Raw genomic sequence first — 72,089 nt, forward strand, 5'->3', positions numbered from 1 at the left:
ATAGAATTCTGGGAGGAAGAAATGAAGAACTTAACCTCACAAGGTTTGATTAGGATTGCAGGTAATTTTCAAGGCTGTTATGGGGCTGTAGAAATGGACTAGGAACCAAAGTCCTAAAAGTGCCCAATACCCCTTTAGTATCATCACAATGCTTGGCAAGTCACTTGACCTGTCCAAGCCCAAGTTTCCTCATCCCTTCATTCTGTCTGCCCAGACACCTCACGTCACTGGATGGGGACCAGATCAAAGTTCTTTGTAAACTGACAAATACTGCATTATATATATATATATATATGTGTGTGTGTATATATATATATATAATCACATTGTTATAGTTTCTAAGTCATGGCTACAAAGCTGTCTGAAATGGACACTTCCCATTTTGTTTCTGATTAACCTTCAGACTTCAGTGACTGAATCTAAAAATACAAGAACAAGCATAAAATTTGACTGGAAACTGGGGAAGAAAATGCCTTTTCTCTAGAATATTTCACCAGTGATTTTTTTATAAGAAAGTAAACATGGTCCATCAATGTATTTAAAGTGATTTCATGACATTTCCTTATTCCAATTCAGATAATTGGAAATGTCACATGCATAATGCTAACTTATGAAAAAGGAAACCACAGTTTGTGGCAGTGAGAAGCTAGTACAACTGACAAAATTTCTGACACAAAACTAATCTTCTACATTTATGAAGCGATTCCTTTAAATCAAACCGTACAGAAATAAATCTCTCCATTTAATTGAAGATAAAAGATGGTGGTCATGAAGCTGCTGAAAGTTCCTTATTTTATTTCCAGATTTTTAAATCAGAAAATTCCATTGAATATCATTTCTTTGCTGACATTGAGCTCTGAATGTCGATTTACTAAAAAAAAAATAAAATAAAATTATCCTTGATTTTAGGATTCCCTGCTTTGTTCAACTGATGAAAACTGAGTTAGCATGATGTCATGTGAGGATTCTCTAGTATAGGAAAATACATAGTGGCCTAAAAGAGGAAAAAAGAGAATAAGAATTATTGCTGTTATGTTGGAACAAGCATAAGATCAAAATTAGAGTAAGCCTATGCAATTCTTTACAATTCTGACAGTTTCATGAATAACTTAGTGTAGACCCGCATTTTATTAATGCCATCGAAGCTTACATCTCTCAGATTTCTCTCATTTGAGAAGAGAAACCCCACATTTTCAGATCCTGGGGAGTGAGATAAAGGTTTGAGACCACTGAAGGTTACTGCTGGAAGGAACCTTAGTGGTCTCTTAGTTTTTCATTTTACTGATAATGAATCAATGTCCAAAAAGGTAAAGAGATTTATTAAAAGCCCTCAGGCTGATTTTGGTGTACTTTTTGTCATGTATAGCTACGCATTCCTTTATTTTAACCCGAAGACCTTTAATTACACAAATAACGTATTATCCCCCAACGCTGCCCACAAAAGCCCTCAGACTGGTTGATGGCAGTGATAACAAGACCCAAAGCTTTTGGATGACCACATTGAGCATTTGGGGTGGGAAATGCTTTTTCAAGTTAAGACACCTGAACTTTATCTGAAATTCAAGGAATTTTGATCAGAATCTAAAGTGAATTACCCATGACAGATTCATATTCTTTCTTCCTACCCTTTGGAAACTTTGGTCTGTTTTTACTCACCTTTCGGTTGGAATGGGTTGAAAGTCTTTTCGAATCTGAGTTTGACAGATGAATCTGATAACTTCTGCTGCACCAAAGAAAACCAAGTCACTTAGGCATTCAAAGTATTCTTTCACGTGCTTCCTTATTCCTTCACATTCCCTCAGGAGATTACAAATACTCATCTTTTCTTCTGCCAAATGTGCTTTGAAGATGAAAATCTCATTTCTGTCACCTACTCAGGAGACAAAAATCTCATTTTTGTCACCTAATTTGAAAGTGAAACTGCTGCTGCTGCTAAGTCGCTTCAGCCGTGTCCGACTCTGTGCAACCCCATAGACTGGCAGCCCACCAGGCTCCTCCATCCATGGGATTTTCCAGGCAAGGGGTACTGGAGTGGGTTGCCATTGCCTTCTCCAGAAAGTGAAACTGGAGGAGTACAAGCGGAGAAGATGTGAAGCCCTCACTGACCACAGCTGCCTTCTGAAAAGTGAACACTTTATGTTAGAAACAGGGAGAAAAAAAAACACTGTTGGGCATCTTTACTTTGGGGTTTGTTTTATTTTACTTTTGAGTGTTTTTCTTTCTTTGATTATCCAATGAGGAAAATTCTGACTCCCTGTTTTGTAGGATGGGGGGGGGGTGTCCTGTCTTACTTTACTAAAGGTTTATCTTTAATGCAGTCACACAGGCTGTAACTCCTTCTTTTTTTTTTAAATTTACTTTTAATTGGAGGATATATTATAAAATACTGTGCTGGTTTCTGCCATACATCAACCTGAAATCAGCCATAGGTATACCTAACATACACATGTCTCTTCCCTCTTGAGCCTCCCTCCCACTCCATCCCACCCCTCTAGTCTGTCACAGAGCACTGGGTTTGGGCTCCCTGGATCATATAGCAAATTTCCACTGGCTTTCTATTTTACATATGGCAATGTGTATGTTTCAATGCTACTGTCTCAATTCATCCCACCCTTTCCTTCCCCTACTGTGTCCACGAGTCTATTCTCTACATCTGTGTCTCCATCGTTGCCTACAAATACGCTCATCAGTACCACCTTTCTAGATTCCATATATACTTGTTAATATTTGATATTTGTTTTTCTCTTTCTGACTTACTTCACTCTGTATAATAGGTTCTAGGTTCATCCACCTCATTAGAACTGACTCAAACGTGTTCTTTTCTGGTGAATAATATTCCATTGTGACATTGTGAAAAAGACACTTACTCCTTGGCAGAAAAGTTATGACCAACCTAGACAGCGTATTAAAAAGCAGAGACATTACTTTGCCAATGAAGGTCTGTCTAGTCAAGGCTATGGTTTTTCCAGTAGTCATGTATGGATATGAAAGTTGGACTATAAAGAAAGCTGAGCACAGAAGAATTGATGCTTTTGAACCATGGTGTTGGAGAAGACTCTTGAGAGTCCCTGGGACTGCAAGGAGATCCAACCAGTCCATCCTAAAGGAGATCAGTCCTGAATATTCATTGGAAGGACTGATGTTGAAGCTGAAACTCCAATACTTTGGCCACCTGATGCAAAGAACTGACTCATTGGAAAAGACCCTGATGCTGGGAAAGATTGAAGGCAGGAGAAGGGGACAACAGAGAATGAGATGGTTGGATGGCATCACCGACGCAATGGATATGAGTTTGAGTAAATTCCAGAAGTTGGTGATGGACACGGAGGCCTGGCGTGCTGTAGTCCATGGGGTCGCAAAGAGTCAGACACAACTGAGTGACTGAACTGACTGAATAATCCATTGTACATATGTACCACACATTCTTTATCCATTCATCTGTTGATTGACATCTAGATTGCTTCCGGGTCCTAGGTATTGTAAATAGTGCTGCGATGAACTTTGGGGTACATTTGTCTTTTTCAATTATGGTTTTCTCAGCTCACTAGTGGGATTGTTCAGTCATATGGTAGTTTTGAAAAGTGAAAGTGTTAGTCACTCAGTCATATCTGACTCTTTGTGACCCCATGGAGTATAGCATGCCAGGTTCCTCTGTCCATGGCATTCTCTAGGCAAGAATACTGGAGTGGGTTGCCATTCGCTTCTTCAGGGGATCTTTCTGACCCAAGGATGGAACCTAGGTGTCCCGTATTGGCAGGCAAATTTTTTAGTTTGAGCCACAGTGGAAGCCATGGTAGTTTTATTCTTAGTTTTTAAAGGAATCTCCATACTGTTCTCCATAGTGACTGTATTAATTTGCATTCCCACCAACAATGCAAGAGAATTCCCTTTTCTCTACACCTTCTCCAGCATTTATTGTTTGTAGATTTTTTGATGATGGCCATTCTGTCTGGTGTGAGATGGTACCGCATTGTAGTTTTGATTTGCATTTCTCTAATAATGAACCTTCTTTTCTTAATAGTAGAGAATGATTCATTAATTTCACATTTTCTGGCTCAAGGCATTTTAATTCTTCAAGACATACAATTAAAATCACAGAGCATTAGAACTTCTGCTTTGAGTAACTAGTCCAACACTGAATTTTTACAGTTTGAGAACATGAGACCAAAAGGTACTAAGTGACTTTCCTATGATCACACAATCAGTTGGTTACAGAGTCAGAAATACAGGGCAGGTCTCTCAATTCCTGAGTCATGGGTCCTAATTCACAGCACTCTCCAATGAAATGCAGACCCAGGAAAATCACTTCAACGCCAAAAGCGAATTGCCTCATTGTTTCTTTATTTCAAAAGTTTGTATTATCCCATATTAAAAAGAACTCTAAATATCTATGTATTTTCTTCATGCATTTAGGTCAATTGATTTTTATCAAACACAGAAATTTCTGCTTTAGAATCCTTTCTGAAAGACCTTCCATGTCTTACTGAAAGACAAAAGTATGAGGTAATGTCAAAAATACTAAATAGGGAGGCAAGTACTTTTGTTTCTAACTATATGGTTCCTTACACGGATTGCACATTTGTGGCAAAGAAAACAGAAATCCTGTCTCCATACAAACTTGGCAGTTTGTGGACTAAAGAGCTAAAATTGCAAGGGACAAAGTTAGTTATACCAGCGTAAGAGAGAAAATTCAAAGGAAGAATTTTTTATATTAGAAGTTAATGAAGACTTTCCACTCTGCTTTTCTAGAGTAGGAAAAGGGGTCTATAGGAGATCCAGAAAGTTAGGCAGAGAGAAAGACGCCATTGATTCTAGATGTTGGGAGACAAGTCAGACTACAGCAAGTGATACGCTTCAAATGAATTTGCTCGCAAGAACACTGCAGACCCCCATGCCTGAGCATCTTTGAAGCTTTCCACACATTTGCATTCATTCATTCACTCACTCATTCACTCACTCACTCACTGAAAAACTTTCTGGTGAATAGTGAGTGTATGCTGGACATCGTGCCAGATACCAGGAATATAATGGCAACAGAAACTAAATGGGTTTACACAAAACTGGGCCTGTTGTGGGACTGTGTAAAAAGTACAAAACTTCACAAACTGCCTCCATGGTAGCAGGAGATAATTACCTTTGATGCCTGGTCCCAGCAGCTTAAAGGAGACAACTTGTTGAGCAGCAGCTGTCGCAGCTATAGGGCAAAAAATAAATATTGAGGAGCTACCCATATGCAGTCACACATAGATATATCAAGAACAAAACTAGTAAAATTGTTATTTAGTAATAGTATTTCCCAGCGGTATTTAATAGACTGTAAGCATAGGGATCTGATGAAAGGATTTTTCTTTTATGTCTTTTCTTATAAACAAATCTAGAATGAAACAAAGAATGACAGTACCAAAAGCTATAATAATTCAGATTCTAGACATTAGTAACTGGCAATAATTGCTAACTTGAAGTTTATCTTTGAAGTGAAGAGTCTCCTCACTGACTAAATGGTGAAAACCACAGAATTATTTATTTTTATTTAATTATTTCCTTACAATCCTTCCAATCCAGAAGAAAGCAAATTACTTCTTTGTAAACAGGAGTTTGAGGGCATGTACAACAACAATTATAATATTTATAAAATATCCTTATCTTCTTATTAAAACAAAGGCTACATTTATTAGCTTACTATCTTTACTTCTCTCGGCAGAATTGCTAAAAGCTTGGAAAAATAACGAAAGTAGTATAAGTTTTTTTCTATTATCTTTTACTTGCATTAGCCATCCTTCATTAAGAATTTTATTTCATGTTAGAGGCTACAAAATATTTACTATATAAAATTCTAGAAACATAGAAATAAATAGGCTTTTCAAACATAAGGGAAGTTTTTTTTGCTGGCTAATTATGCCAAGTCAAAATTTGAAAGTAAAATCAAGTTTCCCCCTTTTTTCTACAATGGTCACATTATATGTTGTGGTTGATTCACTATAGCTCCATTATCAGCAAAGATCGTTTAGTTTCTTTGTATCCTGACTGAACCTGCCTTTTGTAAAATTATAGAACTTTTTTATGAAAGTACCCATGGTCTAACCTCTTATATATGAATAAGGATCTTAGAACTGAAGGGGAGGGATTAGATTCCTGGATTAAAGGAGGAAGAGAGAAATGAATATACATACCTTACTATCCAAGAGAATTCCAAAACATAAGATGAAAAGACCCTTTAAATGAAGGAATAAAGCACATATATTATCTCTTCCATTTCCAGAAAGAAAGTTTTTATATTATCATTATTCTACTATATCCTCCAACATTGAAATTATTTCCTTGTCTGTCCCCCTATTGGCTGTGGGTTCCCTGAAGAGAAGGATACTATGAAACCTCCACAGTGCCTGGGTTAACACAAAGTACTCAAACATTTTTGTTGTTGTTACTAATTAAATTATTGAGTAAATAAAGTTTGAAACACATGTGGAGCTTCATGTTCCCCTTTGTGTCATCCTAAACCCCAAATAAAGAACTTCCATTTGCTTCTGTGTCTTAGGCTTTCTTTAGACATTAAACAAACGCCAACTGAGCATCTTATGACTGAAACCCTCCTCCTGGTTGGAGCACCCTCAGTTGGTGCCTATTCAGATAGCATGTCACCAAGGGCCCTGGATGAAAGCTCCCTACACCTGTCCCCATGAGGTGTGTGCTCTCCATGACAGTCTTTGGGTCACCACCTAAATGTACCCCAGTTTGCTGAAGTAGGTGGAGAACCACCTGCTTTCTGGAGGCATTTACTGAGCACTTACTCTGTGCCAGGCACAGTGCTAAGTACTGAATGATCTCATTGAACCCTTGTATTTACTCTAAGATACAGGTAATAATTGGGTTTCCCAGGTGGCAGAGTGGTAAACAATCCACCTGCCAATTCAGGAGACGTAGGAGACCTGGGTTCCACCCCTGGGTGGGGAAGACTCCCTGGGTAGGAAATGGCAACCCACTCCAGTATTCTCGCCTGGTGAATCCCATGGACAGAGGAGGCTGGCAGGTTACAGTCCACGGGGTCTCAAGAGTCAGACACGACTGAGCACCACCACCAGAGCACACAGATAATAATATTATCCCTGTTCACCAGATAAAAGAATTGAGGATAGAAAAATTAAATAACTTGTTAGCAGTCACACAGTTGGATAACATGATATATTTGAGTCCAGAGCTATTTAACTCCAGAGCACAAACCTTTAACCACCACTACCCTGAGACATTGTCCAGGGTAGGAGACCCAGCCAATGTTCCTTGAACCAGGCTTGAGGACTCTTTTCCAGATTCTCCAAATCTAAGGAATATTTTGCCCTCCTACTCACTGAACACTCCCTGATCATGGCGTATAAAACCTGTGCTTGGCAGCAGAGGTCCGCAAACCTTTTCTGTAAAGAGTCCGAGAGTAAATATTTCTGGTTTTGCAGGTCATCCAGATTCTTACAACTGCTCAGCTCTGTCCGTGTAAGGGAAACAGTCACAGACCCTGTGTAAATGAACTGGCGTGGCTGTGGTCCCATGAAACTTTATTTACAAAAACAGCGCTGCCTGCAGTTGGCCAGGCTCTGCTCTGTGGCACACTAGGGACTTCCTTGGCACCATTCAGACTCAAAAAGTATTCTTGATTTATTTCCCTTTCCCTGAGTGCCTTCATAGAGATCAGCACAAGATGAAGACGACTGAGTCAACAGCAAGGGAGGTGAGTGCTAGCTACGTGAATTCGAACTTGTAAAACCCTGGAATGGATTACTGAAGAAGCCTAATATTCTGCCTCAGTATGAGAATAACTATTGGGGAAAAAATGGATCTTTTTCTTCTGTTCACTGTTGCAGGCAGTTTTGTTTGGAATAGTCCTGCTGGAGGCAAGGAGATGAGATCATCTCCAGAGTGGCCTCCCCATCCTCAATTCTCTACACTCCAGTTACCTGATTATACAATAGGTTATTCTCATTGTTCTTACCTGGAATGCATTGAGAAATGCAAAAATAATGTGCCAAGACAGATTCTGGCTGTCCACCATTGTTGCTATGCCGAAACCCCAGGTGAGCCCCAGAAGAGGGGTCAGGATGAGGAGGCTCCTCCCTATGCGCATGACAGTGACCTTGTTGTCCTGGGCCAGCCTTTCTCCAATAGCTGGCCTCCAGAGCTTCGTGAGAACTAATAGCACCACCGCCAAATTTACAGCCACAACAGTCAGGGCAGGAACCGCAAAGGCCAAGAGAGGCTTGCTCCCATTGGACCAGTTAAGCCAACATGCATCCTTCCTTTTGTAGCCATTGCTGGGCTGCGTGACCGCAATGGTGACGATGGATATAATGAGAGGGCACCCGTAGCCCAAGCAGAACCCAACAGCCACCATCAAAGGTGTGGCCATGTGATGGAACACGAAGATCACCCGATATGCCAGCAGGAACCCGAGCAGAAGCATCCAGAAGAACAAGGAGAGGTAGAAAAAGTGTGCAAAGAATACGGCAGCTGTGCAGATGCCAGAAGAATTTGCCGTGGAGTCCACCGTGGCGGCGACAATAAACCAGACGTCTGCAATCAGGAGGCACAGAGCTATGTTCACTATGCAGATGTGACGGCTGTGTGAGGTTTGGTTTTTGTTGACCCGCTTCCAAAACAGACCTTCGATGGTCAGGCATAAGATGAGACTTCCGATGGAGACCCCCAGCCCCACAAAGGTGATCCATTTCACAATGGGAACGATGGCAGGGGGGACAATGGGGGACATCAGCACGGAGAAGGAGGTCAGGTGAGTACAGAGGCATGTCACCGAGTTTGCAGTTTCGTTCTCTAGGTGGCAGCCGGTATCTCTCCACTGCAAATGACTGAAATCCCAAAACACACAATGAGGTTGGCTTAGATTCAATTTCATCTTAGAAAAAGTCAGGGAAATTTCATCGATGGAAGAGTTTGGGATAATAACGGATATCAGGGGCCCATTAACCTGAGCATTTGTATTTTTGGCAATGGGTAGAATGTTCCCCAGGGTCAAAGAGGTCATGCTGATGATAGTATATGGAAAGTGCTTCTTGAATTGTCCTGGGCCAATAAACACATGGCCTGTGATGGGACTGGGGGTATTTTGGCGGGGAAATTCAGTCTCATAATTGTAACTTTGATTGCTGAGATTTGCAGATACTGGAATCCCTTTCCAGTTAATGAAGTCTCGAGAAAAATTCAGAGGCAGAGCTGTTGAAGGTACCAGAGCGCTGATGTTTTCCAGTGATGCTAGTAACTGGGAACTGGCATCCTTTTCTTTCTGCAGTAACACTGTCCAGTTGGTTAGCGAAGCTGAATTAAGGATGTGATCAGCTATATTGATGACATTCTGAAATACAAGGATGAAAGTCAATTTGGATTTTGAGTAAACTGGTCAGAGGACTATGGATGGATAGTCACTAATCTTAAGCTCAAGAAAATTGCCCAGAGAATTGGCTCAGTCGAGGATCACACAGTAAAACTTAGCAGTGAAATACAGCATGGTGCTCCACACAGGGAAAGCTCTGGGCTAAGGAAAAAAGATCCACAGAATCATGTCAGTTCTGGGGTGAACACCTGCCAGGAATTCATAAACCAAACAGGGTTTAGGCATGAAGGAGGAGAATGCTGCAATGGGGGCTGCAAAATGTGCATTTTCTTCCTTCTGAGATAGCAAACAGGACTGCAAGACTCCTCAGGCTGAGGGTCCAAGAGTGAGATGTTCCTTGTAACTACTCTACCATATTATATTTATTTTGCTAACATCAGAAGTTCTAAATTCATGTCACAAATGTTCAAGCTTTAATTCATGTATATTTATGACATTAACAGAGGAAACTAAAAAGCAAAAATTCTTAAACCCTGGACATGCAACAAGGAAGCATTGAATTGAGCTGTGGGTTTTAAGGGTCAGTCTTAATTTAAGACGTTCCTTTTCCAAACATCCCTGAAAGGCAGTGTTTTCTTTACCAGGAGCCTCACTCACTCTCAACGGCTCTGGTCCCCAGGCATCTGCTCTGGGTATCTGTCACTCTAGCTGAGACTCACCCTGAACTCTCTGTGACTCCTGGCTCAAATCCCATAGTGGGTTTCTTTTACTGCTTTCAGCAACCTCTGCCTTCTTTTGGTTTGGGTGTGCAGCTCTATTTTCCCCTTTATTTCATTTTTAACTTTTTTTGTGTGTCATTTTGTTTTACTTGGTCTCATTAATACATAGTCAGGCTTTTTGAAAAAAATAGATCTGAGCATCTTTGTTTCAGGGAGTTTAACTTATTCACATTTAATGTCACTTCTGACATATAATGTTCACCTTATATAGTTAAGGACCATTGTATGATTATGTAACAGTATACATAATATAAAACCCAATTTTGTAAAATATTATATACTTTAACATATAAAATGCACACATCCAAAATTTTTGGAAGGATATTTATTTAACAAATAGTTATTGAGTACCTGCTGTGCGTCCCTTGTCAATCTTCTAGGCACTGAGATAACACCTAAAATGTAAGCAGTGGCCATTCTAGAGTGACAAGATTACATATCGCTTATTTTTCTTTTTGTTTATTTGCATATCTTATAGTGAGCATGTCTTATTTGAGGAATTTTTAAAGTTAATTTTAAAATATCCAAACTAAATCATGAATTCCCCACTCAAGAAATGGAGTTCTTAAAATGCACTAAATTTAATATACTAGAGTCAGAGTTTACAGCCACAGGAAGGAAAAACTGCAGACTCAATATTAAGTATCAGAAAGTTGGCACCTGTGTCATTCAGGGTCAGGCAGGTCAGAGACTTACACCTTTCCTTTAGCCAGGTGCCACCCAGGCGGCCTGCCTGGAGGCAGCTCCCTCTTACTTTGTACACACATAATTGACCCCAGGGGTTTCTTACACATTGCAGAGGAACCAGCAAAGCTCACACAAAGACTGTTACATGGCTCTTTGGTCCTTTTCAACAGCGTCTTATCAACTGGGGCTTCTGCCATTCCTCTGACCATATCGAACATCTAAAGTGAGCCGTTTGAGCTCACGCAGACCTTACCTCCATTGTCAAATTGGACACCGTGAAGCTTTCCTTCAGAGATGAGATTCTGCCCAGAATTGACACCACGGAAGCCAGGTTCCCAGCTGTGGTTGACGGGCTTTGCTGAATGACCATCGCAAGCTTCTGCACCAGAGACGACACAGCCGCCTCAGTGTCAGTGTTGTTGCTGGCGAGCTCACTTAAATTCTAGGAACAGAAATGGTCACATTCTAGGACACAATGTAATGCTTGTGCTTCGTCAGACTTAAATCAGCGTCATGGCCACATATAACTAACTCTTGTATGGTGCGTGATAACCTAGGATAATCATATAACGATGACAGTAACACGGCAGTGGCAGTCATCCAGTGCTTTCTGTTTCCCATACACTGTTCTAAATGCCTCACTGGGGATTCACTGATTTGATTTCGTCCTTACACTACCCTTTAAAAGAGGTACCATGCTTATTTTCATTTTGATTAAGGAAATTAAAATTTGAAGAGTTTCATTAAAAAGCATTTTTACATAAATTCTTACCCTAATTATACAGAACCTGAAGTTCAGTGAGATTCAGTGACTTTCCAAACAGTACCCCGCTAGGAAGCGGAAAGGCATGGTCTGCTTGGCACTAAATGTTATATCCATTTTTATTATGCTGAGAAATCCCTGTAGAGCAGGGGTCCCCAACCTCCAGAATCTAAAGCCTGATTATCTGAGGTGGAGCTGATGTAATACTAATAGAAATAAAGTGCGCAATAAATGTAATGTGCTTAAATCATCCAGAAACCACTCCTCTACCTCCCAGTCCATGAAAAAATTGCCTTCCAAACTGGTCCCTAGGGCCAAAAAGGTTAGGGACCAATGCTATAGAGGATTTAAAGGGATGTATGTGGAGATTTGACTACACTTGGTCACTGGAGTTGGGGTTTTACTTTTTCCTGAAGCCTCAACACTGAGCTAATTTGGAAGGCAGCTAGAAGGGATATTCTCCTTACTCAAAGACTGTCAACCCAGGAACCCAGATCCCTCTGTTTTCCTTTTTACTCTTCTCGTTGACAGAGCTGTTCTCTGCCTCAGGCACCTGGGATCTGCTTGTCCTTATACCCTGGGGTGGCCTAGTCCCAGCTATGGTTATGTCCAGAGCTTGAAGCAAAGAAGGCAAGGAAAAGGATAAGCCCCAGAAGTCATCTGCTCCAGCCTCCCTCCCAAGTTTACAGATGAGAAACTGAGGTCCGGAAAGGGAGCAGTAAACCTTCCCCAGTCCCTTGGTGAATACCATGGTGGGTTCTTTGCTTCTGAAGCAGGGTATCTGTCTGGGACTGAAACCCTGTTCACTATGAAGGTCTGTTTGCAGGATGATATTTGTGAACTGGTCTTGGAGTCCCTTTTCCACACCTGAGTTTTAACTCGTCACCATTTGCTTCCATTTTTCTATTTATCAAGTCTTAAGTACTTGAATCTTCCTGAGAGGTCATATGAAGGTCATAGTCCTAATCAAGTGACCACGTTTCTAGTTCAACACTATTGCTACCTGAGGGACCATTAGGCTCCTAGTCTCTCCTTTTCCAATCTATTGGATGAAATTGGTAAGATGCATGGCCCTAGAGAGCCATTGTAGTTCTCTCATTCTATATGGTTCACCTCTGGCTGACCCACTCCCTACCCCCATTTCTAACACATGACAGCTTCACTTGTACTAAGGTTATGGCTTCGGACTTAACACCTTCACTTAGATCTTCAATTCCCAGGCTTTCTGGATTCAGTTGCTGTTCTGCCATCTATGGTAGCCCTCTACAGCATTGATTCACGCCTCTGCAGCACCCTCCCCCCAAAACCATCCAATCCGACATTTCTGGCATTCTCAGCTGCCACTTAGGCTCACTACTCCTGGCTACACTCCCTGGGTTTCCCAGGGTCTGACATCATCGACATCTGACCAATGAGACAAACTGATACATATTACACGTACAGGAGGGTTCACTGGAGACACCCACTGTGAAACTCAAAACCAGGGCAAGTATGCAAAGTGGAAATGCCTTTTTTTGTTTTACCTTCTTCAGTTCTTCCAGCTCAGAGAGCACACACATCTCCCTGAGGATACGCCACCCAGAGGATTGGCACCTGACCGTGATGCTTCCGATGTAGCCGCGGCTACAGGGAAGAGTGTACTCATCATTCTCAGACCCAAATCCCAAGGCAATGCTGTTACACTGGGCTGGAAAAAAATAGAAATAGAGAAAAGAATAGAAATAGTAGAAGAATGTCTTGACACTCTCTATAAACTATGTATTAATAGCAGTGCTTTAGAATGTTTTGACACTCTCTATATAAACTATATATTAATAGCAATGCTTTAGAAGTCATATTTTCAGAGCCAAGCCTAGGCAAAATTCAGGAGTAGGAGAAGTTTATCTTTGATGTCCAGCTTTACCCCCATCAGTCCCTTTTCCTCTTTCCTGATGTTCTGCCCTCCCCATGTCTGGCCCCCTTTCCCTCCAGGTATGTAATCTAGGCCAACAATATGACTTTAAGTGAGCTATCAAATAGTAAATATTCGCTGAGAACAAGCCAAGGTGTGATCCCTCCCAGAAAATACCTACCCTCTCTAAGGGAATGCTAGAATACCAGATAAGCTTCAAGATACTGTGGGACAAAGTAGGCATGAAAGGGTTAAAAGACAGGTAGTTGCCATTTGGGGGTGACATGTCCCACTCTGTTCCCCTTTAAAAGCTTCTCACATCATGACCAGACACTTAGTTCCCCTTGCACCAGGCCCTTCATAATATGTTCTTACCATGATTGTGACTGGGAGAAGGAAGAACCACAAGGACTATGGTTTTTGTTTCTTTTCCTCACTGCTCTGTCTTAAGTGTCTAAGCACTTTGTACACTTAGTAAATATTTGTTGAATACATGCTGAAAGTGGCAAAAATCTTAGTAAGAGAGATGGAAATTGAATGCAAAGACTTTTTCAAACATTTGAAGAAATGAAGTGGAGTGTGTGGGCCTGCATATTTCTCTGTGTGTTTGTGTATGTGAAAGACCTGAAAAAAATGCATTCTTTCCTGGGTCCCTTGGATTATAATTTAGGAATGTCATCAGCCCCAGGGCTCTTTCAACATGGACACCAGTAAACTATTGCTGAATCATTTCCAACAGAGCCTGCAGTGAATCAGTCTTGCATGACACTTACATTAAGAATAAGAGGTCAGATCACCCATGAGCAAGAGTCTGAAACAGTCAGCTGAAATTGAGTTTCATCCTGGTGGGAGTTGGGGAGGAGGGAACAGCTGCTTGATAAAGTCAGTCTTAGATCAGTTCTGTTTTGGGAACATCTCCAATACACAATCTCCTAATTAGGTTCCCCTAACCTACTTCCCTGGAGCTTCTCAGGTGGCTTAGTGATAAAGAATCCACCTGCTGATGCAGGAGATGCAGGTTCAATCCTTGGTCTGGGAAGATCCCCTGGAGGAGGAAATGGCAGCCCATTTCATTATTCTTGCCTGGAAAATCCCATGGACAGAAGGACCTGGCAGGTTACAGTCCACAGGGTCACAAAGAGTCCCACATGACTGAGTGTCTGAGCCCGTATACAGGCAACCTAATTCTACAGAATCCAGCATTACCTTCTCTGTACACTCTGAAAGAGTCCTCTTCTAGCGCATACAGCTGGCGCAGATATGTCTTAGCCTTCTCAACCATCTGCTCAATGCCCGACAGGAGCTCATATGTGTTGCTGGAACCAACAACTTCATACCCAACAACGATGCTTCCTTCTCTACAGTGATGACGTGGAAAGAAAAATGAGATTTACTTGTTAAGTCTCTCAGAGCTTACTCTGTGGGGGTGACATTAGGTCTGTAGGAATAGATCAAACAGATTTGATTTTTGCCTACATGGAGCTTACATGCTGATGGAGAAGGCAAGGAAAATAGAAAAAAATAACCACTATATATAAATATATATAATTCTAAATTTTGTTAAGTGTTATGAGAGACCAGTTCAGGGATAGAGTTACAGATATAAAAAACAAACATGGTTACCAGGGTTTAACATGGGGGCAAGGATAAATTGGAAGCCTGGAAGTGACATATACACACCACTGTATACAAAATCTTTCCCAGATTTTAGGAAGAGATTGAAGGCTGGAGGAGAAGGGGACAACAGAGGATGAGGTGGTTGGATGGCATCCTGACTTGATGGACATGAGTTTGAGCAAGCTTGGGGAGTCGCTGATGGACAGGGAAGCCTGGCCTGCTCCAGTCCATGGGGTTGCAAAAAGTCAGAAAGGATTGTGTGACTGAACTGAACTGATATATAAAATAGGTAGCTAATAAGCACCTATTGTATAGCACAGGAAAGTCTACTCCATACACTGTAATCACCTATATGGGAAAATAATCTACAAAGGGTGGATAAATGTATGTATAACTAATTCACTTGGTTGTATACTTGAAACTAAGACAACGTTGTAAATCAACTATATCCGATAAAAATTTCAAAATAAAGTTTCTTCATCCAGGTCTTTTAAAAAGCATATTGGGACTTCCCTGGTGGTCCAGTGGTGAAGAGGCCACCCTGCAATGCAGGGGATGCAGTTTCCATCCCTGGTCAGAGAACTAAGATCCCACATGCTGTGGAGCAGCTAAGCCCACGTGCCACAGCTTGAGAATCCATGTGCTGCAGTGAAAGACCCACGTGCTATAGCTAAGATGTGACACAGCCAGAAAAAGTCCCTAAAATAAGCTCGGAGAGCTCTAAGATTTGGGTCTGTACAATGAGGAGAATAGCATCTCTGGAACTGAGATGGGGAAGATGGCGGGAGAAGAATGTGAAAGGTTATGATGGGGGGAGATGGAAGACCCCCATTTTGGACGTGTTACATTTGACATGTCTACTACAAAATCAACTGGAGATGTTAATAGGCATTGGATATTTGAGTCTGGAATTTAGGGGAGAGGCTGAAGTCAAGTAACACATGTAGAACCCACCTGCATACAGATGGTATTTGAAGTTATGAAAGCCAGTGAGATAAATATATATTAATTTAATCCTGCGATTCAGTGAGGGTTAGGCTTAGGGTTATTCTCATTTTATAGGTAAGGGAACAAAGTCCTAAAAAGAAGTTGGGTCAGGCCATAAATTATTAATTGATGGGGACTTCCCTGATGGTCAAATGGCTAAGACTCCAAGTTCCCAACGTAGGGGGCCCGAGTTTGATCCCTGGTTAGGGAACTAGATCCTACATGCTGCAACAAAGAGTTTGCATGCCACAACTAAAATGATTCTGTGGGCCACAACTAAGACCTGGTGTAGCCAAATAAATTAATATTTCTTAAAAGTTATTAACTGATGGATAAGAACCTCTGGCTCTCTTAAGCTCAATTTTTTTTCTTTTTTTTTAGATTAAAAAAAGAAATTACTCCAAAGGTCAAATTCTTAATCACTTCATTGAACTAACATTGAGGTACATTGAACTCACAATAAATAAACCCGAATACCATTTTAGGTTGTAATGGTCACAGTATTGTTTCATTGATACGGCTCTTCTATAGTGTTTGAAAAGTATTTTTCTACTTATTATTTCATTTTATGTAATTGACTTTCAATCAGATTTCAGAGCTATTAATAGTTCTGTTTGACAGATAAATAGAGAGAGTGAGAGATTAAAGTTTACTTTAGATCATATATGTAAAGAGTAAGACCCAAATAGTTGCATTTTATAGACAAATCCACTTCTACTGTGATTTTGTCTATGAATTATTGGAGACAATTTGTAAGATAGATAGATAGAAAATTTGGTGGAATATAAATTAGAAATATAAATAGAAAACCAGGACCAAGGAAAAGAAAAATGTGAATATTGAATACAAAACTGTTGACTACTTTTCAATTTTGTCTGTGAATTCAATAACGACAGAGTCAGAAATAGAAGTTACATGAATTATATAGATGTTGATATAAGAAAAAAGAAGCAGAGTGTTTCCTAGCACTAAATTTTAAAGAATATTATACATGTGAGCCTTTTTGTAAGTATATGAGAAGACTTAAAGGATAATGGTCAAAACAATATATTTGTAACAAATGTTACTGAAAATTTCCTGTAACTATTCTTTAACTATGGAAAAAAAATATAAGAAGCTAAATTCTCTGACCTCTAAGTCACTTCCTCTAGCAGACTAGAAATAGCTGGTAATCAATACACACATGGGTAACTAACCAAATAGCTTTTGAATTAAAGTATAAACAAAAGGATAATTTACTAAATATCTCTCTATTTGCTGTAGACAATGACTACTGGGCTTTGAAGTATGGTGCATACATGATATCTACACAAAAAATTTAATATTTTACCCAAGGAGCCCCTTCTGGGTCCCAGTTATACAACATTACACCCTCTCTGCTGAGGAGCAAACCCATTCCTTCACAACCCACGACCCTCATCCCCACCCCTCGCCCCTTCCTATTCATGCCTTCCTGCTTCTTTCCAAGCTCTGCCCTGCCATCTGGGTTTCTGATTCTAGTTTCTAGATTCTGATTTATGCTTGCAAAAACATTTAAGTGAGAATATAGGCTTTCTTCTTCAGATTTTTTCAAGCATCACAGACTTTTATCCAGCTTTAGCGAGAATCCTACATCAAAGACCAGTTCTGACCTATTTTCTGTCGTGGTCACTTGGAAACAGCACGAGACATCCTACTTGGCTCTGGGGAGGCCCTTCTAAGACCACTGTGGTACTTACCGAAACTGGGTGACTCGAACGGATTCAAAACCCTGGATTTCTTTGTATGCTTCCTTTAGCTTTACAAAGAGAGCAAAGGGCAATGTGTTGATCTTTGTCCCCACACAAGAAAGACATTTGAGCAAAAAAGTGGATGCAGACAATAAACAAACCAACTGAAGCAATGAGCAAAGGAAAGAGACATGGCGGGAGGTAATTGTGTGTTGCAGAAATACTCTTCAAATGAGAGCAGAGAATGAACACTCACACACCTGTGCACACACATACGCTGTAATTTTGAGGTGGCTAATAAAGAACGGAGAAGCAATTTCTTAGATTAGAGGATGAACTGGGTACCAGACAGTATAATAAATTCACCCCAAGCCCATCTTTTCCTTCCCCTAAATAAGCCCTTTATTCCAACAGATGCCTAAACTGAATCTACCTGTGAAGCATTTGTGCATGCCTTCAGTTAGGACCACACCTGAACCACCAGCCTAGACAGAGGTAATTTTATGTGACTTCAGTATCAAGTCCAGAATTTTGGAGAGGAACTCTCTTTAGCTTCTAACAAGAGAGACTTCTTTAAGGAAAAAAATCCCAAATGTTGACAATTGCACTCAGATCATGAAAACTTTCTTTTGACAAATAAAAATCAGAAAATAATCAATAAGGCTTGGTTTAATATTACGCTAATGAATGAGCAAAACCAAGCACTAAAAGAATGAGAAGAGGTCAGCTGCTTAATACTCCTTGAAAGAATATGTTTAAAATATATTCCTTGTGGGCAGAGTAACTGCTATGTAAGAACTAATTGAAAAATGAATGAAGAATATGTGTTAAATAAACATGTTGAATTAGAAACATCTGAACTTATGTTTAACCAATAAGTTCTTATATAATAAGGGGCAAATGCTTACCTGCATTTCAATTCCAGTGGCATATTTGGCGTACATAGCAGAAGATGAGTCCAAAAGGTCTTCTGTAAATTTTTCATTAATTTTGAAAGTACCCCAAACCTCTATGGAAAAAAAGAAATTTACAGAGATGAAAATTACTCACTTGATATAGCATAAAATTACAAGTCTAATTCAGCCCATCTATTTGACAGTGGTACTTCAATTCTTTTTTTATTTTTTTGGTCAATTTCTTTTTATGATGAATGTTCCCCTAAAGTAAGTAATACAGGAAGAAAAATACTTCTCTTTTGTGGCTTTGGAACATAATGGGAAATTGCAGTAATCAAGACTACCTTTTGCTGTTGTTCAGTGGCTAGGTCATGGCTGACTCTTTGATATTCCAAGGACTACAGCACTTCAGTCTTCCTTGGCCTTCACTATCTCCTGGAACTTGCTCGAATTCATGTTCAGTGAGTCAGTGATGCTATCTATCCATCTCATCCTCTGCAGCCCCTTCTCCTTTTGCCTTCAATCTTTCTCAGCATCAGGGACTTTTCCAATGAGACAGCTCTTTGTATCAGGTGGCCAAAGTATTACAGCTTCAGCTTCAGCATCAGTCCTTCCAATGAAAGTTCAAGGTTGATTCCCTAGGATTGATTAGTTTGAACTCCTTGCAGTCCAAAGGACTCTCAAGAGTTTTCTCCAGCAACACAATTTGAAAGCTTCAATTTTTTGGCACTCAGCCTTCTTTGTGGTCCAAATCACACATCTGTACATGACTATTAGAAAAAAACCTAGCTTTGACTATATGGGCCTTTGTCAGCAAAGAGATGTCTCTAGTTTTTAACATACTGTCTAGGTTTGTCATAGCTTTCTTTCCAAGGAGCAAACGTCTTTTAACTTCATGACTGCAGTCACCATCCACAGTGATTTTGGAGCCCAAGAAAATAAAGTCTCTCATTGTTTCCACTTTTTCCCTTTCTATTTGCCATGAAATGATGGGACCAGATGCCATGATCTTAGTTTTTTGAATGCTGAGTTTCAAGCGAGCTTTTTTACTCTCCTCTTTCACCTTTATCAAGAGACTCTAGTTCCTCTCCACTTTCTGCCATAAGAGAAGCATCATCTACGTATCTGAGGTTGTTGATATTTCTCCTGGCAATCTTGATTCCAGCTGGTGATTCATCCAGCCCTGCATTTCACGTGATATACTCTGAATCGAAGTTAAATAAGCATGGACAATATACAGCCTTGACATACTCCTTTCCCAATTTGGAACCAGTCCATTGTTCCATGTCCTGTTCTAACTGTTGATTCTTGACCTGCATACAGGTTTCTCAGGAGACAGGTAAGGAGGTCTAGTATTCCCATTCCTTTGAGAATTTTCCACAGTGTACTGTGATCCACACAGTCAAGGGGTTTAGTGTAGTCAATGAAGTAGATACTTTTCTGAAATTCCCTTGCTTTTCCTATGATCTAACGGATGTTGGCAATTTGACCTCTGGTTCCTTTGCCTTTTTAAAATCCAACTTGAAAAAATGAAATAAAATAAAATAAAATCCAGCTTGTACAGCTGGAAGTTCTCCGTTCACCTACTGCTGAAGCTTAGATTGAAGGATTTTGAGCATTACTTTGCTAGCCAGTGAAACGAGCGCAATTGTACAGTAGAGCAGTTTGAACATTCTCTGGCATTGCCCTTCTTTGGGATTGGAATGAAAACTGACCTTTTCCAGCCCTGCGACCACTGCTAAATTTTCCAAGTTTGCCGGCATGTAGAGTGTAGCACTTTAACAGCGTCATCTTTTAGGATTTGAAATTGCTCAGCTGGAATTCCATCACCTCCACTAACTTTGTTCGTAGTGATGGCACTTAGGTCCCACTTGACTTCACACTGCAGGATGTCTGGCTCTAGGTGAGTGACCACACCATGATGGTTATCTGGGTCATTAAGACCTTTTTGGTATAGTTCTTCTCTGTATTCTTGCCATCTCTGCTTCTGTTAGGTCCATACTGTTTCTGTCCTTTATTGTGCCCATCTTTGCATGGAATGTTCCCTTGGTATCTCTAATTTTCTTGAAGAGATCCCAAGTCTTTCGCATTCTATTATTTCCCTCTATTATTTTGTATTGTAAACTTAAGAAGGCTTTCTTATCTCTCCTTGACCTTCCTTGGAACTCTGCTTCAGATGGGTATATCTTTCCCTTTCTCCTTTACTGAGATGGGGTGCTATTTCTTCCTCCAGTGGCATGGCTCATGACTTCATTGAGTTACATAAGCCCCTCTGCAATGGCAAAGATATGACCGATGAAGGGGATGACCTTATAAGCAGGTAAGCAAGTAAGCACTCATATGTGGTTACAAACAACAGTCACTAGCAATGAAATATATCTCAATTTAGGCACTGAGCTTAAACATTGTCCCTATTGAAAAAAAAATGTTTTTAAAAATCACTATTTGCTAATTCCAACTTAACCCTTGCTTACATATCACTGGTGCCTTTCTGCTCTGGGACAGGCTATTCCCTACCTCTGGATGGACAAATCTTGTGTCTTTCATTCAGGACTTGGTTAAATCCATCTCTTTTGCAAGACCTTCCCTAGGTCCCATATAAAAAGTGTCTTTCTCTCCTTTAAATTCCTACAGTACTTTATCCATACCTCCCTTCCAGCCTTTACACCTACACATCTACCTGTGAACACACCTCATGTGTATACATTCCCACTCTATTTGGGAAAGATCCTTGTGAATGTAATCCCTGTCTGATTCATGTTTATATTCTCCCAAAGATGGATCAGAAATGGACCACTCTTCAAAGAGTAGGATTCCATCAAAATCTATTGAAAATATGACATTGTCTTTTTACATGTGTTAACAATCTGGCCACCGCAAGCAGCTTGCTAATTCATCAACAGCAAGAGAAATGCATTATAGTGACCTCCCAGAATTTGCTCCCGATCTGGGTATAAAGATGGTGCTTAATAATTACATGTTATTTGGGGAGGAAAGGATTAGTCATTTAGGATTAGCAGATGCAAAGTATTATATATAAGATAGATAATCAATAGGTCCTACTGTATAACACAGGGAACTATATCCAATATCCTTTGATAAACCATAATGGAAAAGAATATATGTATATATATGTGTATATATACACATATACATATACATATGTATATGGACTTCCCAGGTGGTGCTAGTGGTAAAGAACACTCCTGCCAGTGTAGGAGACATAGGAAACATGGGTTCACTCTTTGGGTCGGGAAGATCCCCTGGAGGAGGGCATGCAACCCACCCCAGTATTCTTGCCTGGAGAATCCCATGGACAGAGGAGCCTGGCAGGTTACAGTCCATTGGGCTGCAATGAGTCAAACACAACTGAGGCACCTTGGCATGCACAGATGCATACGTGTGTGTGTGTGTGTGTGTGTGTGTGTATCTGAGCCTCTTTGCTGTATAGTAGAAATTAAACACAACATTGTAAATCAACTGTATTTCAATACAGTTTTAAAAATAAATAAGTAACTAAATAAGCATCACCTTAACCTGAATTGCTGTGGTCCTGGGAAAGGGACCGAGGGATACCCAGGGAAGCTGGGCTATTTCAGGCCCTCCTTTACTCTTTGCTCCACTCTACTAAACTCTGGAGCTTCAAGATAACTGGACTAGTCACTGGGGACATTTCCTGAAGTCATTTGGTCTGTTGGGGGCCCACATCATCCGGGTCACCATAGCATACACTGAACATCAACCTAAGCTGGCAGTAGCTCCTTCAGAATCCACTGGTTTCCTAAGCTAGACTTTCAACTTCCGTTTAGTTTTGGCAGTTCATTCAGTACACATATTTGTTGGCAATTTAGAGCATTTCTTTCACTGTAATTACTAGATAACCCTCCCTGTTTCACACCTCTGAATTTTTATTTTCTGGAAATTGATGTTGGCCCAAGAAGTGGAAAGAAAACATTATTTACTCAGGCTGTTCCCTGATTTGGAATCCCAGGGAATCTCCCTAAATTTCAGAAGAATCATAGAATTGTCGAGGTGAAGTAGATGTACCTCCAGGATAAACTGGCACCCAAACACCAACTTGCATATCTGAATTTTCTGCACTTCCAAATTTCTCAGTGTGTCCAGCCAAGCCTAATGATGACGGTACGTCATCACTGCTTTTCCATCTCCCTGTAAACACTAGCTCTCCTCTGGGAGGCAAAGAGAAACATCGGGATGCAGATCTAGGAGTCCTTTTCCTCTCTGTCACTTGTGGAGGTGGGAGGCGCCCTGGGCTCCCCTCTGGGTATCCATAGGTGCTTACTTGTTCTCTCACAGAAATAGACGCTCTGGGTGAGGTTGCTGGGATGACAGTCACAGCTCTGGAGTGATCCTGCCTTGAGAAGGGAGCAATTCTGGGGGTCGAGGCACTGGGGAGGAAACCAAGAGTAGCTGTCTTCACAGGCACAGCGCAGGACCCCGTTCTGGTAGCCACAGTCTGCAGGAAAAACAGAGCTTGGTCTCACCGGGCCTTTTTCATAAACTGGCTATAGCTGAGTTCTCATCCTTGGCTTTGACACAGAATATGAACCAAAAGCTAGAGGTATCTCTCTCCAAAAGCTAAACCAAAATGGAAACAAGCATGTTTAAAGTTAAGGAAACATCTTGCTCCATAGATACTGAGGTTGGATCAGAAAGCCAGCAAACAACAATCAAATATCTTGAGAAGTGAAAGTGAAAGTGTTTGTTGCTCAGTCGTGTCCAACTCTTTTTGACCCTATAGACTGTTGCCCACCAGGCTCCTCTGTCCATGGAATTCTCCAGGCAAGAATACTGGAGTGGGTAGCTGTTCCCTTCCCCAGGGGATCTTCTCAACCCAGGGATCAAACCCAGGTCTCCCACATTTCAGACAGATCCTTTACCATTTGAGCCACTAGCATCCAAAAGACGGATGTATGTTCCATTGATATCCTTTGAATGGAGAAAGAAGCAGAAGAAGGTTTGACAACCTGAGAGTTATTCGAAGGATTCTAGAAGGTATTTGTCCACTGTCTTACTGGAGGCTCTCATCAGCCTAGCATCACTCCCCCAAAGTCCTTGTTAGCCATATGGCAAAGACAGAGAGACCTTTCTGTTGAGAGTTATAAGGAAAAATTCTACTAACCAAACCTGTATGTTTCTATTTGACCTAAAACTCCCACCAAAAATCTTTCCTTTTTAACAGACCAAAAAAAAAAAAAAAAAAAACTGGGACAAAGTCACCAGACAGTGTTGTGAAATTACACACGACTGTGCACAGTAAGTGGTTCTCAGACTTGATCGTGCATCAAAATCTTCTGGGAGGGGTCTCATTCCAAAGTTTATGAGGCAATGTCTGGGATCTGCATTTTTTTTTTTACATTCCCTGTTGCTGCTGCTGCTACTGCCAGTCTGGGTACCACACCCTGAGAACTCTTGTTTTAGATAAATTTCTTAATTTCTCCTAACCCCACTGTGGTGGTTGTTAGTGGGGCTTCCCAGGTGGCTCAGTGGTAAAGAGTCCTCCTGTCAAGCAGGAGATGTGAGTTCCATCCCTGGGTTGGAAGATTCCCCTGGAGAAGGAAAGGGCAACCCACTCCAGTATTCTTGCCTGGAGAATGCCATGGACAGAGGATCCTGGCAGGCTACATCCATGGGGTCACAAAGAGTTGGACACAACTTAGCAACTAAACAGCCTTCTTTCCAGCCATAGCTATTGTGGGAGTGACAGATTCCACAGGATAGCCTAAGCTTTACCCGACTCAGGCATCACATTCCCCGTTTCTCCTCCCAGTCAACAGAGACGGACTCACACGTGGTGGCCTTTGCTCTGATGATCTTCACTGGCTGAGGTAATAAAAATGAATAAGGGACCCAAAACTTCAGAAATTTCGTCAGCTCTCTTTTCTCCTTGGAATTTCGATAGTGCACCTGAAGCAGCAACTCGTATTCCTGGATTGAGCCTAGAGAAGAGGAGAGACAGTCAGAGGCATCCTTTCTCGGGCTGGGAGGGAGATACTGCCGGGCAAGTGATCACAGAAGAGAGGTCAGGTTCAGCGTGGGGCTCACGGACGCTGCTTGGTATTCACTTCCGCTCATGCAGTCATGGACTAAAAATAGGCCTCCAGAGTTAAGCATGCAGACCGCCCACACAGGCCCAAGACACATCTCTTCTCTGACTTCTGCCAGACTAGCTGCCCCATGCTCGCCAATCCAGCTCAGCTCTGACGTCCTGATTCTCCCTACTTCTCAGGTCACATCCAGAGTCAAGCTTCTGGGTCAAGACTGAAGGGACAAGAGGTGAGGAGCTCTTAGTCACTCTCCCCTCCCGCTCCCTCAGCTCTGATCTTCTGAAAGCACCTCTGATACTAAACCCCCAGTCCGGACTTCTCTGGTGGTCCAGTGGTTAAGACTTCACCTTCCAATGCAGGAGGCGTGGTTTCAATCCCTGGTCGGGGAGCTGAGATCCCAGAAAACCAAAAAAAAAAAACAGAAGCAGCAATAATATGTATACCTATGGCTGATTCATGTTGATGTTTCACAGAAATCAACACAATTCTGTAAAGTAGTTATCCTTCAATTAATAAATTTGAAATTAAATAAAAGAAGTAATATTGTAAATTTAATAAAGACTTTAAAAATGATCCACAAAAGAAAAATCTTCAATAAATAAATAAATAAATAAAACCCCCAGTCCCCTCTTTCCTCTCCAAAGAGCCTTTCCCTCTCACACACAAATGTTCCACTAGTTAGCTGAGTCTGATACTGAGATGAAACGCAAAAGTAAAACCAAAGCAAACCTTACTTGAACCTTAGCGCACTCTCACCTCCACCTTATCGTTTCTGAACAGCACCTCTCGTTTCCTTAAGGAGAGGCCATTAGGTGCTTTGGGCTGGTGTAGAAGAGGAACCCCATCCAGAATTTACTTAGACACATTCATATGAAATTTGGCATCAAATTCCATGGGGTCTTAATAGCCTCCCAAGGTCCTCTGTGGACCCCAGACTGAGATCGTCAAGGACTTCAGAGACAAAGAGGCAAAAGGTGAATATCTTTTTCCCCTGAGTCTCATTTCATTGCCATTGCAAAGAAACCTCTAAGAATCCCGTAGATTTCTCAGGACACCACCGTGCTTTCTATGGGCACAGATGAGATGGGGAGGGCTCCTATGAAACTGTCTCATTTCTTAGGGGCCCTGGGGAGTTGGAAGATTTATAGGGAAGAAAAGCAGCTGAATCAATCCCTAGGCGAGGAGGGCATGGCAACCCACTCCAGTATTCTTGCCTGGAGAATCCCATGGGCAGAGGAGCCTGGCGGGCTACGGTCCACAGGGTGGCAAAGAGTGGGACATGACTGAAGTGACTGAACACACACACAGGACAATCCCTAGGCTTCTTGGAAGGAAATCCAGAGGCTGCAGCCTGCCCCGGGACATTAACAGGAGACTCCTGTCTGTCATGGTTGCCACCTATTCACCTCTCCCCTGTCTCCTTCAGGCTGGAAACTCTATCCCAGCCTTGGGAATTACCCCCAGTGATGAGGGCTAAAGAGATATCCACTGCCATGGCCCAGACAGGTCAGAGGTGGGGAACTGGGGAAAGGTTGACCCTGGCCAAGCTGTCAGGGGTTAATGCTTCTTGTTCTGGAACCAGACGGATTGGGGTTGAACCACGCTTCCTCCCACCCCTGCCCCTCCCTGGGCTCTGTCAGTTTCACACTCTGTAAAATAAAGACGGTGATTGAACCTAACTGATAGGATCCATGTGGGAATTTAATTCATCTAACACATCTAAAATAGTGCCTGGCATTTGTAGCAGTTCAACGTGTACTTGTGCATTTACCATTTTATTGCATTCCAAGTTGCAATTCTGATTTCATTTTCCCAAAGAATTGTGGCCTTGTGACAATGTGGGAAGGCCTATGACTCTGTGAGCATATTGTCGGATGGCAGGTTTTCTGTGGTGGTTTAGTCGCTAAGTCGTGTCTGACTCTTTGACCCCATGGACTTGTAACCCGCCAGGCTCCTCTGTCCATGGGATTCTCCAGGCAAGAATACTGAAGTGGGTTGCCATTTCCTTCTCCATGGGATCTTCCCAACCCAGGAATCGAACCCAGGCCCCTGCACTGCAGGCAGATTCCTTACCGACTGAGATACGAGGGAGGCCCAGACGGACTGGGGTTGAAGATTCACTACACCGTAACAAAGCTTTAGTGGTCTGACCCAGGAATCTAACAACCATCTGTGTGTATTGTTTCCATGGGGAAATATATTAAATGCTTGAGACATCACACTTGCAAATCAAATTTCAGATCACAACTCATTTCTAGATTGATGTCTGTGCCTTTAATTACATTATTGGGGTCAAGATGAGGAAGGAAAGAAAGAATATGGGGCAGCTACTGGCTGGGCACAGGATAGGATACTATGCCTCTATTATATTACTTCATCCTCACAAGGAATTACTGTTATTATCATTTTACAGATTTGAGGTATTTAACGACAAGCCCAAGATCATACAACCCATCAGAAGCACTCCTAGTACTTAAACCCTGCTCTTCTGGCTCCAGTGACTCAGAAGGTAAAGAATCTGACTGCAGTGCAGGAGGCCTGGGTTTGATCCCTGGGTCAGGAAGATCCCCTGGAGAAGGGAATGGCTACCCACTCCAGTATTCTTGCCTGCAGAATTCCATGGACAGAGGAGCCTGGCAGGCTACAGTCCATGGGCCTGAAAAAGTCAGACATGACTGAGTGACTAACACTTTTACTTTCACTCCTGGTTCCAGTGAATGCCTCCAGTGTATATGAGTCTTACCTGGAGGCTTTTGCTTATTCACAATGAGTTCTCGTTTTGTTTTGATGCCATCATCCCACTGTTAAAAAGAAAAGAAAAAAAAAAAGAATTACAGCAAGGGTTTGTCATGTTGTATTTCATAAAACCTTGTTGGATTTCCCAGATTAATTAAAATTATGTATCTAAAACCTAGCGGGATGGTGAGTGGATACAAGACAAGACATGGCTGAGACACCTTTTGAGCACAGATCTGAAGGAGGTGGGAAAGGGAGGATCTCCGAGAAAGAACTTTCGAAGAGGAGGGAAAAACAGCACATGCAAAGGCTATGGGATAAGAACATGCCTGGCACGTGAAGGCCAGAGTAGCTATGTGGTGTCGGGGAGGGGGCAGGAAGTGAGGTCAGAGAGTAGCTCTAGGGAGGCAGGTCCTGTAGATCTTTCTGGGTTGTGGCAAGGGCTGTACAGAACAGGGAACTATACTCAATGTCTTATAATCACCTATAAAGGAAAAGAGTCTGAAAAAGAACACAGATGCGTATATATATTGGGCTTTCCTGGTGGCTCAGTGGTAAAGAATCCACTTGCAATGCAAGAGACATGGGTTCAATCCCTGGTTTGGGAAGATCCCCTGTAGAAGGAAACGGCAACCCTCTCCAGTATTCTTGCCTGGGACATCCCATGGGCAGAGGAGCCTGGCAGGCTAGTCTATGAGGTCACAAAAGAGTTGGACATGACTCAGCAACTAAACAACTCAATCACTTCGCTGTATACCTGAATTGAACACAACGTTGTAAATTGACTGTGTAAGCTTAACTAAAATACGTAAATTATTACTTCAGTTTTAAAAAATGGGAACCTCCCTGGTCATCCAGCAGTTACAAAGCCATCTTCTAATGTGGGGAACACAGGCTCCATCCCTGATTGAAGAGTTGAGATCCCACCTGCCCCATGGCAACTAAGCCTGTGAGCTGCAATTAAAACCTGACATGGCCAAATAAGTAAATTTAAAAAATAGACAACTCCTTATTTTTAAAATGACTATTGGAAAAAAAGAAAGTGAGAATAGGTAGGGAAGAGTCCAAGAATTGCTAATGTCGATTAATGTGGATTTATATGCTCTTTCCTCCATCAAAGAGGCCATAGGAGAGGATGTGCTGAGTTAGATGTGATCTCCAGGATGGCTTAGTCCAAGATGCTGGCTTTGCAGTCAAATCATCTAAGCTCCAGGAGATAAAATGACTCGACTAAGGCCACACAACTAAGGCAAGCAATGTTGAGACAAGAACCCAGCACTTCTGATTCCAAGTCTATGAAATTATGTCATTTCAGTTGCCTAGAGAGTGATGGGGATTCAAAGTGGCAGAAGGACAGAGAGGAAAACCGGACATAGGCCAGCTCACCTCTAGGAAGCTATCTTGGCCCTCGGTGATCGTGAGGAAGGAGAAGAGCCAGAGAGGATGAAATCTCATCTTCTGATGGTCCCTCCTGGGCCTGGAGTCACAGTCTGTGGCTAGACGTGTGTGCCATGCAAGGATAAGACATGAAGACAAGTCATTCAAACCAAAATTTTAAAATGCATTGGTGGGGGTGGGGATGGGGAGGGGGGAGTACCTCCCTGGTTGTCCAGTAGCTAAGATTCCAACCTCCCAATGCAGGGGGCCCAGGTTGGGTCCCTGGTCAGGGAACTAGATCCCACATGCCACAGCTCAAAGATCCTGCATGCCATAGCGAAGACCTGGTGCCTCCAAGTAAAATAAAACGCCCAGAGGGGTAAAACCTAAGTGGGCTCATCAGAAGCTCTGAGGGTTTGGTTATTTATGTTCACCAGAGAGACCATCTCTTCTACTCTCACTGTAGAACTGGTGAATTTTTCTCTTTACAAACTTACTAGACAATTTCTCTGGAATTTCTTCTAAGTGATCAAATATGACTCAACACAGGGCCTCCCTGTTGGCTCAGATGGTGAAGAATCTGACTGCAATGCAAGAGACCTGGGTTTGATCCCTGGGTAGAGAAGATCCCCTGGAGAAGAGAATGGCTACTCACTCCAGTATTCTTGCATGGAGAATTCCAGGGACAGAGGAGCCTGGCAGGCTACAGTCCATGGGTTTGGACACCCATGTGTGACTAACACTTTTACATGACTCAACACAGGCTATTTTAAAATCTTGACTTGCTTCACTTTGCAACTGAGTGCATTTAACATCCAGCCTTTTATATTTCACTGAGGTTTTCTTTTCATCTCAGTAAAGACATACACTCAAACAACCAAGGACCCTAGAAACTCTAATATTAAGATAGAGTATTTTAGCATAAAAATAGTCATGAACCGGTCAAATTTCCTTCTTTATAGTTCGTGTGGTTAGCAACAAATTGTCCTCCAGTTCATGGTTATCTCAGAATAATTTAGACACAACTCAGCCCACAGTCATGGCCACAAAATGCCCTTTACAGCTCCACAGGAAAAGATGAAGAGCTATGATTCCCCAGCATTGGAATCAGTGCCTGGAGTCAGCAGCACAGAAGATCAGCCCAGCACTTACCTTCCTCTCTGGGTGCCCTTTAAACTTCATGCACGCTTTGCCATCCCAACAGCACTGCCCTGAGCTTTGCTCTCTGATCTACATGAAAATACAACAGTTGGGGAGGGATGGAAGGGGAGGTTGGAGTTAGCAGGTGTAAGCTTTTATATGGATAACAGATTAACAACAAAGGCCTACCATATAGCACAGGGCTTCGCTGTGTATGCTTGGCCACTTAGTCATGCCCAACTCTTTGCGACCCCATGGACTGTAGCCCGCCAGGCTCCTCTGTCCACGGGGAATTCTCCAGGCAAGAATACTGGAGTGGGTTGCCATGCCCTTCTCCAGGGGAATCTTCCCAACTCAGGGATCAAGCCCAGGTCTCCAGCATTGCAGGTAGATTCTTTAACCATCTAAGCCACCAGGGAAGTCCCAGAGAACTGGAGTGAGTAGCCTATCCCTTTTCCAGGGGATCTTTCCCAACCATGAATTAAACCGGAGTCTCCTGCATTGCACAGCACAGAGAGCTATATTCAATGTCCTGTGACAAAGCATAATGGAAAAGAATATAAGAAAGAATATATATATAAATATAATCCCTAAATCACTTTCTTATTCAGCAGAAATTAATACAACATTGTAAATCAGCTATCAGTCAGTCAGTTAGTTCAGTCACTCAGTCGTGTCCAACTCTTTGCGACCCCATGAATCACAGCACGCCAGGCCTCCCTGTCCATCACCAACTCCCAGAGTCTACCCAGACCCATGCCCATCGAGTCGGTGATGCCATCCAGCCATCTCATCCTCTGTCGTTCCCTTCTCCTCCTGCCCCCAATCCCTCCTAGCATCAGGATCTTTTCCAATGAGTCAACTCTTTGCATGAGGTGGCGAAAGTACTGGAGTTTCAGCTTCAGCATCAGTCCTTCCAATGAACACCCAGGACTGATCTCCTTTAGGATGGACTGGTTGGATGCTATAGTTCAATTTTTAAAAATGCATTGATTACGAGACTTCCTTGGCTTCCCAGTGACTAAGACTTCACACTCCCAACAGAGGGGGCCCAGGGCTTGATCCCTGGTCAGGGAACTAAGGTCCAACATGCCACTACTAAAGGTCCTGCATGCCACATTGAAAATTGAAGATTTGAATTCTTCAATTAAGACCCAGTGCAGCCAAATAAATAAATAAATATTTTTTAAAATATTGATTAAATAAAGAAAAAAGACGTTAAAGACTGCAACTACTGCCACAGATATGGCCTATATGTTAATAGAGAGTCTTTCTAGGGCTTTCTAGGACAGCATGAAAAATAAGCCATGGGACACACACCCCTTCTGTATTTACCTGCTCCCTTTAGTGAATGGTGCTCACATGCCCCCATCCCCTGCCTCCCAAGACTCCCCCTAAATAGACTGCTTTAACTTTCTTTGGGCAGCAATCTGGACTCCAGATCATTCTTCTCCTTCTTGCTTCCCAAAACCTATCTGCTCTGAGTCCTGGTCCCTCTGACTTGTGCTTTTTGCTTTCTGAAAGTGATAGGTTTTTGTCTCTAGGGTGGTTGTTTTTCCAGATATACACTATGCACAGATATATATATATACACAGATATATATAGACCATCAAGTGTAAAATAGATAGCTAGTAGGAAGCTGTTGTATGGCACAGGGAGCTCAACCTGGTGCTCTGTGATGACCCGGAGGGGTAGGATGGAGGGGATGAGAGAGAGGCTCAAGAGGAAGGGAATATGTGTGTGTGTGTGTGTGTGTGTATATAGCTGATTCATGTTGTTGTATAGCAGAAGCTAACACAACACTATAAAGCAATTATATTTCAATAATAAATTTTTAATTTAATTTTTTAAAAATAAAAATCTTAATTAAAAATGAAATTTTAAAAATTAAAAAAGTTGACTCCATAAAAATAGACATATTTTATAACATGAGTATATGTATATAGGGGCTTCCCAGATGGCACTAGTGGTAAAGAACCCGCCTGCCACTGCAGGAACTGTGAGACGTGGGTTCGATCCCTGGGTCCGGAATGTCCCCTGGAGGACGGCATGGCAACCCACTCCAGTATTCTTGCCTGGAGAATCCCATGGACTGAGGAGCCTGGCAGGCTATGATCCGTAGGCTTGCACAGAGTCGGACATGACTGAAGTGACTCAGCACACAGGTATGCACACATATTTATATTGGGGCTTCCCTAGTGGCTTAGACGGTAAAGAATATACTGGCAATTTGGGAGACCCAGGTTTGATCCCTAGGTCAGGAAGACCCCCTGGGGAAAGGAATGGCTACCCACTCCAGTATTTTTGCCTGGGGAATTCCATGGACAGAGGAGCCTAATGGGCTACAATCTATGGGGGCTGCAAACAGCTGGACCTACTGAGCAACTAAAAAAAAGAAAGAAAAATATAGATGTAAACATAGATAGATACATACATACATAATAAAACATGTCTATCTATATCTGTATCATGTGTATATACACACTCATACATAATGAAATTTCATATAGAGGTAAAATAGCTGAATAGTTTTGTGAAACAGAACTTCTTTTCCTGTGTCCTTTGGATATTTTCTATTTGTTTTTCTTTACACGTATGTTGTTATTGCTTATTTGTTGGTGAACTGCCACATCCTGCTAAACCCAAACCCTGATCCTAAGTTCCAATTTACTTCATCCTGCTAAGCCAATTTTCCAGTACCTTCCTGAAGTGAAGTCACACTGCAGAGGAATCTGGTGCTCTTTCTAGCCCCTTTCCCACTTTTTCTCCACTTCCAGGGGTGACTTTTAACCTGATCTGCTCTTGTTCTCTTGTGCCAGGGCCTGCTTCCATGTGGGAGGCTTGGCAATCACATGGCTTTTTCTCTCCATTTCTCTCTCTCCCTGAAAAATCTCTTTCTCACATATGGCACCCAGGCCTGAGGCTGCAAACCCAATGTGAGGAGGCCTGGGTGATAGTTCCAAGGGTCTTGAAGAAACTCTCTTATCCTCTTGGCCTGTTTATTCCCTCTTCTTCCCCTGCTGGAGGGTGGGGCATGAGCTGTTTGTCTCCTTGGACTTGCTAGAAATGGTAAACTGGAACTTATAATCAGGGTTTCAGACCAGGAATTCCCAGTCACTGGTCCAGAGGCCAATCATGAATAGCCAGGCTATGAAAAGGAGGGGGAGGCATTGGGAAGGAGAAAAGGAAACACTTCATGGCTCATTTGAAAATCAGGCACCCCCATTCCACCATAAACCTACTACATCTTATGCAGACCAGGCTCTGCCATGTGTGTTATTAAAGCTTCCCAAGTGAGGCTGACCCCTAGACAGCTCTGAGAGCTGTTATTCTAAACTGCTTCTAGGAGAGGGAAAAAAGGTTCTGCTCCAAGGCTAATTAGAAAGACTGAAGCTGAAGCTGATGCAAAGAGCGGACTCATTGGAAAAGATCCTGATGCTGGGAAAGATTGAGGGCAGGAGAAGAGGGTGACAGAGGATGAGCTGGTTGGATGGCATCACTGAACCAATGGACAAGAGTTTGAGCAAACTCTGGAAGATATTGAAGGACGGGGAAGCCTGGCCTGCTGCAGTCCATGAGGTCTCAAAGAGTCAGATACAACTGAACAACCACAATTGAGGCTAATACTGTGACATGAATTCTCCTTTTAGAATTTGAGACCAAAGCTCCAACTTACCAAAATGTTTTCTTTGCTTCCTTGGTACACTCAGCTTCCTCTAGGGTAGGGTTAGAAGACTTACTGATAAATAAAGAATAATTTTTTAGTGTTAGGTATGGGCCGCACAATATTTGGGACACTATTCATTGTTCAGGATGACTGTTGTTTTTCTGAAATTCAAATTTAACTAAGGGACTTCCCTGGTGGTCCAGCGGTTAAGACTCCACACTCCCAGTGCAGGGGCCCAGGTGTGATCCCTGGTCAGGGAACTAGATCCCGCATACCACAACTCAAGATTTTGTGTGCTGCAACTAAGACTTGGAACAGCCAAAAATAAATAAAAATAAAAAAAAATTTAACTGGGCATCCTATATTTGACAACTAATCGTAGACATGGGTAACTCAAGGTGCATGGGTCAAAACAGGCTCTGTGGTTAGCCTGCCCAGGATTCAGGTCCTGGCTTTGACATTTATTAACTGGATGCTCTTTGGCATTTTCTTAATCTTTCTATGCCTCAGTTTGCTCATCTATAAGATGGGGAAAGTTTATCAAATTCAGAGATTCTTTAGAGAATTGAATGAGTAATTGCATATAGAGAACCTAGAGCAATGCCCAGCAGATGGTGAGCCTCAATGATTGATAGCTGCTAATATTAGCATAACTAGTATTTCAATCTCACCACCAGTTTCCATAGTAACTGTTGGATTGTTCCAGAATTTGACTTCAATCTGAGTCAAATTAACTAATCAAATAAAAGGTACTCCTGGGTTGATGCCCAGTATGGTATCAATGGAGGGATCCAAGCTTCAAGGAAGTAAGAATACATGTTTACAATAAGTGAGTTAACAGATTCTAAAGACGGTTAATTGTGTGTGTGTGTTGAGGAGTTGTTGTTTAGTTGCTAAATCGTGTGTGACTCTTTTGCAACCCCATGGACTGCAGCCCACCAAGCTCCTCTGTCCGTGGGATTTTCCCAGGCAAGAATACTGGAGTGGGTTGCCATTTCCTTCTCATGTGTTAAGGAGGTGTAATCTTAAATCCTACTTAAATTTGCCTTCACTAGAGGCAAGCCCCATGGTATTTTCAGCACTTCCCTTCTCAGTTGGAAGTGTCTTGATTATTTTTAAAAAAAGAAAATTTCTCAGAATCCAAGTGCCCTTGCCATAGATGAGGAGCTGTTGTTGTCATCAGTGTGTGTGTTTGTTTACATGACACCTCGCTGGGGGTCAGTGATACCTGACCTACAGCTGTGTCGGCCCTGGCATCCATGGGAAGGCTTGGCCATAGTGGGACCCCCTTCACTTCCTTGAATTCATTCAGTTGAATTCATTCCTGATAATCCTTGTCCTTCAGTTTTTGGAGAACAATCATTAGCATTTACTATTATGCTTCTGGAGACAGCTGCCCATTGTCTTCCAGTCTTCCAGTTATGTATTTATGGATCAAATATCATTTATTTATGTCAACAGCTATCTCCTTATCAACAGTGGTTCTGAACTGGGACTGCTCTCACCTACAGTTTCCAGAATTTTTAGCAACAATCTATTCTTAGGCAGAGTTGAACTCGGATGGCTTTCTGGCATCAGTATTTATGGGATTATGTTTCTTCCTCTATAAATAAAAGAATTCCCAGTAGAATCGTCACCCTCCTCTCTGTCTTGGACTCATGTGCATGCACGCATATGCACACGTGCACACACACACACATACGGGAAGAGCAGATCTCCAACTGGGATATGAAAGATGTTATGATTCAAATAGAACTGGTTAACAGATGAGAGCCTGCCAAACCTTGGTTTTATTTTATTCTTTTTTTTATGAGTTTTTGGTCATGTTTTCATTGGGGTCTGCCTTTGTATAGGAATCCCTGGGCCATTTGCCTTTGAGAATTTCTTCGTGATTTTCAGTAGGCAGATACAGTAGAGAAGACAGGTGGAAATATAGGTGGGAAACAAAAAAGAAAACCAGTGTCACACTTGGAAAAATATTTGGTGGTTTGGTCGTTTTTTTGAGCTAGACTGACTTCTTCTGGAAGGACTATATTTAAAATTTCAGTGTCTGTCTGTGTTGTGTCCCCAGTACAATTTAGACACATATTTTATATATTAGCATGTTTTCAGTATGTTAATATTTAATAAACTTGCTGGGAAAAGACCTAGATGAATTAGACCCTAACCTCAACTTTGTCCTTTATCTGCTAGAAAATGTACAAGCTAAAAAGAACTCTTGCTGGACTCAACTTCCTCTTCCCTAAAGTAAGCAAGAAAATAAGATGCACTCAGATCTGTTCTCATTTAGATTCCATTATTATATGCGCATTTGGCAGCTTCTATTTATATATCATTTATGTTATTGTTCTTTACATTAGTGTCGATCAGTTACTGAATCTGAGCTTGGAGAGATTAAATTTTTTTTACTGGACTCTATTCTTATTTTCTCTAGTTATTATCATACCTGAACATCTTTTAAGGTGAGCTGAGAATCTACTTAGAATTAAGTCCTTAGGATGAGAATAGCAGTGGGGTGTTTTAAGAACTCCCAAGGTTGGAAGAGATAAAAGAGACTACTTAGCTAAGCTGGCCTTTCCCTTGGGACACTTCACCAGTCTGCAAAGCTTTAATTTGTCCGATCACTCTCTCCAATTTCCTAGGCAGGGTGTTTGCTCACTGTAGCTCCACCCCCTTGGGGAAGCTCCAAGAACCGTGATCAGACCTACTTTTGAGAACAGCTGCTGCATTGCTTGATTTTCTCTCCTCCAAAGTCCCTATTTAAATTTCCGATGGTTCACTGAATGGATCTCCTTTCAGAGTCCGGCTTAAGACCCTATTTCTTCCCTGATCCTTTTTCCTTCAAAAATTAAGATACACTTTTTTTTTTCACAAGTCCCTGTGTCCTTTGCCATGAATTGGAACTTCAGCTAGAGAGCATTTCTCCTGTCGCTGGTGCTGTCAGCATAGCTCAGCTGTCTGCTCCCTCCTCACATGGATTCTGGTGTTTGTTGTTTTTTTTTTTTTAGTTCATTTATCTCCACTTTACATCTTAAAAGAGTTGCAAGCTTGCTCAGTTTTGTCAGACTCTTTGCGACCCTATGGACTGTAGCCCACCAGGCTCCTCTGTCCATGGAATTTTCCAGGCAAGACTACTGCAGTGGGTTGCCATTTCCTCCTCCAGGGCATGTTCCAAACATTGGGACTGAACCCGAGTCTCCGACATCGCCTGCATTGGCAAAGAGGTACAGAATGACTTGTCGTTCTTAACTCATCGCCCAATACTTCTCCGGGTGTCCTACTTTATCCCTCATAGATAAGTCTAGCTCCATTCTGCTGTAAAAAGCCTGACTGCCAGCCTCAAGGGTTGGGTCTATTCCAACCCCCGGTAACTGAAGATTTTCTCCTGTCACTCACAGTTCAGTAGAGCACAAATTACCACCAAGCCCTTAAAACATGATTAATGGCACTCCAGAGGAGGTGTGCCAAGCTCTTTTTTGCAGCCAAGACTTCAGCTTAGCAATGGGGACCCAGCCTTCCTGGAATCCCCCGGTCATTATTTGTCATCTTCCCCGCTTGGTTTTGCCTACTGACAATCAGTAAAGCCCAGAGAACTTGAGTTTCCTCTTGGACTGTTTACTTGAAAAAAAAGTACCTGAATAGCACTCCAGGGAGGGGATAGTTACATAAGAAGAAGTAAGGATAATTCTTTCTAATTTACAAAATGCTTTCATATGTATTGCTTTGATTATTTTGGCAGTTAAGTGGGAATTATTTTGGCTTCACACTTGTATGAAATGAGAAGAGTAAACCTAAATTCTAAATAAAAAGACTGTATCAATGATTTCCTTAAATTTCTCTCCCTAAAGAACCTCATATTTCTCTTAGACTCTGGGCCCGGTTCATTTTATTGCTTGGGCCAAGGTCTTTCTAAAATTTGAGTATAATTGCTTTATAATGCTGTGTTAGTTTCCTCTGTACAATGAAGTGACTCAGCCATATGTACACATATATCCCCTCCCTCTTGAAACCCCCTCCCGCTCCTCCCCCATCCCACTCATCTAGGTCAAAGCAGAACACCGAGAGGAACTCCCTGTGAAACGGAGCAGGACCCTATGGTCCTTGCCCCGCATGTCCTCTGCCTGCCTTTTGTCTGCGGAAAACTTTAGTCAAAGAACACATTTAATCATAAAAGTGAGAAATGCTGAAACAAAGAAAAAGAGTCAAAGGAGACTAAATAATAATAATACCGTCATTAAAGTCAAGGACCTTTAGTTCTTTCTCAAGGGCTATAGATAATATTCAGAGCCATATCCTGTGAGCTGTCTCACAGATATTAAAACACCGGGTGGGAGAAGTTAACGACAAGATGACCACTCTACCCAGGACATGAGCTGCCACAGTTTCAAGAACTGGCTGCAAAGAAATGGGAACAAATGGACCTGGAACTAAAGATTAACCATACCCCAAACAACCGAGATGATGTTGGTCAGACCCCTGATGACCAATTTGAAGATGGCTCTTAGAGATGACTGTGCTGTTTCCACATGGAACTCAGTTAAGCTCTCTTTGTGCAAGAAAAAGAAGAATGTATGTTTCAAAGCTATCTTCCTAACAAATGTGAATGTCATTTTGTATCCAAGGAAACCTAACTCTTCAAGAGTGAAAACATAACTCATCAGGCCTACTGGAAAGAACCTACAGAACAGACTTTGTGGGGTCTTCAAGGGTTAAAGGTCAAATTAAAGATCTTACAAACTGTTCTTAGGTGATCTGTTCTTAAATGAGTAAAACAATATCTGACTTCTCATTCAGGGCTCACATTGATAAACCTTGTTTCAAATCTACCAAAAAAACACTCATTCTATAAGTTTCCCTACCCATGTATTAACAGTATTTTCATCATAATTTCCTAGTAAGTAAAAGCCTATTTTACTATCATATTCCCCAAATGATTTTTCTAGAAATAAAACCAGTTGCCTGGCATTCCTCCTATCCTGCAAATACTATGCTAATTCAAAACTAAAACACCTTCATATTATGCATAGATGAAAAGCAAACGTATCATGGTAAATTTGTTATTTAGACTCCTATAATCTGTCTTAAATGTCCCTTCTATTAACCTTTTTCTTGTTCATCCTTCATTCCAGATTATTTTGAGTTTTGATAGACATGGCCAAATGAGCCTTTTAATTTGTATCTAGTTATAGTCCCTGGTAAGGTGTAGAAATGCCTGTTTCATCACACTGGTCCCAACATGGTTATAATGCTTGCCAAACTAATTGGCAAATTTTAATCTAATTGTTTTAATTTCTAGGCTTTTGATTATTAATAAAATAAAACATTTTTTCAGATGTTTATTGGCCATTTATATGTAAAACTAAGATCATGGCATATGGGCCCATCACTTCATGGCAAATAGATGGGGAAACAGTGGAAACAGTGTCAGACTTTATTTTGGGGGGCTCCAAAATCACTGCAGATGGTGACTGCATCCACGAAATTAAAAGATGCTTACTCCTTGGAAGGAAAGTTATGACCAACCTAGATATCATATTAAAAAGCAGAGACATTATTTTGCCAGCAAAGGTCCGTCTAGTCAAGGCTATGGTTTTTCCAGTAGTCATGTATGGATGTGAGAGTTGGACTGTGAAGAAAGCTGAGCACTGAAGAATTGATGCTTTTGAACTATGGTGTTGGAGAAGACTCTTGAGAGTCCCTTGGACCTCAAAGAGATCCAACCAGTCCATCCTAAAGGAGATCAGTCCTGGGTGTTCATTGGAAGGACTGATGCTGAAGCTGAAACTCCAATACTTTGGCCACCTCATGTGAAGAGTTGACTCATTGGAAAAGACCCTGATGCTGGGAGGGATTGGGGACAGGAGGAGAAGGGGACGACAGAGGATGAGATGGCTGGATGGCATCACTGACTTGATGGGCATGAGTTTGAGTAAACTCCGGGAGTTGGTGATGGACAGGGAGGCCTGGCGTGCTGCGATTCATGGGGTCGCAAAGAGTCGGAAACGACTAAGCGACTGAACTGAACTGAATATGGTATTTTTCTGGTTTGACTATTTAAGTCTTTATATCAAGTGTTTCTATTGAAATGTTCACCTTTATCTTAAGAGCTGCTTTTAGGAGCTCATTGTAGCATGGATATCAGCTCCTTGTCACTCATGTTATAAATATTTGCCCATCATTTGTTTGTGGTCTCTTAACTTTTTATGTTGTCCTGTTTAGCACAAAAGTTTAAAATGTTCATGGAATCACATCTGTCAATCTCTTCCATTATGGATTTTAAATCTGGGGTCATGCTAAAAATTTTTTCTATGCAAATATGGTAAAAAAAAATCCTCTTATATTTACTTCTCACACTTTTTAGGCGAGTTCATTTGTTTGTTATAAACATTTAAATCTTCAATCTTCCTGAAGTTATTTTAGGTTTGGGTATAAAATAGGGCTTTAGGATTTCCCAGGGGGCTCAGTGGTAAAGAATCCGCCTGCCAAGTAGAAGACAAGGGTACATTTCCTGAGTCAGGAAGACCCCCTGGAGGAGGAAATGGTGACCCACTCTAGGATTCTTGCTTGGGAAATCCCATGGACAGAGGAGCCTGGTGCGCTACAATCCATGGGGTCACAAAAGAGTCGGACATGACTTAGCGACCAAACAACAACAAGGGCTTTACTCTCCTTTTCCTCCAAATGAATAATTAGCTATCCCAGCTACATTTCTTCACTGAACCATTCTTTATCAAGATCACCTGGGAAAATCTTTATCAAGTTTAAAGGTGCATATTGCCATCATAAAATTCTAACCTGAATATTTTTAAAATTCTATGCTGTCTTTGTCTTTTCTTTTGCTAGTTACTTGCTTAATTGGCATCTTGGTCAACAACATAGAAGAGTGTTATGTTATAAGCCTAAGAATTATATTGTTAAGTTTCTTATTAGAAATGATTAGCCTGATACTCTTAAGCAATTAAGCACAGGAATGTCATCAAGCAAAACTGGGCTAAAGTACAAACAAAAAGTCCAAAAGGTTTCCTGGAAAATATAATCTACTTAATCCAAAGTCTCTTTACCCAAAACATTGCAGGTGTGAACCAGTCCTAACACCACACTTTTATAGTAAATGTCTGCTTATCCCTAAATAATAGAGGAAACCTTATGACCAGATTTTTAAAAAATTTTATCTTATGAGAAAGAGGCAAATGATAAAGAAATTATCTTCAAGACTTTATTTAAAGTCTGTATTTCAAAAGACCTTCTTTAAAGCAAAACAACAGTTTCCACTGCCTGTGGGCCTCTGAAGATTAAAGACTGACATTTACACGGAGAACCCAGAGACTATGATGACCAGATCATCCTCATCAACAAAATTCAGCCGTATTTTGCACTTTTTTCATGTCTGTTCACCTTTTTGGATTTTATTCATTTAACTGACCGTGCACAGGAGATTTACAATAACTCTAGAAAATGCTAGGGCACTTTCACACTTATTAATTCTTATGGATATTTGTCCTCCATATGCCAGAGCCCAGGTTTTCATGTGCCATTGAACTGGAGCTTCTATGAGATTCTCTGTGGCTTGCTGGGGAGTGGGGTGCTCTAAGAGACACCCCTCCCCGCATTTCCTCTGGTTTTGTGTACTACAGTGGTGGAATTCAGCAAGACTAGAACTACCTGGGCATGGGAGAGAGGGTAATGCTCTACATCTTTTGCACCATCCTTCTAGGTTCCTAGATTATTTTCACAGCTATTAAGACCATATATCCAGTCCAGAACTATGAAGGCCTTGATATCCTGTGAGCACATCTCTGCTCAGACACAATCTATGTAACTATGGGTATTCCCTGACAAAAATCTTTGGAAAGAGAACAAGGCAGAATGTTTTGAAAATTGCAAAGATGTATGTTTAGATCGGGTAGAATGTGGTTTCATAAGGCATTCCTGTTTGTTTAGTCACTAAGTCATATTCGATTCTTTTGTGATCCCATGGACTTCTGTGACTCCATGGACTATAGGTTCCTTTGTCCGTGGGATATGCCAAAAATAATGGAATGGGTTGTCATTTTCTTCTCCAGGGGATCTTCCCGACTCACGGATCAAACTTGCATCTCCTACATTGGCAGGTGGATTCTTTACCTCTGAGTCACCAGGGACACGAACATGAATAGCCTTAAGCAAAACTGTGAATTCAGTGACATTGTTGGGGGAAGCCATTCGTCTACTTTCTGAGTTGTTCACCCTGGGGACACACCCCAGCCACTGCTCACATCCTTCCATACCCAGTACCCTATTGCTTCTTCCAGTTCATGCTTGCACCAAACCAAAGTGCTCAGAAAGCCTTCCTCAGTGATCATTGCAAAGAAATAGAGGAAAACAATAGAATGGGAAATACTAGAGATCTCTTCAAGAAAATTAGAGATACCAAGGGAAATTTTCATGCAAATATGGGCTCAATGAAGAACAGAAATGGTATGGACTAACAGAAGCAGAAGATATTAAGAAGAGGCGGCAAGAATACACAGAAGAACTATACAAAAAAGATCTTTATGGCCCAGATAATCAGGATGGTATGATCACTCACCTAGAGCCAGACATCCTGGACGCGAAGTTAAGTGGGCCTTAGGAAGCATCACTACGAACAAAGCTAGTGGAGGTGATGGAATTCCAGTTAAGCTATTTCAAATCCTAAAGGATGATGCTGTGAAAGTGCTACACTCAATATGTCAGCAAATTTGGAAAACTCAGCAGTGGCCACAGGACTGGAAAAGGTCAGTTTTCATTCCAATCCCAAATAAAGGCAATGCCAAAGAATGCTCAAACTACCACACAATTATACTCATCTCACACGCTAGTAAAGTAATGCTCAAAATTCTCCAAGCCAGGCTTCAGCAATACGTGAACCGTGAACTTCCAGATCTTCAAGCTGGTTTTAGAAAAGGCAGAGGAACCAGAGATCAAATTGCCAACATCTGCTGGATTATCGAAAAAGCAAGAGAGTTCCAGAAAAAAAACATCTATTTCTGCTTTATTGACTATGCCAAAGCCTTTGACTGTGTGGATCACCACAAACTGTGGAAAATTCTTAAAGAGATGGGAATACCAGACCACTTGACCTGCCTCTTGAGAAATCTGTATGCAGGTCAGGAAGCAACAGTTAGAACTGGACATGGAACAACAGACTGGTTCCAAATAGGGAAAGGAGTACATCAAGGCTGTATATTGTCACCCTGCTTATTTAACTTGTATGCAGAGTACATCAGAGAAATGCTAGATTGGATGAAGGAAAAGCTGGAAACAAGATTGCCGGGAGAAATATCAATAACCTCAGATATGCAGATGATGCCACACTTACGGCAGAAAGCAAAGAAGAACTGAAGAGCCTCTTGATGAAAGTGAAAGAAGAGAGTGAAAAAGTTGGCTTACAGCTCAACATTCAGAAAACTAAGGTCATGGCATCTGGTCCCATCACTTCATGGCAAATAGATGGGGAAACAGTAGAAATAGTGACAGACTTTATTTGGGGGTGAGGGGGGCACTCCAAAATCACTGCAGATGATGACTGCAGCCATGAAATTAAAAGACACTTACTCCTTGGAAGAAAAGTTATGACCAACCTAGACAGCATATTAAAAAACAGAGACATTACTTTGTCAATGAAGGTCTGTCTAGTCAAGGCTATGGTTTTTTCCAGTGGTCATGTATGGATGTGAGAGTTGGACTATAAAGAAAGCTGAGCACCGAAGAATTGATGCTTTTGAAATGTGGTGTTGGAGAAGACTCTTGAGAGTCCCTTGGACTGCAAGGAGATCCAACCAGTCCATCCTAAAGGAAATCAGCCCTAAATATACATTGGAAGGACTGATGCTGAAGCTGAAACTCTAATACTCTGGCCACCTGATGCAAAGAGCTGATTCATTGGAAAAGACCCTGATGCTGGGAAAGATTGAAGACGGGAGGAAAAGGGGACAACAGAGGATGAGATGATTGGATGGCATCACCAACTCGATGGATATGAATTTACATAAACTCCGGGATTTGGTGATGGACAGGGAGGCCTGGCGTGCTGCAGTCCATGGGGTCGCAAAGAATAGGACACGACTGAGTGACTGAACTGACTGAAATGAAAGTGCTCAAAAATGTCACTGACACCCTAATTTGAATGAGTGTGTTCATTTACTTTTCCTAAGAGTATATTTCTGTCTCTTTAATTACAGAACGAATGACATCAGAGGGCACATGGATACCAAACTATCGAGCCCCCTCGTCCTCAGCACAAGACATAAACCCTTCATGAGAATCCTGTCCCTGTTTTTCAAAAAGAGTAAAGGAATACACTGTCTTTTTAGAGAAGCAAGATATATGTACCTATGAGGCACGTCAGCAACAATTTACATCAACTTGTGGTCATGCATTAAATAGGAGTGCGTGCAAGTCAAGCCTCTTAGACTCAACATGTTCATGCTCCAGTTTTGACACTTTATGCTCATGGCTACTATTTTGCACATTAAATAACTAGAACAAGAACAGCTGAATAATTTGCTCAAGATTATGCCACTTGGTAACGGCAACCCACTCCAGTTTTATTGCCTGGAGGATCCCATGGCAAAAAGAGCCTGGTAGGCTACAGTCCATGGGGTCGCAAGAGTCAGACACAGCTTAGTGATTAAACCACTGATGGCTGAATAAAGTACTCTGTATGGTTGTATAAAGTACGATCCTTTTAAATTTGGGTTATGGTTGAATAATTAGTAGTTGTTTTATTAAAAACATAACAAAAGGTTTGTGTTAATACTCTGATAAATTACAAAATATATTTTAATCTGATTTTGTTACTTCCCTTGACTCTGTAATCTCCAGCCTACTGTGTGTTATTACCAGGTTTGATTTAATGGATTTGTCCATGGAAATGCCAAAGTCATCATTTCCCCCTACCTCTGACCTTCCTTCCATACCTCCTTTGGTAACTTCCCATGATTTAGTCTCTGGCATGGATGAATTACATTGAATATCAGGCTTTCATACATGGATTCTTCATGAAAAAGAAAAAGGAAAAGAAAAATGACTACATTTCAAGGCCTGTCAGAAAATATAACATGTCACTTTGTACTTATTTAGGGGAGAGAGACAAGGAAGTGATTAAAAACATCAGTTTGTGAATTTTTCAGAGCCCAGAGAAGAAGGTAAATTGGAAATACTTCCTGGAAATACACCAATTAGGTCAAATCTTAAATTAATTCATCCTAAAGTGAAAATAAACTTGATCTTCTTAGATGGCTCAGTGGTAAAGAATCCACTGCCAATGCAGGAAATGCGGGTTTAGTTCCTGGGTCAGGAGGGTCCAAGGGAGAAGGAAATGGCAACCTGCTCCAGTATTCTTGCCTGGGAAATCCCATGGACAGAGGAGACTGGCTGGCTATAGTCCACGGGGTGGCAAAGAGTCAGACACGACTTAGTAACTTAACAACAACAAGACTAATATATTGCTAATTTGTGGAAGCCATGAGATTGAAGTTTGTGCAATTATCCTTGGTGGAAGGAACCTTCTTTATTTCAGTCAATCCACCTCCCAGACACCCCCTCTCCAAGAAGAAGGGATACTGTATTGAAATCGATAGAGAGAAGGTTATGCTTTGAATCAACAACCTTGAGCCTGAGACTCACATAACATCTCAATTTATATAGTTACCAAGAAACTGAACTCGATTGTATCTGTTCATTGTTTTCTCCACTCTCCATTCCTTTAGTTACCCTTCTTCAGGAAATGGGATATTGAAATATGAGTTTCAATTATCGAAAACTAATCTCAGATTAACAGATGGTAAGGATGATGCTAAGACACGTTCTAAGGAATCAAATCACAGCGTTAGGGCTTACCTGTGATTCCACTCTTCACATCACAGCCCCTGGGAGCCCTTCTTCCGGGGTAATCGTGGCTCAATCACCTCTTGCTCTGTTTGGAAAGACAATCGTAATATCTGAGCCACAGCAGCTCGCTGGAAGGTGTACAGGCCACTGATTTCCCAGTAACTCCTGTAGCACATTGCTACCCTGTAGGCAGACAAGCCCAGAACACACCCCCTTCAAGAAGGAAGAGAAAAATACCTTTCTGTTGACTCTCCCTCCCACTTAGCGTCCCTATCAGGCCTGGTAAGAGGAAGGAGCTCAGAGTCCATGACCTAATTCTCCCAGCAGACAGAAATCACAGAGGGGAAATGGGAGGAAAATGCTCTAGGGGAATGCAGGACACTTCTGTCCTCGATGTGTGTATTTCACAGTGTCATTATGCCCAGCTTCCACAACCAGCCTCTGGACACCCAGGGTCATACCTCATAAAGCAGAAGGAATGCAGCCCTCCGTGTGTAAGTTTCAGGTGGGGAGAGGTGGGTCATACCAGTGGGGTATGGAGAGAGGCAGATATTATTTCTCCTTTTCTGATTTTCTTGTGCAACACTGAATAATTGGCCTGCTACTTTCCCAGATGGAGCCCCCTCAGACTTCTGTTTGGAATACTACAGAATGAAGGTGGGCAAAGGAGGGCCCTGGCATGTACGCACAGGGAAAATGCTTTTAATATGTTGTTTGTCCTTAGAAAACCTCATGCTAAAACTTGTTCACTTCTTGCATAAGTTTCTTTCTCCTTTCTCCCATCCAGGTTGAAAACTAACACTCCACAATCACCAATAATTTGAGGTAGCTGACTCTAAGTCACTCTGTAACTTACAAATGATTTGAGGCAGCTTACAATACTAACACTTAAAATCATACTAGAATAAACATAAAGAAATTTAAACTGTAATAGTTCTATACACAAACTATATATATATATGTATATGGAATATTAAAAAGAGAAACTATAAAAGTAGAGCATCAACTAAGAGAAAGAATGTAAATAAAAACCTATTAGGTAGTTGTCATGTTTTGTAAATTGAAAGCTTGTCTATGAACAGAGCTTCCTAGCAAGGAAAAGAGGAAGCTAGTCTGGTAGACTGCTCTTATTATCAGAAGAGAGAAGAAATATACACTTTCTCAGGAAGAACAAAAAGGTCTTGGAGCACTAAAATCTAATAGAAATCTTTTTTTTTAGAGAGAACAATATTCCCCAAACTATCAAGGTCCATAACTTCGAGTTGAAGACTGACCTTCAGTGCCAAGCAGGCCTAACCTCAAAGTGATCTTCTTGTTTCCAAATCCAGCTTGGCCACTGGTCCACATCCTCGCTCTTCATGACCGGGCCTGGATCTGGTCCAGTGGAAGAGTTGACAAGAGAACGAAGCCATTCTGACAACCCCCAGTTTTTCAAGGGCATCAACCATCCCTCCTGTGTCACCCACTAGCCTGGGTGGAATAGAGCTGATGTCATAATTCAGCCAAGTTAATTCCCTTCTCTTCATGTGCCTTTTCAGCACGATTTTGCCTGTTTTGGAGATCCACCAATGGTAAGTGGGGGCCAAATATTCATTGAATACGAAGAGTCAAGGTCTTCTAGACCTGTGTGCGTGCCTTTGGTTGATCCAATGCCTAACGTTCTAGGATCAGATGCCATCTTTGCAGTTCAGTGCTGCCTTTTCCTTTTGTCTGTATTAAAATGCAAGAGCTTGTAGGAGCACTTATGTCATTGACATCTCAGTGTTCGTAAAATGAGGCTAATATTTACTAATTACTTAGGGAGAAAGTAGCAATAGAATTGGGTGGAGGGGGAGGGAGAGAGGTAAGGAAACAGTGGAAGAGTGAACAAATAAAAACCGATCAATCAGCATAGAACTAGGCGTGGTGAGGGCTGGCAGCTCTGATGACAGCTTTATTCACCTCCAGCTCTTTGTGCCATGAAGCCCAGCAACTTCCTAGGCACTGGTGTATAACCCTTACAACCAAAGTGACCCCTGCTGTTTCTTAGACCAAAGAAATGGTTTCATTTAGCAGATACAGTAAGTCTCCTACATATGAATGAGTTCCGTCCCAAGCATGCATTTGTAAGTCCAACAAAGTTAGCCTAGGTCCCCAACTAACACAGCTGACTATACAGTACTGTGCTGTAATAGGTTTATAATACTTTTCACACAAATAATGCATAAAAAACAAACAAAAAGTTAAGAGAATATTTTTAGTCTTACAGTATTGTATCTTGGAAAATACAGTGGTACCGTGCAACAACTGGCATACAGGGGCTGGCATCAAGCGAACAGGCAAGAAGAATTACTGCCTGGAGGAGGAAGATGGGATGGGAGATGGTAGAGCTGAGGGACTGTGGCAATAGGGAACAGAGGGCAAGCTGCAATTTCACTCACACCTGATGATGATGGAACCTACATTTCAACGCATCTTTGAAAATCTGCAAGTTGAAGCTTCAATATATAGGGGGCTTACTGTTACAAGAAAATTAAGCACCCAGTAAACATCAGTGGTTTCATAAATACATTGATTCTGGTGAAACTCTGAATCCAAATAAATGAATGTGTTTAATAGCTAATTCTATAGTTGATAGAAGACGATCATAGTAGGCACAATATTTAGGTTGTGCCGAAAAGACCAATGCAGGAGCTCCAGAAGATTCGAGTTTGATCCCTGGGTCAGGAGGATCCTCTGGAGGATGAAAGGGCAAGCCACTCCAGTATTCTTACCTGGAAAATCCCATGAACAGAGGAGTCTGGTGGGCTACATACAGTCCATGGGGTCACAAAGAGTCAGATGTGACTGAGCAACCGAGTGCCCAGGCATGTCACACAGAGGGTGTGCTTCTAACTACAATGACTCAACCCCAAACCATTTAGTCACCCCTTGTAGCTTCCTCCTAATAATTTGTTAACACACGCAATGCTGAATTTTTCATTATTTCCTGGTTAGGGGATGGGGTGCCTCTGTCATGGCAGAGAACAAAAAGAAAAGGGAAGAAGCATAGTGTGAGCCTTGGGGTGACATGTATGACACGTCTTTGTTATAAACATAAGAAGAGCACCTTCTGCAAAGTCAGAGTCATGGAAACACTGCTGCTCTGGTATGACTGCTCCTTCTGCCCCCAAATCTCACACACTGACCTATGAAGCAGAAACAAGGTTCTTCACTTGACAGTACAAAGGCAGCTAAACAAATGCATTTTGGTCCATCTGGTCAACTCTACACTTTTTTTCCTCTGGTGGTCTTGACCACAGAGCTTCCTTGGCAAGGCTGGCTCCAGCATCCTGCGAATGCTGAAGAAGAGCAAGAAGGAAGAGCATCAGACCTTCTAACTCCATCTATTTGTGTTGGTTTCCTGAGCAGTCTGATGGCTTCATTTCCAGCAAAAGAGCAGTCACAGGAATAAACAGCAATAAACCTGAGGTCTGGGAGAAAGGAAATTGTAAACAAAATTGTATTATCAAAACTAGTTATCTAACTCTTCTGACCTCAACAAACCTTTCTGGAGAGACAGTTGTGAGTCTGAGACAGTATCTTAATTGAATCGGCAGGTGGACCTACAAAGGACATGAACCCATGCCAAGGAGTGTCCATCCATCTGATGTGCTGGATATCCTTTGAGCTTGATTTCTGAGAAGCTCTGATCCAGGAGCAGCAAACACAAATGGCTACCTTAAATGATATGGTGATTCAAGCGGGGGAGAGGACCTGAACTGATTCCGGTGGCTTTATTCCATTATTGTGAAAGGGTTAAATGCAATTTAAAAAAGATTCAGGTATAATTATACAAAAAAAAAAAAAACTGAAAGGAGAAGTAAAGAAGGGAGGAGTTGATTATAAAATGCAAATTACAGTGAGTAATGTGGTAATTCTTACAAATATGGCAAAACAATCAAAATGGATGTAGTCTCTTACCACTCAGAACTAGGACTTAAAGAGAGGCAGGTGGGGACTTATTAGACTGTCTGAGGACAAAACTTGGTCAATGTGACTTATGAGAAACTGTTGTGGGGGATGGTGTTATTGCAAAATAATAGTATTGCTACTAAGCATTAATGTAAAGGACATTTGGACTTCCCTGGTGGTCCAGTAGTTAAGAATCTGCCTTGCAGTTCAAGGGACCAGGGTTCATTCCCTGGTTGGGAAGATCCCACTTGCCTTGAAGCAACTAAGCCTGTGAGTCACATCTACTGAGCTCGCATGCCACATCTAAAGAGCCTGCACACTGCATGGAAACATCTTCAGTGACTCAATGAAGATCCCATGTGCTGCAACTAAGACTGGACACAGCCAAATAAATAAATAGTTTTTTTAAAAAAAAGACATTGAAGTAAACAAGGAGAGAGTTTGCAAAACTAACATGTTTAGTGCTCAGTAAAAACAGCTGATTCTCAACGCTTGACAGTTCATCTCATTCTCTCCTTTGCTGTCTAGGTCAACTTCTAGGTTTTTGATTGTTACACTTGTCTCTTACATGATTGGGAGAAGTTCCTATAGTCTTGCAAAGACTTGCAAATTACTCTCAAGGCTATGGTTTTTCCAGTAGTCATGTATGGATGTGAGAGTTGGACTGTGAAGAAAGCTGAGCACCGAAGAATTGATGCTTTTGAACTGTGGTGTTGGAGAAGACTCTTGAGAGTCCCTTGGACTGCAAGGAGATCCAACCAGTCCATCCTAAAGGAGATCAGTCCTGGGTGTTCACTGGGAGGACTGATGTTGAAGCTGAAACTCCAATACTTTGGCCACCTCATGCAAAGAGTTGAGTCATTGGAAAAGACCCTGATGCTGGGAGGGATTGGGGGCAGGAGGAGACGGGGACGACAGAGGATGAGATGGCTGGATGGCATCACCGACTTGATGGGCATAGGTTTGGGTAGACTCTGGGAGTTGGTGATAGACAGGGAGTCCTGGTGTGCTGCGATTCATGAGGTCGCAGAGTTGGACACGACTGAGTGACTGAACTGACTGACTGAATCATGTTCCAAGGACTGTTCTGAGTCATTTCCATGTGTTTGTATATCCTCAGCACTCTGTGAGGCAGTAACCACTAACATCCCCATTTTACAGATGAGGAAACAGAGGCACAGAGCAGTTAAGGAAATGATGGGCTACGAGAGGAACACAACCAGACTTCAGAGTCTATTTTCTGAACCTTCATTGCTTCTTAAAGACATACGAGAAATACATAGAGAAGTGCCCAACGCTTGCGGAAAAACCAAAGGAAAGGTAAAGGCAAGGTTGTCTCAGGTACTAAAGAGACACAGCATTCTTAGCATCTGAACTTTCCATAATAAGTTGGAGACCAAAACCCCATAGAATCTACAGTTTCATTTCATTCAAGTGGCTTCAAGAGTCATTAAATTCAAGGCCCTGGGTAAATTCAACAGTCAGGCAATCCTCTAACCACTGCCCTTAATCAGTTCAGAATGTACTATGTTTGAATGTCAGAGATAACAGAGAAGAGAGAGCCATGGACTATAAAAGTAGTCCATGAGCTTTTTACCCCCTACTCTGCCTGTCTTTAAAGTGAGAATTATGCAGCACCAAAAAAAAAAAAAAAATTCCCTGAGAGGCCAGTGGTTAGGACTTGGGACTTTCACTTCCAGGGCCCGGGTTCGCCCTCTAGTCAGGGAACTAAGATTCTGCAAGCTGTGCGGCCAGCAGAAAGAACAATAAAATAAAATAAGAAAGGACTCCCACCCTAGTGGACCCTGCAGACCCTCATGAGGCACATGAAATACACAACCACAGGCACCAGAACGTATCCTTTGTGTACGTGTGATGCTCAGGAATTCACACGAGCACCTGGCAGGCTCAGTGAAGAATTCCTACTAATACAAGCATGTGTGCTAAGTCACTTCAGTCGTCTCTGACTCTTTGTGACCTGCTGGTCAATAGCCACCAGGCTCCTTCCTCCATGGGGTTCTCCAGGCAAGGATACTGGTGTTGCCATGGCCTCCTCGAGGCAATCTTCCTGACCCAGGGATCCAACCCCATCTCTTATGTCTCCTGCACTGGCAGGCAGGTTCTTTACCATTAGCTCCAACTGGGAAGCCCTAATACATTTTCCACGTTGAATTCTGCTTTTACTACACAGGTTCTAGAGTCCAAACCCTTAACAGTAAGATGTATTTCTCCACCCGCTGAAGCAGCAGAGTAAAGTAACACCACAGAGATGGAGAACAGTTGTGAATCTGTTAGATTAGAGGCTAAAAATCCAACAGACTGTCATTTCATTGCCCCTAAGGGTGCATTTTGAGGATGAAAAGTTGTCCCAGAACAAAATAAATCTGATTCTGTCCCTGGGCACTTTTTCTTTGACATTATGGCTGTCTTAGGCTTCCTTAAGAGAATAAACATCCGTTGAAGCTGTGACCTGAGATTAGGGCATTCTTTTTTACTTAAGAATTGCTTCTTTTTACCAAACCACAGGTTGACTCCAGGCCTTCCCAGGAGGCTCAGTGGTAAAGAATCCACCTGCCTATGAAACAGGAGACACAGGTTCAATCCCTGGGTCAGGAAGGTCCCCTATATGGTGATGGAAACCTACTGGAGTATTCTTGCCTGGGAAATTCCATGACAGAGGTGCCTGGCGGGCTACAGTCCATGGGGTCGCAAAGAGTCAGACATGACAGAGCTATTGACCACATACGTTGACCCCAAGGCTTCAGAATGTCCTTTAAGCATAGGGAGACATCTAGCGGCCAAGATTCACAATGTGCAAGAAGCCACCTGTTAACAAAATCGGGTACAACTGCTCAGATTGCCATGAGTGCCCAGGGGACCTTGCTGGGAGGTGAGGGGAGGAGAGAGTGTGGTCTAATCTCCAAGAATCTGAGCTATTTTGTCTACTTGCAGTAGAGTTCACTCATTCATCTACTTAAAATTCAGCTAACTTTCATATTAAATACCTACTAGGTGAAAGATGCTGTGCTAGGTTCTGGGGACCTCAAAATCTGTGAATACTTCTATTTATAACTCTATCACTTAATAGAAAGGCTTGAGCCTAATGGAAAAACTAGGCCACCAACAATCAATTAAAATCCATTGTGATAAGGGCTACCCACACTACGGCAGCCCCTGGAAGAGGCCCTTGCATCTTTGAGGATTAGGGGAAAGCAAGTCTAAACCACAGGTCTCAGACTGGCACCCTCAGGGCCCCATCTGGCTCACAGATGTGTTTCACTTGGCTCAGGCAATGTTTTTAAAACTATCTATTTAGTTGCTAACATTTAAACATAAGGGGATTTCACATGCAAATTCAGATTTTTTAGTTGGGGCATTTTTTGAAATGGGCATGTCTGACAATACTGTTTCCCTATTCCTGCCTTGGTGACATTTGGTTGGAGCTGAATACAGGCTGCCCATATTCTTGTAGCTTTTTTCCATCACCGCCGAGAATGTACTGTTTCAGCGAATTTTTGGTAGGTTTCAAATGAACAGGGTAAAAAACTCAAACTTAGAAAAATATATTTGTTGGAAAATTAGTCTCCTAAAACTTGTGTTTCACAGCCCACAGATTGTCATCTACAAAAGCACACACTCTCACCAGTTAGATAGTATATAAATATGTATCCCTACCTTACAACTTAAACCGGAATCCATTTCATCTGGGTTACATGTCAAAACAAAATATGAAACTATAAAGATACTAGAAGAAAAATGGGAGTTGTTGCTCTTGTATCCCTTAATTTGTTGAATTAATGACAAAATCTTTCCAAATTAAAACCCTAGCCCAGACATGACCCAAAGGAACAATTGGTATTCAACTATATAAAAAAGATGGGGGGCAGGGGAGGATGCTTCACGGTAAAAAAAATACAAAAAAAATAGCATCTAAATATAAATAATTGGGCTTCCCTGGTGGTCTAGTGGTTAAAAATCCACCTTGAAATGCAGGGGCCAACGGTTCAATCCCTGGTCTGGGAAGACCCCACATGCTGAGGAGCAACTAAGCCAGTGGGTCACAACTGCTGAAGCCTGTACACCCTAGCCCTTGTGCCCCGCAACAAGAGAAGCACCACAATAAGAAGCCTGCCCACCACAACTAGAGAAAGCCTGCACGCAACAGCAAAGACCCAGGGCAGCCAAAAATAAAAATAAATAAAGCTGAGTCTTAAGAAGTGAAATAAATAAATAAATATATTTGGGAAAATACTTTCAATGTATATCTTAAGTGACTCTTCTCTTGAATGTGTAAATAGTTCTCATAAACCTGTAAGAAAAAGTTATATCTGTTGAATTACTTTCTAGGCCCACTGTTTACCTGGGATGTTGCTGATTAGCAAACTCCAACCTGGGTAAATTTTGTGTCCTTGTAAATGCTCCACTTGACCTGAAATGCCGTCTATCCAGTCAGCCAAATATCAAGCCAACTCTGGGCTCTATATTCATTTCCTTGTTCTTTCTCAGCCCAAGCAAGCAGACTCTGTAGCCTGGGTCAATCAGATATTTTCTCTTTGCTCTTCCTTATTCCTTGTTCTTTACCCTGTAAAGCTTTCGTTTTGCACTTCTTTGAATGGAGACTTTCTGCTTCATGAAGTGTTAAATAAAGCTTGTTTGTATCAACTGAACTGTCTTCTTTAACCATTTTTACCACAACCAGAGAGAGAAGTGGACAGAATGATATGAAAAAAACAAAACAAAAATTAAAATAATTCTATTATTTTATTTTTTCACATAAATATATGAAAAGCAAGGAAAAGTCTAACATAACAAGAAAAATGAAAAGCAAAACATTAATGAAATATTATGTTTCCCTTCTCCGGTGGGGCAAAGGGTTGATAATACTGTTGCCGGTAGGAGGAAATAAGCAGTCTCATATCTAGCTAGTGGGAGTATAAATCAGTAAGTCTCTGCCAAATTTTAAAATGCACATATTCTTTAACCTAGCAATTCAATTTTCTAGATATAAAAAACTACAGATATACTCGCTCACGTGCAAAATGATATCTATATAAATATGTCTGGTGCAGAATTATTTTTGACATGTGACAATTGGAAGCAATATAAAAGTCCACCAGTAGGTGTGGGGATTGTTTTTATTTAAAACGTCTGCACAATGTAAACCTCTTTTGTTTTAAGCAACTGAAATTCTGAAATTGTTACCACCATGTGACTCCACTGGCTAGTAAAGAAATCAGTTCAAGAGTGGAACAAAAGCTATCCATAAGAGAAATCTGAAAAATTAATGGCATTTGCTTCTGGTCTGGCTAATGTGCAGCAAAGAAACTGTTGCAGGAGACTGAACTAAAAGCAATCCATGAAAAAAAAAAAAAAAAAGGCAATCCATGTAATGCCATGAAACAGTTGTGAGAACTTGTCTGGCGAATAATAACATACTGAATAAGCTCATGGTCTTAGGTTAAGAAGTTAGAATCCCTTTTAACACAGCTATTGGCTCTCTAGACAATGTAACTCAAAAACATAATTGGCTTTTAATCTGTTTTATTCCAATTAGTTCAATGTGCCAGTCACTATGCCCCATTTCTTTTCCCAGCAGCTACCTTGAGTGTATCAGGCTTTGATGGGAGAACTGTACAGGTCTATAATCCTGGAGCAATTTTGTCCACTGCAAGGATTTACCTAGACCCACTTTAATTATTCCAGATGTTTAAGCACAAGATTTGATCATCATACTCTTGACTTGCTCCTTGTCATGAGGCTTAGTTGTAATTGGCCTTAATCACTCAAAGGCCATATCAGGTTTAATTTTTTCTAGTTAGAAATGGGAATTAGTTATAGCTTCTGTCTGACCAGATCCTGGAGTTTGAGGACTTTTCTTCTTTTCATTCCTCCTTGAGAACAGCCATCTTTTTCTTACAATGCATGTTTGGTTTTTTTTCCAGTTATCTACTCATTTGTTCCAACACTGTTGATTGAATAATCCATTTTTCCTCATTGATTTGACATACCACCTGTATTAAACATGAAATTTTTTTGTGCCCTTTAATGGACTTCACATTCTCTGCATTCATCACTATCTACTCAAAGACCAGCTTGGCGTTATGTGCTATAGCTTCATAATACACTTCTAGATACTTACTCAAGGGAAATGAAAATAATCTATCCACACAAAGAGCTCTATGCAATGTTCACAGCAGCTTTATTTATAATAGCCCAAATCTGGCAATAATCCAAATTTCCATCAACAGGTAAAAGGACAAACAAATTCAGATATAGCCACAGAATGGAATACTACTCAGAAGATGTGTAATGTTCTTAGCATGATATCTGGGTGTGTAAGCTATAATAAGGAAGTTGTGTTCTGTGCAAGAACAATGCTGTACAAGGTATAAGGTATAAGATATTGGGAATTCCCTGGTTGTCTAGTAGTTAGAACTCTGTGCTTCTACCACAGGGGGCACAGGTTTGATCCCTGGTTGGGAAACTAAGATCCTGCAAGCTGTGCAATGCAGCCACCAAAAAATGCCTTAAAAAGAAAAAAAAAAAGGCAAATACAAGGTGTTGCCTTCCTTGGTTTTAATCTGTACTCATCCTGATGAGCTTCACCGCTCTTTGCCTACTTTGGATTATAGTGTTTCCATGACTGTTCGAGTGGATGATAACTTCCATTCTATTCAAAAAGTATATACCAAGACTCTATGCACGGAGCCCATCATTAAGTACTAATACTTAAATACTGTCAGAGACACAATTAGAAGTAAACTGGGTCCCAGGATGTAAGACAGGAGCTAACAGTTTTGCATGGGAAACAGCACTAATTCATTAAAAAAAAAAATTGAGAACAATATTAGGCATCACAATGAACATTTCCAATGCCTCTTACCTGTTTACGTTCAATAAAAGCAACAAGCAGAAGAATAACCTTAGTATCATAAGAACTTAATCAACACCTTAAGCGATGCCACACTCGCAGATCTTCTCACTTCCACCTGGTGGGACAGCCAATTTGTCTTATGACGTCATTTTCCATGGACTGGGGCTCCAACTTTTGGCTTTCCTGTTTCTGGCTTTTCAATAAACCATCACGGTGTTATCATACATTAAATTGTTCACCCTTTGCTGAACTTATTTTGTCTTTGGCATGTAGTTGAAGTTATCTCATGGAAGTTATTCTAATCCCTCTTAAATGAGTCCCTTTAATTTGTCTTAATTTTAATTTTTAGACCTCAGAGCACATTCTTACACAGAGTAATCTCAAACTTAGTGCTTCTTTCATGATTTCTATATATTTATTCATATATATTCTCAAGGTTACACTTTGCAAGTTGGGGACCTAATTTGTAATTTGTCACATGTAAAACTTTGTAACAAAAACTTCAAAGAAAATCCACTTGAGTGCGGGGAGCCGGCCTGACTGCTCAGGCCCCTTCTCGGCCCTGAGAGAGATCAAAAGGTCCCTCTCTGTCCCGCCACCCCTGATTTGTTAAAGTGCAAATTGGCCTTTCTCACCTCCCTCAAGGAAATCGCTGCAGCCACCATTTGCCTATTTTCCTGACTCTGATAAGATTATCGGGCTCCTGTGAATGGCTTATGTCTAGGTAGTCTTTACCTGATTGTAAGATGCTGGTGCCATGCTCTGCTGGAGTTAAGATAAACCTCTTAAAACTAGTATCTGCAGTTCTGCACGTATACAAGTCTTTGATCTAAAATTTGGTGAATCCTGTTAGTATATATATGTATGTTACCCCTCAATAAAGTCGTCGGAATCAGTCACAAGCTGACTCCGTCCCTCTCAACCCCATCTTTCTTAGTCTTTTATTTCTCAGGTGCACTGGTGATTGCGTCCTTGACCTGTTCATCTAGCCGGCAGGCCCGGCAAGTGGCGCCAGAACGAGGAACGTGGGCGGATCCCAGAGCACAGCCACCCAAAAATATTAAAAGTGATCCCGGGAGAAAGCCTCACCTATTCAGGTATCGTTGGAAAACTGTGGGTGGAGAGGGTATAGTTGAGAGTAAAAATTATGGGGCAAAGTAATAGTAGACAGTTCTTTGTTTCTATGTTAAAAACTATGCTAAAAGCTAGAGGAATTTCTGTCTCTAAACAGAAACTAGAAAGATTTCTTGTCTTTGTGGAGGAAACTTGTCCTTGGTTCCCAGAGCAAGGAACTATTAGCCTTGAAACTTGGATAAAGGTGGGAGAACAAATTCAAACAGTTTATACCCTCTGTGGACCAGACAAAGTTCCTCTTGATGCTTATTCTCTATGGACTCTAATAAGAGATTGTTTAAACCCAGAATACGAGAGTAGGAAATTTGAAACAGCCTTGAAATTTATAACACCCAAGTGTTCAGGTGCCCCCCAACGGGTAGCGGAGCACATATATGACTCCCCAACTGTTTCAGGTTCCAGAAAAAATGATAATGAGACTACTGCTCTAGAACAAGACTCAGATTCAGAACTTTCTCCTGATGAGGAAGACGATTTAAAAGAGCAGGCTTTTAAGCATGACAAAGAAGGATGGGATGCCTTTATAGTAACTCAACAAACGAATAAAGACCAAGGCTCCCCTTTTTCTGAACTTAGAGAGATGCTAACATCCATATCTCAGAGAATGGAACAACTAGACTTATCGCCCATAAATACAACTAAGCCGTTGCATTCTAAAACGCCATCTGTTATAGCCGGTTTAGATCCTGACCCGCTGCCGCCGCCGGTCCCGCTCCCTCCCCCTCCTCTCGCAGAAGCGCCTTTGATTCCAACAGCGCCAGTATATGTTCCATCTAGCCTAAAAAGGCCAATACTTTCACCACTACAAATGGCTGTGAAAACAGCCCGAGAACAGGGTGAAAATCTTGAGGGATATTCTATGATTTTCCCTGTTTTTCAAGATGCTAATCATCAGAGGTATCATGAGCCTCTGCCTTTTAAACAACTGAAACAAGCTTGCACTCAATACGGGCCTACTGCGCCGTTTACTCTAGCCATAATTGAAAGTCTTTCATCTCAATACTTGCCTCCTAATCTCTTGTGGTGCTCAAAATACGGCGAGGTCTGTAACATCATTGAAGACCGTAACCGCCGTAATGGGCTGCAGGTTACTTTTGACATGCTAATGGAGGAAGGACAATTTCGAAACCTTAATCAACAACTGACCCTTCCTCCCCTAGAATACTGAACGATGAGGGGCGAGCTGCTCTGGCCCTGGTTGAAAAGGCCCTCTCTCAGCATTTTGCTACCTACTGTGATTTTTCTCAACCGTGGGGACTATATGTGTTTCCCTCTAAACATACCCCGACGGCAGTGTTATATCAAAATGCTCCCTTACAGTGGATCCATTTACCTGTATCACCTTCAAAAGTTCTTACTCCTTTTTTTGATTTCATTAGCCTCCTCGTTGCCAAAGGAAGGCGTCTTTCCAGAGAAATGTTGGGAGCCGATCCTGCTTACATTTATGTGCCCTATACCAAAGAACAGCAGGAATGGCTTTTTCAGTTTAATGACTCGTGGGCTTTGGCCTTTTCCTCCTTTACAGGTCAAATTATTAATCATTTACCTTCTGATAAACTTTTGCATTTTGCCAGCCAGCATTCATTTATTTTTCCAAAGAATGTTTCTAATGTTCCTATTCAAGATGCTCTTACGATCTTTACTGATGGATCCTCCAATGGAACTGCTGCCTTTGTGGTTAATGATACCCCTTTCTCCTGGCAGACGAACTATATATACATCGGCTCAAGAAGTAGAACTTTCAGCCGTCCATAAAGTATGCTCACAATATTCCTCACAGTCTTTTAATTTGTTTACTGATAGCAAATACATTGCTCATGCTTTGCAATATATAGAAACTGTTCCCTTTATTTCTACTGTGAATTCTAACATTCAACATTTGTTACGTTCAATTCAGTCTCTGCTGCAACAGCGCACCTTACCCTGCTTCTTTGGACATTTACGTGCCCACACTGGGCTTCCTGGACCTCTATCTATGGGAAATCAGATGGCTGATTCTCACACTAGAGTTTTTCTTTCACAGGTGGAAGCAGCACAGCAATCACATGCGCTACATCACCAGAATAGTAATACTCTTCGTTTGCAGTTTCAAATCCCTCGAGAGACTGCACGACAAATTGTTAAATCTTGTCCTGTTTGCCCTAAGTTTCTTCCAGTTCCACATCTTGGCGTTAATCCTCGCGGGCTTCTACTGAATCATCTTTGGCAAATGGATATCACTCATGTCCCTTCCTTTGGTCGTTTAAAGTACGTTCATGCATCTATTGACACCTTTTCAGGATATATTGTGGCATCCTTACAGACTGGTGAAGCCGCAAAACATTCTATCTCACATTGTCTTTATGCTTTTTCCATTTTAGGCACGCCAAAGATTATAAAAACTGATAATGGCCCCGGCTATGTCTCCTCTGCCTTCAGAAATTTTTGTTCCTCTTTTTCTATCACCCTAAAAACAGGCATTCCTTATAATCCACAGGGTCAAGGCATCGTGGAACGTGCTAATCAAACTTTGAAACTACAGCTTCAAAAAATACAGAGAGGGGAGCTCTACCCCCTTCTACCCAGAAATTACCTTAATCACGCTTTATATATTTTAAATTTTTTAATTTTAGATAAAGAAGGACATTCAGCCGCGCAGAGATTTTGGGACCCTCAGATTTCCAGCAAAAGGCCAATGGTCTTGTGGAAAGACCCGCTGGATAATAACTGGCATGGCCCAGATCCCGTGTTAATTTGGGGGAGGGGTCAGGTATGTGTTTTTCCACAGGACGCCGAAGCACCGCGCTGGCTCCCGGAAAGGCTGGTACGCCAGACGGAGGAGATCACTGAATCAGCAATTAGGTTGGCTGACTTTACAGCAGAGGAATCTTCTCCCGACAAATCAGCAGATGCATGAGTGTTAATGCGTACTTATATTACGAAAATAGATCTGTTTCTTCTCCTAATGATTTTAATCGATTTGAGGGTGACTACTACCAAGTTTGGGATGAATATTTCTGGATGACCCCTGAAAAAGGACAGCTACTGACCCCTGCTGACATTTGCTGGGAGCAAAAGACTCATGTACCAACATTTGGAGGCCGAGAATTTCCAGGATATCACATGAAATATATGGGACTATTGCCTACCCACAATGTAAGACTGTAATGGATGTAACGTTTATTGTCAACAAGTCTGTTATTTGGCCAGGGACAGATTGGGAAAATAGCCCTGGTATAAGATGGGTAACCCCAAATAACACTCGATGGATTTGTGGATACAACCTTTGGCCCTGGCTCCCTGTTGGATGGGTGGGGAGATGTACCCTAGGGTTTGTGTTTGCCCCTGGGAGAATTCATAAGCAAAAAATTAGTCAACCTGTTAATTTACCTTATGTTAAAGCCCGGTGGTCACGCTCTGTTTTTCATTGGTATGATTATTTAGCCTCAATTTTTGTGCCCTCTTTAGGAGCCACTGATATTATGCTCAGGGTAGAGGCTTTGAACAATTTTACAAAACAAGCTTTGACAGATACTAGAAGAGCTTTAGAGGCTCTTAATGAAGAACAAAAACAGATGAGAAAAGCTGTTCTACAAAATCGTATGGCTCTGGATATTCTAACAGCCTCTCAAGGGGGAACATGTGCCTTAATAAAAATGGAGTGTTGTGTATATATTCCTGATTATTCCTCAAATGTTTCTGATGCTTTAGAAGATATGAAACAACAAGTAGCCGCTATGGATTTTTCTGACTCCAGCATTTGGAGTCAGATATCTGCCTGGTTTCATAGTGGTTGGTGGAAATCTATAATTTTCATCATTATATGCATATTGTTATTGCTGTGTTTTGGCCCTTGCATTTGTCAATGCTTATCTGAGATGATAAATAAAAGATTGCTGATGTTTTCCCGTTTGCAAACGCGGCCATTTCCTTCGAGGGAGATATAATGGCCATTAGTCAAAAGAAAAGGGGGAGATGCGGGGAGCCGGCCTGACTGCTCAGGCCCCTTCTCGGCCCTGAGAGAGATCAAAAGGTCCCTCTCTGTCCCGCCACCCCTGATTTGTTAAAGTGCAAATTGGCCTTTCTCACCTCCCTCAAGGAAATCGCTGCAGCCACCATTTGCCTATTTTCCTGACTCTGATAAGATTATCGGGCTCCTGTGAATGGCTTATGTCTAGGTAGTCTTTACCTGATTGTAAGATGCTGGTGCCATGCTCTGCTGGAGTTAAGATAAAACTCCTAAAACTAGTATCTGCAGTTCTGCACGTATACAAGTCTTTGATCTAAAATTTGGTGAATCCTGTTAGTATATATATGTATGTTACCCCTCAATAAAGTCGTCGGAATCAGTCACAAGCTGACTCCGTCCCTCTCAACCCCATCTTTCTTAGTCTTTTATTTCTCAGGTGCACTGGTGATTGCGTCCTTGACCTGTTCATCTAGCCGGCAGGCCCGGCACTTGAGGACTTCCCTGGTGGTCTAGTGGTTGAGAATCCACCTGCCAATGTCTGGGAAGATCCCACATGCCTGGGGGCAACTAAGCCCAGTGTACCCCAACTACTGAGCCCACACGCCTAGAGCCCATGCTCAGCATCAAGGGCAGCCACCGCAAAGAGAAGCTCTTGCACCTCAACTAAACAATAGGGCCTACTCATGGTAACGAAAGAAAGCCCACACACAGCAAGGAAGACCCAGGGCAGCCAAAAAAATCCACATAAATTTAGAAGCTTTTAGGAGGAGATCTAAATTGATCTTTATAAAGCAGCTCACTGTTAGGCAGCAGGCCAGGGCTTGGAGTGCAGATACTTAAATGTGGGAAATTTAAGTGGCCCATTGAATGCCCGAACATACTAAAACAGCCAAACAAAAACATGGCTAATTTACCAAGTGTAATAGAGTTCCCCATAGAAATAGGACCAACAGGTTATACATATATATCAATATGGGACTTTACTGGTGACTGAGTGGTAAAGTCTACCTGCCAGGGCAGGAGACTCAGGTTCAATTCCTGGTCCAGGAAGATCCCCTGGAGAAGGACATGACAACCCACTCCAGTATTCTTGTCTGGAAAAACCCCATGGAAACAGAGGATCCTGGCAGGCTATAAACCATGAGGTCGCAGACAGTTGGACATGACTTAGTGACTGAATGACAACAATACATCTATATAGGTGGAAAGAAATGTATTATAAGGATCTAGCTCACTGCATGTGATTATGGAGGCTGAGAAGCCCATGACAGACTGTTGGCAAGCCAGAAACCCAAGAGATCCAACATGTAGCTCCAGACTGAATCCAAAGGTCAAAGAATCAGAAGAACCAATGGTATAAGCAAGCCCCCATCTGAAAGATCTGAAAGCCAGCAGGCTCAGGATCCCAGAAGAGCAGATGTTTCAAGCCTGAAGGCTGGAAAAGACCAATGTCCCATCTCAGTCAGGCAGGATTGAATCCCTCTGTTCACAGGAGGGTCAGACTTTTATTCTATTTAGATCTTCAGTTGACTGATCAACTGATAAGAGCCACATATCATATTAGGGAGGGCAATCTGCCTTGTCTAGTCTACCAATTCAAAAGTTAATCCCATCCCAAAAACACTTTCACCAACACACCCAGGATAGTGCTTGACTAAATATCTGGGGACTCTTTTGACTTGACACATAAAATGAACTGTCCAGCCTAGAGTCTGCAATTCTAGATTTTTCATGCTGCTGTCTAAGGCTTACCTGATTTCTACCGCATTCTTTAAAAATCATGAAAGTATACTTTTCTATTGAGACTCTTCTATTTAACCCATCAGAAATTGATCAGATCACTGAGTTACAGGCATTGCACAGAAGCCATCAATATATCAAGACCCTGCTCTCCTTTGTTGATGGTAGAGAGAGTTTCAGGCACTTCACTTGGGTCACCTTAGCGACCCCGATCCCACAGATGACTCCTACAACCTCAGTAGATGCCAGGACACAGCCCAAGAAGAGCCCAATACTAAGTCCAACTACTCCCAACAACACTGACTAGTTAAATTCTGGACCCTTCATTTACATGCAACAAGCATCATTACTGTATTGTTCACTGTGACCCAAGATCCCAAGGGGTCTTCAAGGGCAACATCTTTTCAGGGTGACCTCTTAGGCATGGGGAATATACTGATGGGTACTCATATCAATTCTTCTAATCATTAGAGCACTTTCAGATGTTGACTTGCGTGCAAGATACAAGAAACAACATCCAAGGAAAAGAAGAGAAGCTTTTGGCTGAGGGTGGGCCACCTTGGGTGGTCTTTGGGAAAGATGTGTAATGACTCATAGAACAGGTTTCTATATTAAGAAACAAGGAGAATTGCCTTTCAGAAAAAATGTGAGGCCTCTCCCTTTCTCCAAGAGTGGGTGTGGGGTTGGAGGCAAGCAGTGAATTTCTTTAGGCATAACAACACCTGTGCATTTCCCACACTGACTCATGAAACCTGCTCAAGTGGTTTTCCACGCTGTTGTCCCACAATAAACATGCCACAACACTTCCTCCACCCACCCAACCTCTTTACCACCTGCTCCTTCCTAGGAGACAAAAATAACCTCTAACCTCTGAACAAAAATAGCTGAGGCAGTACCACTAATTTACTTCACCTTCTAATTTCACATTTATGGAACACTGCCTAGTGCCAGGGAATCCTTTGGATATATTTACTCAATTAAATTTCAGAGCAATTATCTATGATGGGTTCTATTTTTTCTTCTCCTGTACAATGATGAAACTCAGGCTTTGAAAGGCTAGCCAGTTCACCCAAGGTCACACAATCAGTGGAAAAGCTGACTCTGGGAGTCAGGTTTGTCTATCTTAGGTTCCTAAGTTTTTCATCATTGATCTTGAAATCATGCCTTAGTGCCTCTCTGTGCAAATTTAGAAATCACAAGACCTTAAGTAGATGGTTAAAAGCAAACTTTACAAGAAGTCTTGAGTTATTTCAATGGATGAAGTTCCCCTCCAATATGCCCAATGAATAACAGTTTCTGGACCTATTGGTTAAAAGAAATATCATTTCAGAGGTTTTATTTGGGTCCCAGAATATAAATTTAAATTGCTGTTTTAGATTCTTAAAAGGGTTCAACCATTCGAGAACAAGGCAATGGAGGCTTTGAATCTGATTTCTTTGTAACTCTACTCAGAATCATATGGCTGAAGATAAAAGTTTTCTTTTTTGCAACTTTATTGAGATATAATTGTGTGAGTTGAGGGTGTACAATATGTATATATTGTGAAATGATTGTCATTAAATAATCTAATTTCATTAATTCAACTAGAAAGCCAACAGAGAAGACCAAGGGAATTGGAGAGAGTTCCTGTGATTACTGAGTGAAACACTAACCATCCCCATCCTTAGGGAACATACAAATTAATAAAGGACATGGACAAATAGTAAGAGTGAAACCACGTCACCTATAATAGGAATTTGGGTCTAGTAGAAATGATGATGAACAGATTCATCCAGATCATTTCATTAGCCTCCCGATGAACTGATCCTACATTATAGGAACCCGAATTTAGGGGTTGCCATTTACATTGTGATGGCAGGATTTTCTACAGCATTAATATAATGGCTCAATATTAGATCAGCAGATGTTCAAGACAGTACTGAACACCTAACCCATGCCTGACCACAGAAAATGTATGTCAGTTGCAGCCATTCTGCCAATCAATCTCCACTCTCCATTTCTTTTCAGGATACCAGGTGTCTCTCCTGCTCCACCATAAGAAGCAGTAAAGCGCAGGGGTTAAGAATAAGGGCTCAGGGAGACAACTGTTGAGTTAACCATCTGATGATACTGAATGAAGTATTTCACCGCCCCTTCCCTCAGCCTCATCCATAAACCTAGAGCATTTCATGCCTCCTTGTAGGGCAGTTGTGAAGATTGAATGAGATAATGTGGGTAGAGTGCTTTGCTAATGACTAGCCTTTTACCTCTGTAATGCAGGAGACCACCCGCAGTGCTGGTGGAGATGAGGTCCCTTGGTCGGGAAGATCCCCTGGAGAAGGAAATGGCAACCCACTCCAATATTCTTGCCTGGGAAATCCCACGGACAGAGGGGCCTGGTAGACTACAGTCTATGGGGTAACAAAGAGTTGGGCACAACTGAGGGACTAAAGAAAAACAATAATAAGCATTTACTAAAATGCTTTAAAAACTGGCTTCCTGAAATGCCCATTTCCCTCTTTTCTGTCTCATCAAATCCTATGGAGACTTTTCTAAATGAATATTGCCTGCCAGTAAACAAAGGATGTTGCAGCCATCAAGCCATCAGCCATTGCAGCCACCCTGGACTGTGTACTCTAAGGGGATTCAGGAGGGAGAAAAAAAGGATACCGACCTTAGATAATTAAGGTGAATATTAAAGGAATGATCTCAACAAGCCCAGACTCCTATCTTTCCTGTACACAGAAAAGTGCTAAATTCACTAACTTGAGATGTTTGGTTTTCTCTCATTAACAATAATTTTTGATGTTCCATCTATCTGGTTTTTGCTGCAAAAAACTCCTGTGTATCCTGGCTTTTCCCATACCTCTTTTGAGCAGTCCCTCGGAGCTATCTAAGGAGTTGCTTCTAGGGCTTAAGTCCTCAGCAAGTCCAAGTATGTGAATAAAACATAATTCTCAACTTTTAAGTTGTGAGCTTTTTTTTTCAGATGACGACTTTAAATCCTGAAACAAGTTTTCTACTCCCTGACTGCTCCAGCTCTTATGGGAATGACTTCCCTTAAAAAATCCATGTGCGTGCCTGCTTGGTCATATCCAAATCTTTGTGACCCCGTAAACTGTAGACCTCCAGGCTCTTCTGTCCATGGGATTTCTCAGGCAAGAATACTGAAGTGTGTTGCCATTTTCTCTTTCAGGGGATCTTCCCAACTCAAGGACTGAACTGCATTTCCTGAATTAGCAGGCAGATTCTTTACTGCTGAGCCACCTGGGAATCCCTTTAAATAAACCACACCTCACACTTAAGCCTTGGATAGATAATAGGCTGATCAGATGCTAGTAACTCCTGAAAAGGAAGTGGTGGCATGTGGATGGGTTGGGGTAAGTATGCAGCAAACAGGCAAACACTGTTAGCACAATGCCACTCATGGTGTCCCAGGTTGGCTAGGTGGCCAGAGTGTCCCCGAGAGGGGATGGGACAGAGGGGACCAGAGACTGCATTTCTACTTTGCCCTCCTCCCCGCTCAATCCACCTACTAGCTGCGTATCCTAAGATAAGGCCAGGCCTTGGTGGCTTTGTCTGTCAACCGGGCAGGTTCCCATTTTCCCATGCTGAGATCAGAGAGTTGAACCACTTCTTAATGTAGGACCTCCTCCAGCTTCAGATCTGGGATTCTCCTAAGGTGTGTGGCCCTGTGTGGGGGGCGGAGGCGTATCACCCTGCAGCCAGGTGCCCTGTGCATCCAGCCACTCTTGAGGCCTCCACATCCTCTGAGTAAACAGGACATGTTGTTCTTATTTCCCTCCACTCCCTCCAAAACCTGGAATCTCTTACCAGTCAGGCCAGGAGCCAACAGCTACTAACACCCAGGCTGCCAGCCGGGCAGTGCCCAGGGCTGGCCGATGTAAACACTGAGGTGGAATGACTGAAGTTTGGCTCGCCTGTCCCTTTTTGTACTATCTTCAGCCAAAGGCCTGCAGGCTTTCATCTGCTGAGCCCAGCCGTGTTCAACAACACTTTTCTTCCTGCCTGCCTTGACTCCCACCCCTTCCTCTGGCCGATGTCTCAAAGGAAATACCCAGCAAGGTCTGAACAGCCCCTGCTATTTAGACTTCTTGTAAATGGAAAGGATGCTGGGAGAGACAGCTGGGTTCTCTGCTTCCTTTAATGCAGACCTGGTGATAACTCTCAAGGAGGAACAAGATACAGTAAGAAGAGGTGATCAGAGACTTCTTTGGGATGGAGAAGAGGGGGAGATTTGTGATCAGAGTCTTGATCCAGGGACTTCCCTGGTGGTCCAGTGGCTAAGAGTCTGCATCCCCAGTGCAGGCCTGGGTTCATCCCCAGTCAGGGAACTAGATCCCACATGTTGCAACTAAGACCCAGTGAAGCCAAATAAATAAATATTTTTCTAAAAAAGAGTCCCTACCCAATCTGTAACCAGACAAGTTCTATCTGCCTTCAGGTCGCCCCTAGATACTGCAGGAGAAGGTCCATGGTGACAGTGACCAGCAGTCAAAATTAACATTTTTATGACAAGACAAGAAAAATTTAAACAAAAATGTTCTCTGCCCTTCTTTCCTCTCTCCCCCTCACAGTTCATTGTGCATTTGGCATCAACCAAACCTCCCCATCAGCAGAAATACCTGCTCAACCATGAAAAGCAACATTCTCCTAGCATCAATAAGACAACTCCTTAAAGACAGAATGTCTTCTGGATCTCATAAGGGGTCACATGACCCACCACAAGGGCACTTAGATCTGAATGATGTAAGCTGTCAGTTATAGATTATTTGATGTACAGTCTTCTGTCTTAAAAAAAAACTTATAGAAATGTGCTTTGACTTCTAAGGGGCAGAATAGTTCTCAGAGCTTTCTGAGATGCTCTTCCTGGGTTATAACCCTCAAATTTGGTGCAAATAAACTTTTCGATTTATTTCTTAAATTGACTGATTAATTTTTCCTTGATAAGGTGAAAGAAGAAAAATCATATAATCGTTTTAACTGATGTAAGGAAACATCAAAATTCAACATCTATTTATGATTTTTAAAGTGTGCCTCAGAAAACTAGGAATAAAGAGGAACTTCCTCCACTTGATAAACTACCTATAGCTAATATTATGCTTAGTAGTGAAAGACTGAATGCTTTTCTCCTATGATCAGAACACAGCAAGGATATCCACTTTCATCACACTTATTCAGTGTGTTGCTAGAAGTTTTCTCTAATGCAAAAAGGCAAAAAAAGAAATAAAAGGTATACAGATCAGAAAGTAAGAACCAAAACTGTCCCTCTTTGCAAATAACATGATTGTCTACATAAAATAATCCCAAGGAAGCTAACACACACACACACACACACACACATACATACACCTCCTGTAACTCACTTATTATAAGTGAGTTTAGCAAAGTTGTAGCATCATCACGCAAAATCAGTTGTATTTCCATATGCTAGCAGTTGTACTCCTGAACACTTATGTAATCACATGGTCACAAAAAAGCTATGTATGAATGTTCATAGCAGATTTATTCATAACAGTTTCAAGCTGAAAACAAGTCAAATGTCCTTCAATAGGTAACTGGTTAAACAAATTGATATACCTATACTGTGGAATACTATTCAGCCATGTAAAAAACTACTGAAACATGTGACAATCCCTGGATGAATCTCTAGGAATTATGCTGAGCTAAAAAAGCCAATAAAAATTACACACTATATGACTTTATTTATATAACATCCTTGAAATGACACAATTACAAGGATCATTAGTGATCCTTGTAGCACTAGAAGTGCTTTACATTTTGACTGTATCCATGTCAATATCTTGGTTATGATATTGAACTATAGTTTTGCAAGACGTTACCCTTGGGTAGCATGGGTAGCAATATAGTGGATCATTCTGTATTATTTCATACAACCTACATGATCCTATAATTATCTCAAAAAAGGAGGTTAATTTAAAAATGCAAGTGTATATATCATGCAACTATGCAAGGTAAATGTAGTATCGAATTTTTAAAAAAACAAACAACAAATAAAAGTTTGGCAAACTGATTATTACCCAGTTCTGTGGGTTCCAAGTGAGTTGTAACACCATTCCACACTCAAGGAGAGGGGAAGTAGATTCCACGTGTGGATGCGGGCATCACAAGGTCACATTAAAGAAAAGTGTGTGGAAGGGAGATACATTTGGGAAATACAATCTATCACAAAAGGAATGATGTTAACCAGGGACTTCTCTTTGGTCCAGTGCTTAAGAAACTACACTTCCACTGCAGGGGGTGCAGGTTCCATCCCTGGTCAGGGAACTAAGATCCCACATGCTACTTGGTATAGCCGAGGGAAAAAAATGAAATAAAATAAGATAAAAATAAAAGGTAATACAAAAAAAGATGCCATTTTATTTTTTTAAAGAATGATATTAACCACCATCATATTCTCGATTATTAAAAACATTGGGAAAACAAAATGGCTTTATCTCCTTTCTCATAGCAGATATCCTCTAGGAGTGGAAGTCCTCAGTGGTTAATACTTGGGATTTGCAAGTTACATTTGCAAATCGTTGACATCCTATTCATTCATTTACTCAAAGAAAAATTTATTCAGTTTTGGCACTGTGATAAATGCTAAACAAAAATGAGCAATTACATTGGTAATAAAGAGATATCAAGTCCGTGTTAAAGAAAGTACAGACTACCATGAGACTCAGTAGAATATACTTCTGGTTGTCCCTGGAGGTAAGGGATGGGTTATTATTCAGGAGAAGTCTCCTAGTGATTAGAAGTGAAATAACTTTAAAATTGGGTCTTAAAACAAATATATAGATAATGTGATGCTGCAGTGGGTTTAGGGTGGAGGAAAATGGAGCAATAGCAAGTGAGGAAGGTCAGAAAAGGAAGAGCACCATTCTTGGCAAGGTGAAAAGAGGGAGTAGGGTTAGTTTGCATCTCTGTGGGGAGTAGAGTGTGTGAGGTTTAGGTGAGAGATGAAACTGGAGAACTGAAAGGTAGGCTGTGGCTACACGATTTAATGATCCCACTAAAGAGAATGCAAAGGAGAAAAGGAAAGATATTCCCATTTGAATGCAGAGTTCCAAAGAATAGCCAGGAGAGATAAGAAAGCCTTCCTCAGCAATCAATGCAAAGAAATAGAGGAAAACAACAGAATGAGAAAGACTAGAGATCTCTTCAGGAAAATTAGAGATACCAAGGGAACATTTCATGCAAAAACGGGCTCAATAAAGGACAGAAATGGTATGGACCTAACAGAAGCAGAAGACATTAAGAAGAGGTGACAAGAATACACAGAAGAACTGTACAAAAAAGATCTTCATGACCCAGATAATCACGATGGTGTGATCACTCACCTAGAGCCAGACATCCTGGAATATGAAGTCAAGTGGGCCTTAGAAAGCATCACTACCAACAAAGCTAGTGGATGTGATAGAATTCCAGCTGAGCTATTTCAAATCCTGAAAGATGATGCTGTGAAAGTGTTGCACTCAATAGGCCAGCAAATTTGGAAAACTCAGCAGTGACCACAGTACTGGAAAAAGTCAGTTTTCATTCCAATCCCAAAGAAAGGCAATGCCAAAGAATGCTCAAACTACTGCACAATTGCACTCATCTCACACGCTAGTAAAGTAATGCTCAAAATTCTCCAAGCCAGGCTTCAGTAATACGTGAACCGTGAACTTCCAGATGTTCAAGCTGGTTTTAGAAAAGGCAGAGGAGCCAGAGATCAAATTGCCAATGTCCGCTGGATCATTGAAAAAGCTAGATAGTTCCAGAAAAACATCTATATCTGCTTTATTGACTATGCCAAAGCCTTTGACTGTGTGGATCACAATAAACTGTGGAAAATTCTGAAAGAGATGGGAATACCAGACCACCTGACCTGCCTCTTGAGGAATCTGTATGCAGGTCAGGAAGCAACAGTTAGAACTGGACATGGAACAATAGACTGGTTCCAAATAGGAAAAGGAGTATGTCAAGGCTGTATATTGTCACCCTGCTTATTTAACTTATATGCAGAGTACATCATGAGAAGTGTTGGTCTGGAAGAAGCACAAGCTGGAATCAAGATTGCCGGGAGAAATATCAATAACCTCAGATATGCAGATGACACCACCCTTATGGTAGAAAGTGAAGAGGAACTAAAGAGCCTCCTGATGAAAGTGAAAAAGGAGAGTGAAAAAGTTGGCTTAAAGCTTAACATTCAGAAAACTAAGATCATGGCATCTGGTCCCATTACCTCATGGGAAATAGATGGGGAAACAGTGGAAACAGTGTCAGACTTATTTTTTTGTGCTCCAAAATCACTGCAGATGGTGACTGCACCCATGAAATTAAAAGATGCTTACACCTTGGAAGGAAAGTTATGGCCAACCTAGACAGCATATTAAAAAGCAGAGACAGTACTTTGCCAACAAAGGTCCATCTAGTCAAGGCTATGGTTTTTCCAGTGGTCATGTATGGATGTGAGAGTTGGACTGTGAAGAAAGCTGAGCGCCGAAAAATTGATGCTTTTGAACTGTGGTGTTGGAGAAGACTCTTGAGAGTCCTTGGACTGCAAGAAGATCCAACCAGTCCATCCTAAAGGAGATCAGTCCTGGGTGTTCATTGGAAGGACTGATGCTGAAGCTGAAACTCCAGTACTTTGGCTACCTCATGCGAAGAGTTAACTCATTGGAAAAGACCCTGATGCTGGGAGGGATTGGAGGCAGGAGGAGGAGGGGACGACAGAGGGTGAGATGGCTGGATGGCATCACCGACTCAATGGGCATGAGTTTAAGTAAACTCTGGGAGTTGGTGATGGACATGGAGGCCTGGTATGCTGCGATTCATGGGGTTGCAAAGAGTCAGACACGACAGAGCGACTGAACTGAACTGAACTGAAAGAGTATGGGCCTCCTCTCACAAGCAATAGGGCACCACTGAAGGCAGTTCACTCTGGCTGCTTTGTGGGAGGTAGACTG

At 41.6% G+C, this 72,089-nt stretch overlaps 1 protein-coding gene across 6 annotated transcripts; it reads right to left on the minus strand.

Moving 5' to 3' along the window:
* Window positions 1–770: 770 nt before the first annotated feature.
* On the minus strand, window positions 771–53,875 carry ADGRF1 (adhesion G protein-coupled receptor F1). 6 transcript variants are annotated; one of them, XM_043450009.1, is made up of 18 exons: window positions 53,796–53,875; window positions 45,512–45,587; window positions 33,659–33,721; window positions 29,994–30,071; window positions 28,851–28,960; window positions 27,472–27,529; window positions 24,471–24,620; window positions 22,964–23,137; window positions 18,673–18,773; window positions 17,774–17,832; window positions 14,658–14,809; window positions 13,084–13,247; window positions 11,051–11,239; window positions 7,979–9,352; window positions 6,171–6,212; window positions 5,135–5,194; window positions 1,657–1,723; window positions 771–994 (listed from the first exon to the last, which is right to left on the minus strand). In XM_043450009.1, exons 5-18 carry the CDS (start codon window positions 28,917–28,919, stop codon window positions 906–908), a joined length of 2,748 nt encoding a protein of 915 aa, XP_043305944.1. In that variant the 5' UTR covers window positions 28,920–28,960; window positions 29,994–30,071; window positions 33,659–33,721; window positions 45,512–45,587; window positions 53,796–53,875; the 3' UTR covers window positions 771–905. The 6 variants fall into 6 exon arrangements, with proteins under 6 accessions (XP_043305944.1, XP_043305947.1, XP_043305945.1 ...); XM_043450012.1 differs by lacking the exon at window positions 53,796–53,875 and adding an exon at window positions 45,740–45,802; XM_043450010.1 differs by lacking the exon at window positions 33,659–33,721.
* Window positions 53,876–72,089: the final 18,214 nt, after the last annotated feature.

This window comes from Cervus canadensis, chromosome 28, assembly GCF_019320065.1.
Source record: "Cervus canadensis isolate Bull #8, Minnesota chromosome 28, ASM1932006v1, whole genome shotgun sequence".
NCBI classification, from domain to species: domain Eukaryota; kingdom Metazoa; phylum Chordata; class Mammalia; order Artiodactyla; family Cervidae; genus Cervus; species Cervus canadensis.

Excerpts from the sequence above, each read along its gene's own strand:
- ADGRF1 (XM_043450010.1), bottom strand. The coding sequence starts at position 28,919 with ATGAGATTTCATCCTCTCTGGCTCTTCTCCTTCCTCACGATCACCGAG. Across the intron at positions 23,138-24,470 it reads CAGAGCAAAGGCCACCACGT|ACTGTGGCTACCAGAACGGG; the intron begins GTGAGTCCGTCT and ends TTTTTCCTGCAG. Across the intron at positions 995-1,656 it reads CAACCCATTCCAACCGAAAG|GCCACTATGTATTTTCCTAT; the intron begins GTGAGTAAAAAC and ends TTCCTCTTTTAG.